We start from the raw sequence: 60,948 nt of genomic DNA, 5'->3' as shown, positions 1-60,948 counted from the left end.
GTAGCTTGCGTTGCCGAGCTTGGGGATGGGAAAAACTTGGGGAAGGGAGAAGAAATTGCCCCGCCACAGTCATCCTTGCGGCCGCACGTGCTTCCTGCGGCCTGCTCCAGTGGCGGCAAGGCAGTTGGGCGGGTGGAGGACGGGCGGTGGCGCGAGGTGTCGAGCGTCGCCTGAGAACAACGCGGGGGCGGTGCTGGCTGAGAAGAAGCTCTTATGGCTCCGAAGCTGGACAACACGCGGAGAGGATAGAATAACTCTCCACTTGCTCCTACTACATGCATCAAGCAGAGGTGCACTGACATTAAGAACGGCACTGTGAGGAACGGAGGATTGCCATGTTAAGATGCATATGATACTAGCAGCGTTGAGATGTCAATGTCACTTTGTGTCTTCCTGCTCAGACAATCATGCATGGCTTAGCTTTTATTACATTTTGAATTCGGAATTCAACATATCTGAAAACTGTTCAGCAATAGTAGTCCTCCATACAACAGTAGTCCTACGTGTAACATATGTCAGGACACACAGGCTCCACGGGATCTTCGTGACAAAACTTTTTTGGCTCAGCTCCGTCTTCTTGCTATCTTCTGTGTTCGGTGTTTCATTGCAGTCGTATTTTTTGACCATCGTCACACCCATAGTATGGTGGAGGATCATCTTCTGTGGGCCAGCATGCTCTGCTACAATCCAAAGAATGGTTGTGAGCTCACCACTCCGGCCGAGCTGCTTGGCATGGGAGTCCTTGCTGCACCGGATGCCCGCATAGATCATCTGATCCACCCACACATCAAAGATGAGCTCCAATAGTTCCTCCATCTAGTCTTTTTTCACCTTTAACAGCTCAGTGGCAAGTTTCTTTCCATCCGAGATAACATCAGAAGCATGGTACTTCTCTTTCCGCAGGATCTCAGCAAGCTTCTCCTTACAGGGGTTGCATTTTTGACTCTTTCCAAACAAGTCCTTGAAAGCTTTGCTGGTGACCTCAACCAGCTTGCGGAGCTCAAGGCCTGGCAGCATGTGTGGGCGTGCAGCAAGGAGAAACATCAAGTATTCCGACAGTGCCTCGACTCCCTTCCGAAAATCCGGTTGCGCCGACAGGAGCTGCTTGTCGCTGCAGGCGAGGAAAATGGTGGTGCCAATGTGCCATATGAGGATGTCCTCTTGGAATTCACGGCCGAAAATCTCCAGATTAATGCCTTTGAATTTGTCCTTCTTCTTCCTTCTTCTGACGGCCTCTTGGCCCCAGAGTTTCGTGATGTCCTCCATGGAGTATGCAGCAACCCCATTTGTTTCTAAGAATCTTGCTCGAACCCGCTCGAATAACAGCACCTTGACACTTGCAGGAATCTCAGATAGGCACCCCGAGTGCTGGTATTCGTTCCAGATGTCCTGGACTCGGGCCTTCATGGCCAACCAGCTGCGCAGGCGCTCCACTGTGCTAGTACCATGGGTGGATTTGACTGTTGGAAAATTTTAGATGTGGTCAAAAGGCTGAAAAAGAGAAGGGAGAGGATAAGAAAAAACTCGTCCACGACTTGGACTCCCGCACCACCTCGCGCCTTGATCGGAGGCGCAACCAACTCGTGGTTGCGGTTCCAGATCCTCCAGCGTTATATTAAGAGGATGGCTTGGCTGGTTTTGACGGCCCAATGTGCTCCAAAACCAACGCACGCCACCCTACACCGCCAGCCTGATCTCGACAGCTAGAGCCATCTGAAGGTCGCCGCCGTTCTACTCTCGTCGTCCCCGGCCAGTCGAGGTGGAGGACAGAAGGAAGGCGAGATCTCCTACGCTCTATCCCAACACCGGCATCCCCTTCACCGGCCACTGCTGCAATTGAGATGGCCGGCTCTTCACACAATGTTGCCGCCACTTGATTACTAAACCGTTTTACTAAGATGTGTTCATGTTTTAGATGTTTAAGATCCTATTTTAGTTAATCTAAGTAATGTAGATTCCTACATTGACTAGCAAGTTGTACTATCCAATGGTGCCCGACCACAGCCTGCGGCTGCTTGGGTCCAGGGACACAAGGAAGCGGCGGAGCCAGCACCACCCTCCACTGCACAGGAATGCATGGTGAAGCCAACCGCCTGTCCTAGTATTCAGGAACGCGTATGTCCAGGTGAACCCTAGGGCCCTTAATAGCTATATCAAGTCCAGGATGAAGGCAGCAACCAGCAAGATGTAGGTGATGATGACGTTAACCGTCTCCTCAGAGTCCTTTGGGTAGAGCACGAACAGGGAAGCAGCTACCATGGTGCAGACTAGTGAGATGAGACGAAGGAAGTACCCTTTCTAGGTGTCAACCAGAGTTGCCTTGGTGTACAGGACGTCGTACATCAGGGAGGCCTCCATCTCTGCCACCTTGGACAGACTCTTCGGCATCATTAAGAAGATCTTCCGGATGGGGCATAGTCAGGTGAATCCCGTCCACGGGTAGAAAACTCGCCTTTAGTCTCGGTTGGTAGGGAGCAAATCTCTCGAAAATCGATCCGGGATAAACCAATCGAGACAAAAGGGGGGTCTTTTTGTGGCGGAACCGCCCAAATTAACTTGGCTAAAGTACACTTAAGCCGCTTAACACGCGATCATGTACTTTAAACAAATCAACTTGGTCATCCATCGGATTTCATCTGATAAACCACTTATCTCAGGATCGAGAAAGTAAGACTCGCACGAAGGCGAGTGGTTACAGAGATTATAACAGTCCATCTCAATTAAGCAAGTGCATTAAATTATTACAACCTCAAGTTCGAAATTCAAGCAAAGTTTGCAGAGTTCTCAAATAACAGAAATAATTGAAAGAAGCTAAACGTCGTTGCAGGATATCATGACAAAGTCGATCATGACATCAATGATCCCGATCCTCACCGTCCGAGGAGGGATCCCACTCAACTGTCCAACCAGGAGGAAGTTGGGGAGGCCAAGTGCCACTTGCAGCGAGCTCAGGGGCATCAACATCACCTAAAAAGATGTGCCACAATAAGGTTGAGCGACTACACTCAACAAGATTTAACCGACCAATGGTACTACTCCACCAACACCTAGACATGCAAGCTTTTTGGCTCTAGGGTTTTATTTTTGCCAAAAGCGACTAGTGTAGGTCCTTACTTTCAACATTTTAGCCACAAGTTCTGTTGTTGTTTTACCATTCTAAGTTAGCAACTATACTAAACCAAGCATAGTTTCCAAGCAATTAATACAAGTAACAAAATTTGATGATCATCTTTCATTCTTACTCAGTGTAGCATAGTGATCAAGCAGTCCCAAACTGTGAGAGGCAGACGAATCGATTCGAATTTCTTAACCATGCATGGCGAACCTAATCCCACGACATCCACGCACCGCGAAGGGTCGCTTCATTTGTCACCCATCCCCATCAATTCCCAGACCCGTGTCGGACCCACTTCCCTTGGTACAAGGCTCCATAGACCCGGCCTTTGCCGTTCTATGACCGCACTTGTCACCACATGCGGTCGCAAGGGAACTTCGTTCCAGAGATAGTGGAACGATCCACTCACGTTCCGGTTCAATCAGGTACTAGGCTTCCCCATCCTATACTAGGTATGAGATTAATACTTTCAACACTTGATCACGAACACTATCACATCTTGACCTTAGTCCTGATTCATGTAGACAGACGGGGCAATCCACCGACCACCAAAAACAATTCATAGAGCCCTACCCCGTCCATCGTCCTTATAGTTGTAACAAAAGGAAAGCAATCAACTCCTATAACTCATGGGTGACGGGAAATCACTTGACTTTTACCGAGTCCTATTAAGCATTGCAACTACTCGACTCAATATACTAGTGTTCATATCAAAGGGTACTATGTTCATGCATCTATGGTTTCAATCAATTCCTAGAAACATAAATGCACAATCAAAGCAACCAATATATTGCAAGTAGTTAAAGATAGGAGTTTATGCTCCGGGGCTTGCTTGGAATCCAACACTAGGTTAGTGTTTGTTAGACGACACTCGCTTGGCGAGCATCTCCCACCTCGGCACTTGCTTAGTCCTTCCATCTTCGGGATAGCTCCACCATACATCATCTTCGGGTTCGGTTCCATCATCACATCCTTCATGTGGTTTATCTAGCGTATCTAGATGAGATGCAAGATGCAAATGCATGAATACGAAGAATGATAACATGAGATGCATCACATAAAAGCATTCAGGACAAGCACAAGGTTACACCACAAAATATAAGCACTTAGAGAGCAAGTTATTTAACTAACTATCACTCAAGCCTACGATAGAGGTAGCAAGCCTAACAAGCATGGCACACTAGTTAACTCAAGTCAAGCTATTGCAAGCAATTAACAATCAAGAGCTAATTAAGCATAGCATCATACAAGAACTAGGGTGATGGTGCTTATCAACATGGCGTACAGAAGTGTATCACATAACCAGCAAGTTGAAGGTGATCAAAGTATATTACATTTATTTTTAAACCACTCATACACAAGCAAGTCACACACCAACATTACTAAGGTTATAGTAAGCTATGCAGCAAGGTTATTTTGTAGCAACATGTATACATGATCATTTATTAGTTAAATGCTTGACCAACATTATATAACATATTTATAAGATTCTCAGGTAGATCAATTTAACTCTAATAGTGATATGAGCTAACTAACAAACACACAAGGCAACGTCAAGTTAAAGCTAATAACTTAAGCACATGCACAGAATCTGGACAGTAGCACAGTAGTCACTTGTTTTAACCATAACTAGAGATATAAGCATCCAACCAGAGTGACCCTAGACTTTATGTAAAGTTGATGAAATTATCTAAGACTTCGTTATTAACACCAAAAGCTGATTCAACAATTAACAAGGTGAAAACACACCAATGAGTAGATCTGTACAAACAAGGATAGAAAACTATCATGAACTTCAGAGATGTATAACTGGAGTTCTAATTGAGGACCAATGGTGGTCACCCTTGGATGATGAGTGATTGACAACGTTGTGTTGGATTGATGTTGCTCTTGGCTTATGATGTGCAGGTGTAGGATGCGATGTGACGGCCGACGGCATGCGGTGAAGGTCAAGCGAAAGGTTCATGCCGATGGACCAAGGGTGGTGAAGGATGAATGCGAGTAGGCTTGGACCGATGGACCCGAGGAGTCCAGGTGGAGTCATGGGCGGTCCACATGGTGCATGGAACGACAAGAGAACATGACAGTGATGGAGACGGTGTCGGTCGAGTCAAGCGGGACGGAGGCAAGTCATGTAGGCGGCCCGGGAGCCGGGAGTGAACGACTTGGAGGCGTCAAAGGCTTGGCGGAGACTGAACACGCGTCAACATCGAGGAGGTTGCGTGACGGCCAAGTGAAGATCGACAGTTTGGGTGGTTTGGGCCTCAAAACCACCATGCTAGCAGGTTTCCTGGTTTGGGCCTCAAAATCGGGGGCGAGCCCGGTGCGGCCGGAGCTTCGAGAAGGAGGGCACGTGGCATCATCGTGAAGCTTGCATCGAGGCGAAGCAAAGTCGTGAAGGTGGTGTGTCCATCCAATGAGTGCGCAAAAACTTGGACCCAAATGCTCCTATGTGGGTAGTTATCTTAGTAGTAGCTATAGGGGTAGTTTAGTCTTTTATCCGCATCTTAGATAGAGATGGTGGGCTGAAGTTTTCAGCACCTCTTCCACCTCTCTACCACCACCTCTCTCTCTAGGGTTTCATTTGGTTTTTCCTCTCTCTCTATTCTCTCACTAGAGGTCCTCGGATGTTTTGAGCATCGAATTCATGTACTGAACCGAGTTTTTTTTGCGGAAATGGAGGCCCTAACCTCCTCATGTCCTCCGAGTGTTGGGGGATGACGGTTTTGTGAAACTATCGCTTGTGTTCTTCGTGTTCTTGTTTTCTCTCCTTTTTCCCTTCTCACGTTTTTATTCAATTCGTAATTTCTGGGGAGTCTTGACTCAAACCAATCATTTGGAAATGAATTAGGACGTGAGTGAAGTCTTTCTACCAAAGGAATTCATCTAACTCCTCACGAGTTCATAGATCGGGGCGATTCAAGTTCTAGAGTTGAAAAAGCGGTGTTCTTCACAAGATTTTTAATTCCCTTTGTTTGGATAATCTTTTTGAGGATATCTTTTGGGAATATGTTATGTTGTTGGGAAACTATGGTTAAAATTTCATGATTTTTGGAGGTCGTTTTATCGAGTTTCGGATTTTTCTTCCACCTTCACGCAGGCTGTTTTGGAATTTCGGAAATCTCTGGACATAATTCTGGAAATCTTCGGACCTCCGAAAATTTTCGAAGGTTTCTCCGGAAATTTCCGCACGTTCGGAATTTTTCGAAGGTTCCTTCGGATTTTTCCGCACAGAGGTGTTGGTTTTTAAAGTTTGTCTTCCGGAGGTTGTTTGGAGTCTTTCTTGCTTCCGCTACTCTCAAATTGGGTTCCTAGCATCATTCCTAGGTCCATTAGCTTGTGCATAGCTAAGTGGACTTGATTTTGCTAGAAGAGAGGCTTGTGGGTTTTTAGCCGATGTTTTTGAAGAAAATTTGAATCAACTCCCATTCACCCCCCTCTGGTTGCCTTTCCGGTCCTTCAATTGGTATCAGAGCCGGTTAAGGTTTCTCAATAGCCTAATCGGTTTCGAAACCCACGATGGCGACCTCTGAGCGTTTTTCCTCAACCGCTGCACCTTACTTTGATGGGACTAACTATAGATATTGGAAAACTCGCATAAAAGCCCATCTTAATAGTAAAGGAGCAGGGGTTTGGGAAATCACTCAAGATGTGAACTACGTGATTCTTGCTGCTCGTGTTTCTCAAGATGATAGGGATAGTTATCACGCCAACAATAAGGTGGTTGATATTCTGTTTGCGAGTCTTTGCCGTGCTGAGTTTGACCGAGTCGAGGATCTCACTCTTGCTCATGAGATTTGGTCCCGACTTCAGAGTTTCCATGAGGGAAACAGTCAGGTGAAGGCTAGGCTCTTTGAGACCTACAGGCGTGAGTATGAGAACTTTGTTCATTTGCCTAGCGAGTCTACCGATGCTTTGTTTCAGCGTTTCTTGGCTATTGTGAACAAGATGAAAGCAAATATCACCGTCTTACCCTACACTGATCATGATAGAGCTTTAAAGCTCCTGCATGCCTTGGATCACGAAGTGTGGGGTACGAAGGTTGATGATATCATTGAGTCACCAAATTATGAGACACTTTCCACTGATGAGCTCTTTGCTAAGTTGAAATCCACGGAGGTTGACAAGAGGCTCCGAGCTAAACAGGGGAGTCCTACTGATCCAAGTAGTATGGCTCTCATGTCAGGCTCTGGACAACCTAAGTCTTTGAGTGGCTCTTCTTTAATGTCGTTTGTCCTGTCTTCTTTGGTTTTAGTGTTATAACAAATCTGCCTTAATTGAGTGTAATTAGACCTAAACAAGTTGTTAGTCACTAAGTAAAAGAGGTGAAAAGTCCTTTTTGACCCTAAAAAGCTCATTTTGGAGTTAAATATAAAACTTGAGTTTTTTTTGTACAAACTTAAAATTTGACCCAAATAAGAGTTGTAAAACTTTTAATTTCAAACAACTTTTGTTAAAGACACCTTGGCTAATTCGGAGTGGAAGAAGGTCAAAAACAAGAATCAAAATAGGAGTATTATAAAACCCCACAAACAACCTAAGTCCTGGAATTCAAGTTTTGCTTCAACTTTGCAACCTGTTATCTCACAATTTCACATCTAACCTCAAGTTAGAACTTTAATAAAAGTTGTAGTCCCTTGAGTGTGTTCCAACTTTATTACACTGACCTAGGTCCAAATCGAAACCAAGCCTACTCAAAAACCTGGTCAAAGTCGGGTAAAACAGTCAACTCAGCGCTCTGGGCATTCCAGCTCTAAGTCTGGAAACCATCCATAGCGCGCCTCTTGGCGAGTGTGTTCCTCCAAATTTTTGAACTAAACTCAAGAAAATCCTTAATAGAAGTTGAAGTACTAAGACTGAAGAGCAACTGCTTCAATAACAGCTTGGTCTAATTCAACTCAGAAGCTGCCCAAAATTTTCGAGTCAAAAACAGCCAAACTCCTGGAATTTCACCAAAAACAGCACTTGGACGAGCCACCGACGAGCCGCCGACGAGCCACGACGAGCCGACGACGAGCCATGGCACCGGAGGCGATCTTGCTGCACGTGGACGAGCTGCTGGACGTTGACGTGATCGACTACGTACGACTACGTTGATCGACTACGTACGACTACGTGATCGTCTTCACTGCATCAACGCATATCTACATCTTCCGCACCAGTAGTGCGTCGAGTGGTAATCCCGTGATCCTTATACGGCAGTTCTTCCTGGTTTTACGCGGTAGAAATTTTGATTTGCGCTAGTGTAGCCTACCTCGTATCCCAACAATAGTTGTCCTTCTCCAAAAATCATGAAAAACTCACCAAACCCTCTGTAACACACCTTCAATCTACTAGTAAACCTTCTTTCTACCAAAAAGCCATGCCTTGCATCGTTTGTGTACACGCATGGTTACAACTGAACTCTTGCATGTGCATGCCGATGGAACCTACGAGCTCCACCCTGCACTGGAGGAAGAACCTGCTGCGGAACTTCATCACTTTGAAGTCGAGCCCGAGCTAGATCAAGACCCCGAGGAACCGTTAACCTTTCCTGAAGGCAAGGCCCGGTGCATGAATTCCCTGTTTTAAATTTATGCAAGTTGTTGATGCTTATGATTGTGCATTTACGTTTGTTGGAGTTGATTGAAACCGTAGATGCATGAACCTAGTGCCTTGATCTGAATACTAGTTGCTAAGGTCGAGTAGCGGCAATGCTTAATAGGTTTCGGTAAAAGTCGAGTGATTTCCTATCACTCACGAGTTATAGGAGTTGAATGTTTTGCTTACGCTGGAACTATAAGGACGATGGACGAGGTCGGGCTTATGTTCGATTGGTGGTATGCCCCGTTTGTCTAATGGAAATGGACTACGGTCAAAACGTGTCGGCGTTCGTGATCAAGTGTTTGAAAGTACTAATCTCATACCTAGTATGGGATAGGGAAGCCTAGTACCTGATTGAACTGGGGTGTGGCATACCCTCCGGCTGTCCTTGGAATGTCGTTCCCATGGTGCATCATGTGGGTGCAAGTGCGGTCGTAGTACGGCAGAGGCCGGGATTATGGAGCATTGCATGCCAAAGGCAGTTGGCCCTGACACGTGCCTAAGGGATCGATGGGGACGGCTGACAAATGAAGCGACCCTTCGTGGTGCGCGGATGTCGTGAGATTAGGTTCGCCATGCATGGTTAATAAATTCGAATCGATTCGTCTGCCTCTCACAGTTTGGGACTGCTTGATCACTATTCTGCAATGAGTAAAGATGGAACATGATGATGATATTAATCTTGATGCTTGTTCTTTAATTGCTTGGAAAACTATGCTTGCTTAGTATAAGTTGCTAATCTAGACTGGTTAACGAACGTAGAACTTGAGCTAAAATATTGAAAGTAAGGACCGACTATAGATGCTTTTGGCAAAACAAACCCAAAGCCAAAAAGCCTTGCATGTCTAGGATTTGGTGACAGTAGCTATCACCTGTCGGGTCAGTCTTGCTGAGTATTAGTTGCTCAACCTTGTTGTGGCTTAACTTTTCAGGTAATGTCGATAGTGTGGTTGCTGGCACCACTTGGCCTACCCAGCTCCCTCCGGGCTGGACAGTTGAGTGAGATCCCTCCTTGGACGGCGAGGGCAGGGATCATTGAAGTCATGATCGGCTTTGTCATGATATCGTGTATTGACGTTTAGCTTTCGCTTGTTTTATTTCATCTGGTTGAACCTCGCAAACTTGTTTGAATTTTGAAAAACTCTGATGTAATAAATTGTTGAACTATGTTAATGTGATGGGAATGTTGCAATCTCTGTGCTACTCACCTTCATGTGAGCAATGCTTCTCGATCCTGTGTAAGTGGTTTATCGGATGAAATCTGACGGATGACCAAGTTGAGTTGCTTAAAGTGCATGTTCGCGTGTCAGGCAACTTAAGTGTATTTTAGCCAGGTTAATTTGGGCGGTTCCGCCATAGCTGGTATCAGAGCTTGAAGCACGGTATGGAGAACAACAGACCTTAAAACCCTTTATCTGAATAAAATTTGCAAGAAATTAGTTGAAAAATTCGTAAGTTCGTTAAGGATGAGTTTAGTACGAGAAGCCCTAGGGGAATTTTGGGTCGTTTAAGGTGGCTAGTAACTATTTTATTTATTGACTTCCAACACCTGTCGCCACGTTTATCATACATGTGCAAAGTTCCGCATCGCGAGTATGCGACGGGTGATAGGAATTCGATTCCAACGAGCCTATCATCACGGTTATTTTTCGCCCACGTCTATTATACGTGCGCATGTTTCGTATGTTAACTCATGCGAAGGATGGTATGGTTCGATTCCAACGAGTCTATCGCCACGGTTGTTCGCTCACGTCTATTATACGTGTGCAAGATTCTGCATCACGAGAATTCGAAGGGTTATATGGTTCTATTCAAAGGAATCTATTTCCACGGTTGTTCCGCTATCCATGCAGCGTTAAACGCATGGGTGCCGTTTCTATAGTGAACGGTAATGATTTTGGATGCTTTCGTGAGTGCTGGCACGGAAGGTTCAAGATGTGATATGTTTTTCTGCAGGTACACTAACCACGTTTACGTATGAAATGATGTTTAGCAACTCGACTAGTTATTATAGTGAGAGTCGTATTGTTGCCTTGCCACCGGCACTAACTACGTAAGTCCAAAGCTTTTTCGCGATTGTTTTGGTTGTGAGGATGACTAGAATGTGCATGAATTGTGAAATAAAAAAAAATCGCAACCTAACGAAATGTTTTGGGCTCGTGTATGTCGTAAAAGAAGTGCCCGCGATAAGGATTTTCTACCTGTCCTTTTTCCGCCATGCAAGTTTGGATAAAAATCTTTCAGGTTGTTCCAAGAAATAACTCCAGAAACTTTATATAAGGAAGTTGTGTTAAATATCCTAAATAACTTGCTGAAAATTTTTCATAAAATGCTACCACCTAGGTTGAAAGCTATGATCAGATTTGTGACCCCCCCCTGTGTGGCTGTTAACACTGTGTGTACACCAGTTGGAATTTTACTGTTTCGACCACCTTAACAACTTTTTCTGCCAGGAGTCCTTTAATAGAAGTTTCTCAGAACTTATTCAAGAACTTGGTGGTGAAATTTTAGCTTCATTAGGTCTCTGGTTTTGAAGTTATGCTCAGTTTACTTCAGCTCGGTTTGAAAAATTCCAGCATGTACCACTTGATAGAAATCTGAGATTATCACCCTGCTAGGTTCTGTTTTAGCTCTACATTTGAATACCAAACTTGTTACACACTACCTAAGAAACATGCTGGTAAAATTTGAGGAATTTGGGATAAATACTTGCTGAGTTATGAGTTTTTCTCTAACTGCCAGAAATCTGTTTTGATTTCCGAGTATTGATCCCGTTCCTCACTTGTCCTTTTGTTACAGATGGCTCACCCCGTGTACGTTGCGGTTGGTGTGGATGGCACCACCCACTCGAGGTGCCTCCACTACGAGGATTTTTCAGCCATATTGTGGGACACCCTGCGCTCATTTGGGTACCCGTCACCGCCTGTTTACGTGGGACGCGCGTACCAGGACCACGGGATTCCTCGGAGCTGCGTGCACGTGAAGGTGCCCCCACCCCCAGACCAGCCCCAGTGGCCACTTTTGGAGGTTGTGGCTGAGGGACACATGTTGCAGGACACATGGGAGTTTGTAGCTTTGCAGGCACTGACACAGTTTTGCAGGGCACACCCCCTGGAGATTGTGTTAGAACCAATTGGGTTGTTTCCTGCCAAGGATAGGAGAGATCTGGATTGGTTGGACCGCACGGAGCACATGGACTTGCTAGGTGTTTTGGACCCACAACGCATGATTTTTGTTTCAGCTCGCTGCATGAATGTGTTCTACCGGATGATTGAGATGCAGAGCAAGGCTATGACCACTGTGATTAGGATGGCAATGGCCTATCAGGTTGCCCTCACTACCGTGCAGAATGGCATGGTGGATTTGTCACTTAAGTTGGTACAGAAGGATTTCCAGATTTCTGATATGCAGAACTAGATTTCTAGTTTAGAGGAAGAGATAGGAGATATGGAGCATGATATGGAGATGCTGGCCGACCAGTTCTATGATGTGAACATGGAGCTGGCGAACGCCAATGAGCACCTACAGGAGCAACACGCTGAGCTTAATGCTATCCACGCCTTAGAGATGCAGCAGGATGAGCCTTTGGCTCAGGAGGAGGAGCCCGCGGAGATCGAGGGCTTTTCGAGTATGGACTTTGAGGAGGCTGCTCCGCAGCCTCGAGTTGGCGACGCTCACTCTCCTGCACTCAACTTTGCCTCCGTAGGCAACCTTGACGACTTTTAGATATATCGGCTTGTTGTGAGTAGTTTCTTTTGTTGTACTCCTTGGCGACCTATATTTTTAGCTAGTGTGGTAATAGGTTAGCTTGAGTTGAGTATTCGGGTGTTGAAAAACTGATTCCATGTATGGATTTACCGTTGCTACCGGTTAGTTGTAATGTCTGAAAAATTATGGCAGCAATTCAGTGACTGTTTCTCCTCAGTTTTACCCCTATCTCCACTCGTTTTTGATCCAAGGTTTGAATACCAAAGTTGTGCAGAAACTTGTGTTCTAACTGCTTGTAAAATTTTAGCTCGTTTGGATCTGTCAAACTCACATTAGAACCAAAACATCACAGCTCAGCTTGCTAAAAGTCAGTCCAAACAGCAGCGTGCTAACTTGGCTAAAGGATCCCCTTTTCCTTCCTTTTCGGTCAACAAGCATAAAAGGGAAGTGGTTATGTACGACGAGTCCTAACTCTTGAATAAGTATGAGAGCCTTGTATACTTTGAAGAAGAGATATGCACCTACTCAATAAAAGATAGGATTGTTGTGTTCGCACTATCGGCAAGATTAGCATTTAAAGATTCAGCACATAATTTCTTCATGATTGGGCAAGCTTGGGGATTATGTGACTAATGGAAAGATGAATCTTGCTGATGGCGCACCACACCCATTCCGGCTCTGTTCCTAGTGGCAGCGAGCAGAGGCAGGTGCCTCCACCGCCTCCGCCTCCACCCACCCTAGAGGCGATCTTGGCTGCTCAAACTGAGCTGCTGAGGCACATCGCCCAGGGGCAGCAGCAGCAGCCCCAGGGAGGAAGAGCTCATCAGCAACCTCATGTTGCTCGCTATGAGGACATTCTGGGAACACAGCCTCCTCTGTTCCACAAGACGGAGGATCCGCTTGACGCCGACGCCTGGATTCATGCCATCGAGTCCAAGTTCTCCCTCCTCACCGCCCATTGCCCGAACGAGAACAAGACTCGGTTCGCCGCGCAACAGCTGCGTGGTTCTACCCTCCTATGCAGCCAGCCGACCACGTCGTCAGCCGGGAGGAGTTCAAGACGGCATTCAGGGGCCATCATATCCCTGAGGGTCTCCTGGAGAGCAAGCTCAACGAGTTCCTGGCTCTCACCCAGGGAGGCCGCAACGTCCTACAATATGCGCAGGCTTTCAATGACCTGTGTCGCTACGCAGGCTATCATGCGGACTCCGATGAGAAGAAGAGGGACCGCTTTCATAGAGATTTGAGTTTGGAGCTCAAGGAAAGGCTGAATCCCATCAAGGTGGATTCTTACAATGAATTGGTGAACGTGGCAATTTCCCAGGAGAATTGCATGAAGGTCCTCAAGGCTGACATGAAGCGGAAGGCTCCAATGCTGACACCCAGCCCACCTGCATAGAGATACAGGATGGTGCCCCTACAGGTGTCTCGCAGGCCCGCACAGCCTGGGAGATGGGTTGCTCGACCCCCACCACAGGCAGCACCTCGTTTCCCAGGATTCCAGCCACAAGGGCCCCGGCTTACTCTTCCAATGCCGCCGCGCACTGCTACTAGAAACCGCTACTTCACCTGCGGGAACCCGGGACACTTTGCCAAGGACTGCCCCCGCAACAAGAATCAACGGCCTGGCTAGAGCAATGCACTGGGAAACAAGGGGAAGAAGCCTAGAGTTCAGATCCGACAAGGCAGGCTGAACTTCACCACCCTTGCCGAACTTCCAGAAGGCGCACCAGTGATGACGGGTACCTTCTCTATCCATAATCAACCCGTCCTTATTCTGTTTGATTCGGGAGCATCCCATAGTTTCATCAGGACTAGAACCAGTGCTAAGTGTGGGTTAGGTTTCTGTCACACGAAAGGGGCATATATAATCTCTACCCCGGGTGGGAAAGTAACCTCACACCAATTGACCCGCCGTGTACCTATCAAGTTAGGAAGGACCCTTCTTACGAAAGACCTACTTATCCTTGGGTTAGAGGGGATAGATATCATCTTGGGCATGGATTGGATGACTCAGCACCGAGTGGCACTAGACATCCCTGCCAGAGCAGTCCATATAAATTCACCCAAATATGGTAGCTCAATCATACACTTACCCCACCGCGAGTGCAAAACTTCTTGTGCCTATTCCGTGACTGAAGCCCGTTTGGAGGACATTCCAGTGGTGTGTGAGTATCCCGATGTGTTTCCAAATGATTTGCCGGGTATGCCGCCTGATAGAGATATCGAGTTTGCTATTGAGTTGCAACCAGGCACTGCCCCAATTTCAAAGAGACCCTACCGGATGCCACCCGCAGAACTGGCAGAAATGAAAACTCAGTTGCATGAGTTGTTGGAAAAAGGTTTTATTCGTCCAAGTACATCACCTTGGGGCTGCCGCGCCTTGTTTGTGAAAAAGAAGGACGAGAGTCTGCGTATGTGTGTGGACTACCGACCTCTCAATGCGGTGACGATATAGAACAAGTACCCATTACCCCGCATTGATGTTCTGTTCGAGCAGTTAGCTGGAGCTAGAGTGTTTTCCAAGATTGATCTTTGTTCCGGCTACCATCAAATCAAGATCCGACCGTGCGGTATTCCTAAGACTGCCTTCTCTACACGGTATGGACTCTATGAGTACTTAGTCATGTCATTTGGGCTTACTAATGCGCCGACTTATTTCATGTATCTCATGAATTCAGTGTTCATGCCCGAACTTGATAAATTCATCGTGGTATTCATCGACGATATCTTGGTGTACTCGAAGAATGAGGAAGAACATGCAGAGCACCTTCATACTGTGCTCCAACGCTTAAGAGATCATCAACTCTATGCCAAATTCTCCAAGTGTGACTTCTGGCTAGGAAGTGTCAAATTCTTGGGGCACACCATATCCAGCGATGGCATAGCAGTAGACCCAAGCAAAGTTCAAGAAGTAATGGACTGGAAGCCGCCCACTTCAGTTCATCAAATTCGAAGTTTTCTCGATTTAGCAGGCTACTACCGTCGATTCATTCCTAACTTCTCAAAGATAGCTAAGCCAATGACGGAACTGTTGAAGAAAGGAATTAAGTTTGTGTGGAGCGACAAATGTGAAGAAGCTTTCCACACATTGAGACAATTACTGACCTCTGCCCCGGTTTTAGCTCAGCCAGACACCACTAAGCCGTTCGACGTTTATTGCGATGCCTCTGGCACTGGACTTGGATGTGTTCTTATGCAGGACAGCCGAGTCATTGCCTATGCCTCGCGAGCGCTACGGCCACATGAGCTGAATTATCCTACCCATGATCTTGAGTTAGCAATAGTCGTTCATGCTCTGAAAATGTGGAGATATTATCTTATGGGGACTCGTTGCAATATCTATACAGATCACAAGAGTCTGAAGTATATCTTCACTCAAGCAGACCACAACATGTGTTAGAGAAGATGGTTAGAGTTGATCAAGGACTATGACTTAGAAGTGCACTATCACCCAGGCAAAGCCAATGTAGTTGCAGATGCTCTCAGCCGCAAAATCCATTGTAACTGCTTGTCTGCGACCAACTATGCCGAGACCTTGTGTCATGAGATGGCTAAGCTTAAATTGGAAATTGTTCCCCATGGCACCTTAAGTCATATTTCCCTTGAGCCTACCTTGGATGACCAGATTGTTTTAGCACAATTGGAGGATAAAGATATAAAACTTATCAAAAAGAAGCTCGCACAAATAGATGAGGGACACAAGCACTTCCGGCAAGATTCGAAGGGAGTTGTACACTATGAAGATCGACTGGTTGTTCCAAATGCTCCTGATCTTAAGAAACGGATTATGGATGAAGCACACCTTTCCAAGTTTTCGATTCACCCTGGCAGTACCAAGATGTACCATGATCTCCGATAAAATTTTTGGTGGAGTGGAATGAAACCAGATATTGCATGATACATTTCAGAATGTGATACATGTTAGCGAGTTAAAGCAAGCCACTTAAAGGTAGCTGGAACCTTGCAGCCGCTGCCTATTCCCTCGTGGAAGTGGGAGGACATAAGCATGGACTTTATAGTCGGATTGCCCAATACCTCTCGCAAGCATGATTCCATATGGGTTATAGTGGACCGACTTACCAAAACAGCGCATTTCCTTCCGATACACACCACCCACACCATACAAAAATATGCGGAGCTGTATCTTGACCGAATGGTTTCCTTGCATGGTGTGCCTAAAATGATCATCTCTAATCAAGGTAGTCAGTTTGTAGCACGCTTCTGGGAGCAATTGCAGTCTTCACTTGGCACTAAGCTGATTCGTAGCTCCACATATCACCCTCAAACCGATGGACAAACTGAAAGAGTCAACCAGATATTGGAAGATATGCTGCTCGCTTGTGCCATTCATTATGACAAGAATTGGGATATGTGTTTGCCACTAGCAGAATTCTCATACAACAATAGCTACCAAGCCAGCTTGAAAATGGCACCTTTTGAGGCCTTGTATGGACGTAGATGTCGAACCCCGCTAAGTTGGTCTCAACCAGGAGAGCAAACGGTGTATGGACCTGACTTGGTCATGGAGGCCGAAGAAAAAGTGAGAGTTATCCGAGAAAATCTTAAGGCCGCCCAGTCCCGACAAAAAAGCTATTCTGATCAGAGGAGAAGACCTATCAAATTTGAGGTTGGGGATTTTGTATACCTTCGAGTATCACCGACCAAGGGCGTACAACGTTTTGGAGTGAAAGGAAAGTTGGCTCCACGCTATATTGGTCCATATGAGATTGTGGAAATTTGTGGACCTGTAGCGTATCGAGTTAAACTCCCGGAGAAGATTGTTATGATACACGATGTTTTCCATGTCTCGCAACTCAAGAAGTGTATTCAAGTTCCAACTGAAATCTTTGCCCCGGAAGAATTGGAGATCGAACCCGATTTATCGTACAAGGAATATCCTGTTAAGGTCCTCGACCGGAAAGAAAGACATACTCGTAGGCAAATGGTGAAAATGTACAAAATTCAGTGGAGTAACCATACGGAAGATGAAGCAACGTGGGAAACAGAAGAGTATCTCAACACTAACTTCCGCGGTTTTCTTTTCGGCCAGGGAGGTACGTTGCACCAGCCACACTAGTTCCTTTCTGCACTTGAATCTCGGGGCGAGATTTCTTTAAGGGGGGTAGGCTGTAACAACTCTGCCTTAATTGAGTGTAATTAAACCTAAACAAGTTGTTAGTCACTAAGTAAAAGAGGTGAAAAGTCCTTTTGACCCTAAAAAGCTCTTTTTGGAGTTAAATATAAAACTTGAGTTTTTATATACAAACTTAAAATTTGGCCCAAATAAGAGTTGTAAAACTTTTAATTTCAAACAACTTTTGTTAAAGACACTTTGGCTAATTCGGAGTGGGAGAAGGTCAAAAATAAGAATCAAAATAAGACTATTATAAAACCCCACAAACAACCTAAGTCCTGGAATTCAAGTTTTTCTTCAACTTTGCAACCTGTTATCTCACAATTTCACATCTAACCTCAAGTCAGGCCTTTAATAAAAGTTGTAGTCCCTTGAGTGCGTTCCAACTTTGTTACACTGACCTAGGTCCAAATCGAAACCTGGTCAAAGTCGGGTAAAACAGTCAACTCAGGCCTCTAGGCATTCCAGCTCTAAGTCTGGAAACCATCCAAAGCGCGCCTCTTGGCGAGTGTGTTCCTCCAAATTTTTGAACTCAACTCAAGAAGAGCCTTAATAGAAGTTGAAGTCCTAAGACTGAAGAGCAACTGCTTCAATAATAGCTTGGTCTAATTCAACTCAGAAGCTGCCCAAAATTTTCGAGTCAAAAACAGCCAAACTCCTGGAATTTCACCAAATCGGCTGAAATGCCTAAGTCCGAAAACTCTAGTTTTTGGAAAATTTTGGCTCGAGTTATCTTCAAATCCTTTCAAAATCTGAGCAAACACTTTTAATAAAGTTTGAACTATGACCATAGTTCTACCAGTTTGCTTAAGGGGTATTCGAACGTTTAGTTTAAAAATCTCGAGTGGAGGGCCCCCAAAGCCGGTCTTGTTGTTGCCCGACATTGCCTCGACGCCAGCGCACCCGGGCACGTTCACCTGCGCGCCACCCACCGCGTGGCCGCCGTCCACCGGTAGCTCGCCGGCGCCCTATCCGCGGTGGGGGAGCGACAGGGCGGGAGCCTCGACACCCAACACGCGCCCACGACAAGATGGGGCGAGCGCCGTGCTGGCCAATCACCGACCGAGCACATCCTTCGCCCCTGCCGCGCATCCACTCCGCCCAACCAGAGTTTTGCCCGCTCACCGGAAAAGCCGCCACGCCACCCCCAATCCGGTGTTTGACGCGACCAGACACACGCTCGACCTCACCAATCCTTCTGCTCGGCAAAACCGCGCTTGCCCGACGCTATCTTCTTTGCCCAATGCCCGAAGGATCCTGTCCCCGGAGCTCCGCTTCTCCGGCCAATGGTGCCTCCGGCCAATGGCCGCCTCGCCCGCGCACCCGCTTTCCCCCGACCTTATCCTCCCACACCCGGAGCCCCGCCTGGACCCTTTGCTCCACCTCTCCCCTATAAAAGGGCCGAGCTCACCGTTAGTGCCACCCCTTTGCCACCTCCCGCTTGCCGCGCCCCTGCTTTTCCTCTGCGTCGCCCCCAGGCTCCCGTGGAGCTGCCACTCCGGCCAGCCCCGTGCAGCGACTCCTTCACTGTCAGCTTCGCCTTGGTCGCCTAGAGCTTGCCAACCCATTCAAAGAGCTCCCTGACCTGCTCAAGGAGCCTCTCAGGCCCCTGTCTCGCCGGATCGCCGCCGCCAGTTTCCATGACGCCAACCCAAGCCACCGTTGTTCCTTGTTCCACCTCAGCTTGTTTCTTCCCAACCCCGAGACCTCGTCAGTAGGATTGGAGGTGAGCTGCCGACCCCTTTCCAGCTGTTCCTGACCCAGAATCGTCCGCGAAAGCGACCGGACCTTGTGCGCCTCGCCCGAGTGCTGTCCGCCTCGCCCGAGGGCACGGTTATGTCTTTTCTTTTGACCGAGGGTATCTGTGTTAAATTCCAAGGACTTCTCTATGTTAAATCTGAGGATCCCGGTACAATTATTCCTTAAGTCTAAGGGTCAGATCGTAAGTTTTCCCCGATCCGACTCTTTTAACTCGAGTGAAATCAGCAGAAACTTGGAAATTAGATCTTAAATCGAAGAAAAATTAGAAAAATGCCAAATCACTTTTTTTGGAACTCTTGTTCTACCTATTTTCTAACAAAAATAAGTTTGCTCGTGTTACTATTGTAAATAATATCCTATGGTTTTATTTCTTGCTTAGGCCTTTTTAAATCATAGTAAATAGAAGAAAAATTCTAAATAGGTAAATCAAACTCTGTGGTGAATGTTTCAATGAGTAGAAGCTCGGAAAAATATTTAAGGCCCTGGAGTAGAACTTAAAGTTCTTGTTTTAACCTTATATTTTAAATCTAGGGTTAAATCTTAGTTTTTTGCATAAGTTTTAATCCAGAGCTGAGAAAAATATGAAACCACTTGGAATAACTCAGTTTTGAGAGGGAGTTTACATGAAAAATATGGGTTGAGGTCAGAATCAGAAAGAAACCCACCTTCCTTGTTAAGCATGTTTAAATAGAAGATAAATAGGAGAAATAGTTGTCCTTCTCCCAAAATCAGAAAAAACTCACCAAACCCTCTGTAACACACCTTCAATCTACTCGTAAACCTTCTTTCTACCAAAAAGCCATGCCTTGTATCGTTTGTGTACACGCATGGTTACAACTGAACTCTTGCATGCGCATGTCGTGTAGAAGCTAATCTCGCTGATGGAACCTACAAGCTCCACCCTGCACCGGAGGAAGAACCTGCTGCGGAACTTCATCACTTGGAAGTCGAGCCTGAGCTAGATCAAGACCCCGAGGAACCACTAACCTTTCCTGAAGGCAAGCCCCGGTGCATGAATTCCCTATTTTAAATTTATGCATGTTGTTGATGCTTATGATTGTGCATTTACATTTGTAGGAGTTGATTGAAACCATAGATGCTTGAACTTAGTACCTTGATCTGAATACTAGTTGCTAAGGTCGAGTAGCGGCAATACTTAATAGGTTTCGGTAAAAGTCGAGTGATTTCCTATCGCTCGCGAGTTATAGGAGTTGAATGTTTTGCTTACGCTGCAACTATAAGGATGATGGACGGGGTCGGGCTTATGTTCGATACTTGGTGGTTTGCCCTGTCTGTCTAATGAAAATGGACTAAGGTCGAAACGTGTCGGCGTTCATGATCAAGTGTTTGAAAGTACTAATCTCATACCTAGTATGGGATAGGGAAGCCTAGTACCTGATTGAACTGGGGTGTGGCATACCCTCCGGCTGTCCTTGGAATGTTGTTCCCGTGGTGCATCATGTGGGTGCAAGTGCGGTCGTAGTACGGCAGAGGCCGGGATTATGGAGCATTGCATGCCAAAGGCAGTTGGCCCTGACACGTGCCTAAGGGATCGATGGGGACGGCTGACAAATGAAGCGACCCTTTGTGGTGCGCGGATGTCGTGAGATTAGGTTCGCCATGCATGGTTAATAAATTCGAATCGATTCGTCTGCCTCTCACAGTTTGGGACTGCTTGATCGCTATTCTGCACTGAGTAAAGATGGAACATGATGATGATATTAATCTTGATGCTTGTTCTTTAATTGCTTGGAAAACTATGCTTGCTTAGTATAAGTTGCTAATCTAGACTGGTTAACGAACGTAGAACTTGAGCTAAAATATTGAAAGTAAGGACCGACTATAGATGCTTTTGGCAAAACAAACCTAAATCCAAAAAGCCTTGCATGTCTAGGATTTGGTGACAGTAGCTATCACCTGTCGGGTCAGTCTTGCTAAGTATTAGTTGCTCAACCTTGTTGTGGCTTAACTTTTTAGGTAATGTCGATAGTGTGGTTGCTGGCACCACTTGGCCTACCCAGCTCCCTCCGGGCTAGACAGTCGAGTGGGATCCCTCCTTGGACGGTGAGGGCAGGGATCATTGATGTCATGATCGGCTTTGTCATGATATCGTGTATCAACGTTTAGCTTCCTCTTGTTTTATTTCATCTGGTTGAACCTCGCAAACTTGTTTGAATTTCGAAAAACTCTGATGTAATAAATTGTTGAACTATGTTAATGTGATGGGAATGTTGCAATCTCTGTGCTACTCACCTTCATGTGAGCAATGCTTCTCGATCCTGTGTAAGTGGTTTATCGGATGAAATTTGACGGATGACCAAGTTGATTTGCTTAAAGTGCATGATCGTGTGTCAGGTGACTTAAGTGCATTTTAGCCAGGTTAATTTGGGTGGTTCCACCACAAGTGTCCATGGAGCAGCTGGAGGTTCTTGATGATGATGAGCTCGCCTTGATCACATGGCGATTCATGCGCTTCAATGAGAACCGCAAGAACCGGCAAAGGAACAACAACACCTGCTTCGACTGTGGGAAGTCAGGACACTTCGCAACCGACTGCCCCGACAAGAACAAGTCCAAGAGCGGGTACAACTACAACAAGAACAAGAACAGGGATGACACGAGGAAGAAGAAGAAGTACACTGACTGCCAGAAGAAGGAGCATCATAAGAAGGCCAAAGCGCGTGCCTTCATCGCCTCCCTCAGCGACGTCAACTCCGACATCGACGACCACACCGACTCAAGCTCAAGCGAGGAGGACAACGACCGCAAGGCGAAGAAGAAGGATGGCAAAAACTTCAACGGCTTTTGCTTCTACTCGGGCAAGTACCGCGATGGGTACTGTGTCATGGCCCTCAACTCCAAGAAGGATGACAAGGAAAGCGACTCCGACACAAAAACTGAGGTAAAGCCTACTCCTGAACAGCTTGCTCTAGAAGTAGAAGAACTGAATGATTGCCTGATCAATCAAGATAAACTGCTTAAGAAGGCTGCTAGAGAGCGAGTTGAGCTTAAGCCTAAGTTAGAGAGTGCTTTGATTGATATTGATATGCTTAAGTCTGCTCCCACCGTTTCTGATGTTGTTGAGTGTGACGAATGTGCTGTTCACATGGCTAGTATAGCTTCTTTGCAATCTAAGCATGCTTTGCTTGTAGATGAACTTGATTTGACTAGGGCTGCTCTAGATGAGATTAAGACTAGACTTATTTTGCTTGGTGCTTGCAAATCTTGCCCTGCTCTACAAACTAAATTTGATGATGCTTGTGCTAGGATTAAGGTTCTTGAGAAATCTGAAGTTTCTGTTTGCACTGAATGTCCTGAAATTAGAGATGCTTTGCAACATGCTAAGGATGAAAATTCTTATGTGCACACTGTTCTTAGTTGGGTATCAAGTAGGGAACCTTAGCTAGGCATGATGATTTAGGAGTTCAAAAGGGCTGATGGTTTTGGGCTTGGGTCTGTTATCAAGGGCTGTTATTTTAATGGGTTGCACAAGTTCTTTGATGGTTTGTTTGAGAAGGTGGGTCAAAACAGTGGTGAGAGAAAGAAACCAAGCTACTACCAGTGTGAGCCACCAGCTTGACTATACCCCTCGAGGGTCACCCACACTAAATAGAGAGCAACCCAATCTAGCTTGTGAGTAAAATGTGTCTGAGTGTGTGAGAGATGGAGTTTTTATTGAGACACCACCCAAAATACCCAAGAAAGCTATTTGGGTGGAAAAGCCAAACCACCTCAAGAACAAGCTTGACGCACTTCCAGAAATTGCTCCCAAACACCCTCTCCAAAACCCAAAGTCAAACCACAACCGAGATTTAACCCTCAACCCAAAGAAAATCCATAGCCAAAACAACCTGCTAGATTCCATTGTGAGTATTGCAAGAGAGGGGTTCACCTTGAGGAGTTTTTCTTTCACAAGAAGAAGGCTTTGAGGTGTGAGCGTGAGTGGGGCAACAGGGACATGTACCACCCTTCTCATGGTGTACATGCGCCTAGAGCAGCTCCTCCACCTTGTCGTGTGAATAGTGTGAGTTTTTCTCCTTCGTGTGGTTTTGCCAGGAATGCTCCTCACCATGATCAATATGGCCCAGGACAGCATGGCCGTGGCTTTGAGTCTCAGAGCTACAACAGACCACGTTTTCCCCCTAGCGTTGGCCGTAGTCCTCTTGTGAGATGAGAGATGGTTGATTTTGCTAACCCCACTCTTGAGCAAATGATTTGACATTGGTATTCTACTTGTTTTTCTAACCCCAGTGTTGAGTCATTTGCTCATCCTTGGTCCCCATTTGTTTGAGCAGGTCGGAGGCGTGGAGAACACGTGGCTAATTGATTCTGGTTGCTCTCGACACATAACCGGTGATCACAGATGGTTGTCCAGCCTCACCCCAGTGATGATCAAGGAGTACATCAGTTTCGGGGATAATAACAAAGGTAAGGTTTTGTCTGAAGGTGCAATCAAGGTGAGTGAGAATTTCATGCTCAAGAGAGTTGCTCTTGTTGATTCTTTTGGTTTCAATTTGCTCTCTGTGTCGCAACTGCTTGATGATGGTTTTGAGGTCTGTTTTAAGCAAGGGACCTCAAGGATTTTAGACTGTCGAGGAGATCTTGTGTGTATGATCGTTTCCCAGGGGTCAGGTGTTTCATGTGGATTTTTCTTAGTCTTTTGGTCTGTCTCGATATTTGGTTGCTGGTTCTTCTTCTGAACCTTGGAAGTGGTATAGGAGATTGGGACATTTGAGCTTTGATTTGCTGTCCCGCCTGAGTGCTTTGGATCTTATTCGTGGTTTGTTTAAATTGAAATTTGAGAAGGATCTCGTTTGTGCTCCCTGTTGACATGGGAAAATGGTTGCTGCTTCCCATCCACCTGTGAATCAGGTGATGACTGAGCATCCGTGTGAGCTATTGCATATGGACACTGTTGGTCCAGCTCGTGTTTGCTCAGTTGGTGGGAAGTGGTATGTGCTTGTGGTCGTTGATGATTTCTCAAGGTATTCATGGGTTTTCTTCATGGAGTCTAAGGAGGAGGCTTTTTCTTTTGTTTGATATTTAATCTTGAGGTTGAAAAATGAGCGACCTAAAGATGCCATGAGAGCTATCCGCAGTGACAATGGCTCATAATTCAAGAACGCTCATTTTAAAGCCTTTTGCAATGATCTTGGTCTTGAACATCAGTTTTCATCGCCTTATGTCCCCCCTCAGAATGGTGTTGTTGAATGGAAGAATCGGACCCTTTGTGAGATGGCTAGGACGATGCTTGATGAGCATAGGAATCCTAGGAAATATTGGGCCGAAGCCGTTAACACTGCTTGCTATGTTTCCAATCGAATCTTCTTGCGAGCTTTTATGAAGAAAACCTCTTATGAGTTGATGCATCGACGTTCCCCCAAGGTAAGTCATCTGAGAGTGTTTGGATGCAAGTGCTTTATTCTCAAGCAAGGCAATTTGGACAAATTTGAGTCTCGGTCCACTGATGGTATTTTTCTTGGTTATGCATCTCATAGTCGTGCTTATCGTGTACTTAACCTTGAAACTAACCGGATTGTGAAAACTTGTGAGATTACTTTCAATGAAACTATGCCTTGCACAACCCCTATCTTTGAAGCTGCAGGTGAACATGAAATGGGACAAAACATTTTTGAAGAAGAGGACAAGCATGCTGATAGTGGTGATGAAGAAGATGATGAAATGAACCGTGCTCCAACCACTGCTCCTATACCTTCTACTTCGACTACAAGAGTTGATGGTTCTACCCCTACTTCCACTATTTCAAGCCATCACCAAGTACCACTACAAGATGATGAAGAAGAAGATCAGAGTGAACAAGCTGCTATTGAGGGGGAGGCTACTTCAGAGCGAGGAGCTCCATGACACATTCAGCGTAACCATCTCCACAACAGATGATCGGTAACTTGCATGAGCACACCACTAGGCACAGCTCTAGGCAGATTTCACACTTTGCACATTCTACTTTTGTTGCCTCTTTTGAACCCCGAGATATTGGACATGCTTTATCTGATTCAAACTGGGTCAATGCTATGCATGAGGAGTTAGAAAACTTTGAGAGAAACAGGGTTTGGGTTTTAGTTGAACCACCTCCAAATTGCCACCCAATAGGAACAAAATGGGTTTTAAAAACAAACATGGTGAAAATGGGTTTGTTGTGAGAAACAAAGCGAGGTTGGTTGCCCAAGGTTTCAGTCAGAAAGAGGGGATAGACTATGAGGAAACCTTTGCCCCTGTTGCCTGTTTGGAAGCGATTAGAATCCTTCTAGCCTTTTCTATGGCTAAAGGTTTTAAGCTCTTCCAAATGGATGTGAAAAGTGCCTTCCTAAATGGTTTGATAGAGGAGGAAGTGTATGTGAGACAACCCCCTAGTTTTGAGAGTCGTAAATATCCTGACCGTGTGTTCAAACTCCAGAAAGCTCTCTATGACCTAAAACAAGCACCCCGAGCTTGGTATGCTAGGTTGAAATCCTTTTTGCTTGGGAATGGGTTTGAAATGGGGTCAGTTGATAAAACTCTCTTTCTCCTCAAGCAAGGAAAAGACTTAATGATTGTTTATATTTACGTGGATGATATTATCTTTGGTGGTTCCTCTCATGCTTTGGTTGCCAATTTTGCAGATGACATGAGCAGGGAGTTCGAGATGTCGATGATGGGTGAGTTGACATTCTTCCTCGGGCTACAAATCAAGCAAAGCAAGGAAGGAACCTTCGTGCACCAAGGGAAGTACACGAAGGATGTGCTGAGGAAGTTTGACATGGCTGATGCTAAGCCACTGTCTACACCCATGGGGACAATGACGGCACTAGATGTGGATGAAGATGGTGATCAGGTGGACCAAAAGGAGTACTGGAGCATGATCAGCTCCCTTCTCTACTTGACAGCGACGAGGCCGGACATACATTTCGCAGTGAGTCTGTGCGCCCGTTTTCAGGCTTCACCGAGGACATCTCACCGTCAGGCAGTGAAAAGAATCATGAGGTATCTTCGTTTCACACCTGAATTCGGTTTGTGGTATTCTGCCTCCTCGACACTCACTCTCCGTGGATACTCCGATGCGGACTTTGCTGGGTGTCGCTTGGATCGAAAGTCCACCTCTGGCACTTGCCAGTTTCTCGGTTCGTCTTTGGTCTCTTGGTCTTCCCGCAAACAGTCTAGTGTTGCTCAGTCTACCACCAAAGCTGAGTATGTTGCTGCTGCTAGTTGTAGTTCTCAGCTGCTTTGGATGATTTCCACTTTGAGAGACTTTGGTTTGGATTTTACTCGTGTTCCTCTTCTTTGTGACAGCACGAGTGCCATTAGTGTAGCCAAGAACCTTGTTCTCCACTCCAAAACTAAACACATTGATGTGAGATATCATTTTCTGAGAGATCATTTTGAGAGAGGAGATATTGACCTTGGCTATGTTGTTACCCAAAACCAGCTCGCTGATATCTTCACCAAACCCCTGGATCAAACCACATTTGCTCGTTTGCGGGGGGAGTTGGGTGTTTGCTTTCCTTTCTGAGTTGGGTTTTGGTGCTTCTCCTGTATTATATTTGTATAGCCTTTTTCTTTTTAGCATCTTTGTAGTATGCTAGTTTGGCTTTCATTGCATCTATATCATATTGCATTTGTATCATACTGCACTAGATGAGCTTCTCTTATATGCCCTGACTACTGTCTTATGCTACTTGTGAGCTAGTGCCTTGGTTGTTTACTTAGATGCAATGTCCAGTTATGTTCTTGATGATCTTGTATACATGATGAAAACTACTTTATGAAATTCTACTTTATTAACTTGTGTATCACCCATGATTAGATGCTTAGTTTTGATTTTCCCTTGTTTGAATGCTAGTTCCACATTTAGCTTGTGGCTGGAATTCATGTTCTTTTCAATCGGGTCAAAGATCTAGGTATCATTGCAGATGTTTAGCCCATGATGCACCCCTTGGGGAAGCATGACTTCTTTGTGCCGCAAAGGCACTTCATGTATTTTGCCTTGTGAATAATGAAAAAGGAAAATGCTGAAACGAAAAATTCATAAATTCACCAAGTCTTTATGCTTAATTGTTCATATTCTGGCTCGCTTAGTTATTACAAGATGTCTACCAAAAAGAAGTAGGCACTTGGTTTCAATAAGCCTCACATGACTTGTGATGTGTTGTGGGTGTCTGCACTGATCTTTTGTCAAGAATGTTTGTTCCTTGTATGAGCTTTTGATGGCCTAGTTCTTCTTGCTTGGGTATTTCTGGACTAGGTATTTGCTCATGTGGTGATCTTTTAAAACAATGCTAAAAATGGACATTTGCTTTATCTCCTTGCTGTAACATTAATTCATCTTGCTGGTGATGCTATTGCTCCTTGTATCACCAAGCTTATCTCTCTTGTAGCCTTTGAGAGTATTTAGTGGTATATCTGAGAAGCTTGGTAGTTTCTGCATTTCCATGGTATGTTTTTTAGACTTTCATGCTTGACTTTATGTTTGCATTGCCAACAAGGGGGAGAATTGAAATTCATACAAACTCTTGGGAGAATTTGGGAGATTTTTCATGCATTTCTATCAACAAGGGGGAGAAATTTCATGCATTTGCTCAGGGGGAGTGCATTTGTTCAGGGGGAGTCTATGTGAGCTTTGTCACGCTCTTGTGCTCTTTTTCCAGTTGCGTTGAGCTATTTTACCGCTTCTTGAGGAGCCGGATTTGGTTTTTCATGTGATTGATGTTGAACACATTTTCTGCGTCTTCTTGAGGGATTACATGATTTTGTCTCAGTTATGTAGAGCCATTGCCCTTATCTTTGGGGACTGAGATTTTTTGTTTTTAGTTTCTTATTTTCTTTTTCAAATACTATGAATTTGTGGTGTGTTGTCAATGCACTCATCAAGGGGAGATTGAGGACCAATGGTGGTCACCCTTGGATGATGAGTGATTGATAACATTGTGTTGGATTGATGTTGCTCTTGGCTTGTGATGTGCAGGTGTAGGATGCTATGTGACGGCTGACGGCATGCGGTGAAGGTCAAGGGAAAGGTTCATGCCGATGGACCAAGGGTAGTAAAGGATGAACGCGAGTAGGCTTGGACCGATGGACCTGAGGAGTCCGGGTGGAGTCATGGGCGGTCCACATGGTGCATGGAACAGCAAGAGAACATGACGGTGATGGAGACGACGTCGGTCGAGTCAAGCGGGATGGAGGCAAGTCAAGTAGGTGGCCCGGGAGCCAGGAGTGAACGACTTAGAGGCATCAAAGGCTTGGCGGAGACCGGACACGCATCGACATCGAGGAGGTCGCGTGGCGGCCAAGCGAAGATCGACGGTTTGGGTGGTTTGGGCCTCAAAACCACCGCACTGGTAGGTTTCCCAGTTTGGTCCTCAAAACCGGGGGCGAGCCCGGTGCGGCCGAAGCTTCGAGAAGGAGGGCACGTGGCATCATCGCGAAGCTTGCGTCAACGCAAAGCAAAGTCATGAAGGTGGCGTGTCCGTCCGATGAGCGTACAAAAACTTAGACCAAAATGTCCCTGCGTGGGTAGTTCTCTTAGTAGTAGCTATAGGGGTAGTTTAGTCTTTTGTCCGCGTGTATAGATAGAGATGGTGGGCTGATGTTTTCAGCACCTCTTCCACCTCTCTACCACCACCTCTCTCTCTAGGGTTTCATTTGGTTTTTCCTCTCTCTCTCTCTATTCTCTCCCTAGAGGTCCTCGGATGTTTTGAGCACTGAATTCATGTATTGAACCAAGGTTTTGTTGTGGGAATGAAGGACTTAACCTCCTCGTGTCCTCTGAGTGTTGGGGAATGACGGTTTTGTGAAACTCTCGCTTGTGTTCTTCGCGTTTTTGATTTCTCCCGTTTTTCCCTTCTCACGTTTTTGTTCAGTTCATCATTTCTGGGAGTATTGACTCAAACCGATCATTTGGAAATGAATTAGAACGTGAGTGAAGTCTTTCTACCAAAGGAATTCATCTAACTCCTCATGAGTTCATAGATCGTGGCGATTCAAGTTCTTGGGTTGAAAAGGCCGTATTCTTCACAAGATTTTTAATTCCCTTCATTTGGCTAATCTTTTTGTGGATATCTTTTGGGAATATGTTTTTTATGTTGTTAGGAAGCTATGGTTAAAATTTTGTGATTTTTGGAGGTCATTTGATTGAGTTTCGGATTTTTCTTCCACCTGCACACAGGCTGTTTTGGAATTCTGGAAATCTCCGGACATAATTCCTGAAATCGGAATTTTCCGAAGGTTCCTCCGGATTTTTCCGCACAGAGGTGTTGGTTTTCAATGTTTGTCTTCCGAAGCTTGTTTGGAGTCTTTCTTGCTTCCGCTGCTCTCAAATTGGGTTCCTAGCATCATTCCTAGGTCCATTAGCTTGTGCATAGCTAAGTGGACTTGATTTTGCTAGAAGAGAGGCTTGTGGGTTTTTAGCTGAAGTTCTTGAAGAAAATTTGAATCGGCTCCCATTCACCCCCCTCTGGTCGCCTTTCCGATCCTCACTAATCATCCAAAAAGTATGATCATTAACTTTATAGAAAGATTATTAAGTTATCTACAACTTTCTTCTTATCATCTTTAGGTGATTCAATAGTTATTTAGCCTTAAACACACAAAGTAATAATTCTGTCCAAAATATGTGTTGAATCTGACATGCAACTTTAGATAGCAATAAGTTGAGTTCTAGCTTTCACTATAAGGTGGTTCTAGACTTTTTAGAAAGATTATACAACCTTTCACAACTTTATTATAAACACCACAAGCTAATTCCAAAGTTAACCTGATCAAACATCACAAAGAAGACATCTCTATCCAGATTAGGATAGATTTTGTCATGCCACTTCACAAGCTCATAACTAGAGATTTAGACCACTAAAGAGGGTGATCTTTAACAATTCTAAAAGCTACTGAAAATCACTACACTTCTTCCATTATCTCCAAGACATGATTCAAAGCTTAGCTAAGTCAAACAACATAATCATTCAGATCTGTATGGAGAGCATGCAAAACTTGACAATGACTTGTAAAATTTATAGCTCCTAAACCATCAGGCCTATGGTCATGAAAATTTAACACAAGCTAGGTTATGAAGTTTTCCTACAACTTTTGGTATTACACACATTCATAAAAAAATATCATTTGCATCACGAAAATATTGCCACACCAGAACTGCTCTAGCAGCCATTTCAGCACATATGCAACAAGGTTCTTCATTTAGTTCTTTAACAAGGTAAAATATGCATAAGTTAAACACATATCTCACAACTACTATGAACATAGTTAATTATCATTAGTTATAGGTAACACAGAACATCCTAAACACCTTAAGCAAGAATTAAAGCAAGGATGAAGAACTTATATAAGCAACATAATCATTAGTTGTTATGTTAACATGAGAGCATACATATGAGTTATATTCAAAGCTTAACCACTGCTTATCATAACTTAGCATCATATGTACCCCTCAAAAACAACTATTAAAAATATCACATGACTTAAGTATATGCATCTACTAGAAAATTTTCATTATCCAATTATATAGTAAGCATATATATCAATTATAGGTGATGTGGCAAACATCTCATTTGGAGCCAAGATTTTTATGGACGATAGATGTTATCAAAACATAGCTACTGTACAATTTTCACATGCTCAGGTGGTATAGATTAATTGCTATGAAAAAGACAAATTGCTAATGCACGAAAACATGTAAAAGCAAGATAATTCTAAAGATCATCATAAACACATAGGCATATAATATGTTATTATGGTATAACAGCCTCATAAAAAGGTAGTGGAACCATAATTTCTATTTTTAGACACTCCTAATATTTATAAATCACATAACAAGCATTAAACAAGTTAAATCAATAACTACGTCATACATGCACCAATAAATATGAAATTTTTACTATAGCACAAGAGAATCATTTATAGCCTACCATAAAAATTTGACAAAAATTGGAGCACCACCACTTTACATATGAAAAAGACAAGCAAACACGCTAAAATTGCCTATTTATCAAGATCAAATCAAAACATGAGAAAAACAGTACACAACTAGCATGTTCAATATTTTTTTTAGCTAGAGAGTGTCATCACAAGACTAACACAACTAGAATCACAAATTTTGGACTTCTAGAACTCAAGACATGCATCTAACCAACTTAAAAGGATTTCTAAAAGCACTTTGCAAGAATAAAAAAAACATCAGAAACTTTCTACTAACACATATCATATTATGACTCTACTGCATATTTCTACTCACAAGGATTCCAAAACATCTTCATTTTCTATTTTACGAGTTTTCTACAATTTACTACAAATTTCCAAAGTTGCAGCCTTTTTAGATCTAGGAAATAAAGAAAAACCGAGGCAAAATTGTGATCTAACCCTTGTGCCTACGGTTTAATTGCGCACAGGTCCTTGAAACTTCCCCATAACCCCTATATTTTCTCTTTCTTCTCCAGCAACCAATAGAAACAGCACGCATGCACCAAGCACTTGGGCGGCCAGTGACTTGCCACCAGCGGGGGAAAAGCTCGGCGCAGGAGGGGGAAAGCGGCAGGGCGAGGCCCTAAGGCAGCGTAGCTCACCAGTAGGTCTAGCGCTGGGGAGGGGGCGTGCCACAGGGAGTTTCCTGGAGCTTCCAGACCGGCGGAGGAGCTCCCATGGACGGGGTTGCCCGGCGAGGGGGGGAGCTCGGGAAGGGGCAAAACGGATGCGCGTCGTCGAGGAGGTGCCGTGGCTGCAAGGAATCGAAGGGGGATGGAGGGAGGTGGCCGGATTTCGCCGGAGAACATGAAGAGCTTGGGAGAGCAACAATGGGGAGAACTTTGGTTTGGGGGAGGAGGAGGCTTGGGGAGGGGTTGTTTGTGGCCGGGCGAGGAGATAGGGATGCCACAGCGTCGAGGATAAGGTCGATGCAGCATCGGGCCACGGATTGGCGGTGAGAGGAGGTCCAGTGGGTGGCCATGGAGCGGCGTGCAGCAGGCTGGCTCGCGTGCTTTGGCGCGCGGGATTCACGGGATAGTTGCAGGGCCGGACTTTGGGGCCATATTGCGCGCAATTTTTGAACTAAACCACGTTGGCTCCCTTTAAAAAATTTTTGTCCTAACAACCGAGTTCAAACTTTACTAAAGGTTTTTGCCCAGATTTCAAATGGATTCAGAGATAAATGGCGTCAAAGTTCATCACAAACTGAAGTTTTCAGAATTAGAAACATTTCAGCCGAGCTGCTCGTTGACCAAACTGGCTGTGTTTGACCTCATTTTTGAAAACCTTTTGTGCAGATTTTGGCCTAACCCTCATAAGCAAAGTTGTTAAGGGCTTGTAGCACTAAAACTTTTATGTAAGTCTTGACTTGAGTTCATATTAGAAATTGTGAGAAACAGGGCTTCAAAGTTGGGGATTTTCATGCCTTTCAGCACTTAGAATTTTGAGTGATTTGAAAACGCCACTGATTTTAATCTGAGTTTTTGGATCTCTTCTTCTCAGTTTCAAACAAAATGCTTATAATAAAAGTGGTTAGAATTGATGAGTTTTACAACTCTTAGTTGGACAAAATTTCAGGTTCTTATATAAAATTTTAAATTATGGACTAATCACTTTTTAAGCTCTTGGTGGCAAAAGTTGACCCTTGACTCGTTTACTTAGCTGATAATTGCCTCTCTTAGGCTTAAACAAGGTTATTTTAACTAGGGTCATTACACTTTTGTCCCGGGTTTCTCAACTGGAACTAATGTCATGTGATTTTTCACGCGAAATATGCTTGTGCGTGGTGCGTGGGATTCGAACCCACGACCTCCAGCCTCACGCGTAGCTTCCTTGCCATCCCACCTACACAGCACATCTGATTATATAGGGGATGCAATTCTTTTGTATTAACTCGTGGGGGACTCTTTTATCCCGGTTGGAAACACCAACCGGGATAAAAGACCCCCTTTTATCCCGGTTGGTATTGCAAACCGGGATAAAAGGCCTCTCAGGGTCTTTTTTTTCTACTAGCCTTTGCAACTCGGATGAAAGGTCCCGGTTGGTGAGCCCCCCGCTAGTGATCGAGCTTTAGTCCCGGTTGGTGAACCTTTTTGTCCCGGGCCAACTTTAAACCGGGACAAAAGGGGGCGGATGGAAGGTGAGTTCTCTACTAGTGGTCTCGACGGAAGAATCAGCCATGGAACGACTACTGCAAGCCTGGAACTGGATGTGAGCATATAGAAGAGTGTCTTTGTTGTCAGCCTCCGCTTTACCCCTCAGGATCCATAGGTCCAGGCATTCGATGCTCAACCTGTGCTTCTTGTTATCCTCACTCAAGCCCCCGATGTTGTCAAAATTCCCTTGCAAAAGTGCAGCCACCTTCTCCTAGTACTTGGGAACACCAAGGCCAATCTGTGAGAAATCAGAGGTGCAGAAGATTGGATGGGAACACCGTGCCACTTGCTGGCAGGTGGCTACGTGTTAATATAGGCGAGAAAGATCCCCTCGTGTGGATTACAAGCTGCGGTACATGACTTGCTCTGTAGGTAAGCTACACCAACAAACTCCGTCTAGATTACATCAACTACAACAGCCAGGCTAACCAATGCGTCATGTACACGCACACAATCAGATTACATTCTGTTACAACCTGTTTCATTTAACACCCCTCCTCAATCACAACCGTGCAAGGTATTTGCTCCTAAATTGTCACACCACAGTTTAGTTCTAGCATGAAATACAGGATTAGATGAAAGGTACTTTGGTCCTAAATTGTCACACCACAGTTTGGTAGGTGGTGGAGCCGGAATTCCAATCTCCTTTAACAGTGTTTGAATCCACATTATTTCTGCTGTTGCATTTGCTATTGCTTTGTACTCTGCTTCTGTACTTGATCTAGAAACAATAGCTTGTTTACGTGCATTCTAGGATATCAGATTTGAGCCAAGGAAGACAACAAACCCACCAGTAGATCTCTTGTCATCTAGTGATCCTGCTCAATCTGCATCTAAGAACCCACTTATTAACGTAGAATTAGACTGACTTATCTTGAGACCATATTTGTGTGCTGCCTTAAATATCTCAATATTCTCTTTACAGCTGACCAATGAACTTCAGTAGGTGCATGTAGAAACTAACAGACTTTATTGACAGAGAAGGTAATATCTGGTCTAGTGAGAGTTAAGTATTGTAAGGCACCAACTATACTTCTGTAGTTTGTAGCATCTTAAGTTCCCAAGGGAGACCCTTCATATGCAGATAACTTCTCACTAGTTGAAAGTGGTGTACTCACAGGTTTACAGTTTGACATATTGACCTTCTTCAGTAAGTCAGAGGCATGGTAATAGTGCAAATGATGTCTTATGCCCATATCAGCCAAATCTAGCCTTGCATTCATGGTGTCCTTTGTCTTGCCCTCCAGTTTCAGCAATGTGCCAAGGAGGTTGTCACATATATTTTTCTCTATGTGCATCACATCAAGATTGTGGGGCAGCAGCAGGTCTTTCCAATAGGGCAGCTTCCACCACCCAGCTTTGCAGTTATAAATTACTCGTTGTCCATCTTCTCCACGCTTTCTCTTATTACCTTCATCCTTTAAACCTAGCCTGACATTTCTGACCCTCTCTAGTTGCTCAACGATCTCATCTGCAGTGAACTTTCCTGGTGCCTCTTGGTTTTCACGCTTCCCATCGAAAGTTGTGCTTCTCCGCCAAGCATGTGTCATTGGAAGGTAACGACGGTGGCCAATGTAACCTAACTTATTCCTTAGTGGATGTGACAATGGGTTTTTGTCACAATGAATACATGCATAATAACCTTTTGTAGTTCGACCTGACAGGGTGCATAATGTTGGATAGTCATTTAGGCTCTAGAGCACAGCTGCGCGTGGATTGAACTTTGAATGTCTAAGAGCATTATATGTACTGACAACACTCCAGAGGTCAAGAAGTTCTTCTATAAGAGGCTGCAAGAATAAATCAAAATCCTTTCCTGGAGATCTTGGACCTAGGATAAGTAAAGACATGAAGCAGTTTGAAGGATTGACACATTGCCATGGTGGAAGATTTAAAGGCATCACAAGCACTGGCCACATGCTTTATGTCGTGCTAAAGTTGCCGAACGGATTGAAACCATCTGTAGCGATAGCAAGTCTCAAGTTCCTTGCATCCCTTGCAAATTCTTTCTACATGTTCTGGAAGTGCCTCCATGATTTCCCATCTGCTGGATGGCTCATGCCGCCATCAACCGGTGCCCTCCTCGTCTTGTGTCATTGCACGTGCTTAGCTGTTCGGCTTGAAGCAAACATCCTCTTCAACCTTGGGATTAGTGGGAAATGCCTCAAAACCTTACTAGGAACACGCTTGCAGCCATCCTTATCTTCCCATCTAGATTCATTGCATTTTGGGCGGACATCCATTTTGGCATACTTCTTCCTAAACAACACATAGTTATTATAGCACACATGGATTGTGTCGTATCCAAGGCCCAGTTCACGGATATATTTCTTTGCCTCATCATATGTTGAAGGTAATTGGGACTGAGGGAATGATAAGGACATCTGCTTCAATATTGCATTGAATGTTATATTACTGATTCAATAGCGCGACTTGATACGAAGCAACCTTACAACAAAGGAGAATTATGAGTGCCTAGATCCTGGGCAGAGAGTTTGCTTCAAATCTTGGAGCACTCTAGTAAATTTTGGCTCCTATCCATTCTCCTCTGCGGCTGTGTACAATTCTGCTATCATCTCCAAATCTGGCATTTCTTCATCATTATTGTCTTGCTCCTCTACATCAATCCCATCATCATGGTCAGATTCATTCTCTTCAAACCCAAACCCATAATCATATTCATGTCCATGCACCTACTCTGAAAACTCAACAATCGTAGCATTTGCAGATTCCCCATGATGAGTCCACCTTGTATATGCAGCTGACATTCCAAACAGAAGAAGGTGGTCATGAACATCAGCGTGAGCCAATTCACTCTGGTTAAGACATCAGGTGCATGGGCAAGGTATATGGATGTGTTCAATGAATCGTTGCTTAACAAACTCCATGAATTGCTCCACTCCATGGGTGTAGGAAGGTGTGAATTTTCTACCATTAGTTATCGAACTTCTATCCATTGATCCAAACTTTTGTTCAACACTAACAGATGAAGAACTAAATTCATGTGACTAGATTTAGATCTATCTATGGAATTAGATTTCTATGGTTGGGGAAGGGGTACTTACTTCATGAAGGATGGATGCGGGAGTGGCCGGATTGGAACCGCCAGAGGAGGCCTCCGCGCCGCACGCCTGCGCAGCGGACTAGCGAACTAGCGACGGCAAGCAAAGGGGGAGCATGGAGATGTCTCCGCCTAAGGCGCTAGGGACACTAGGACACCTACTCAGCGTCATCAACTGGGATCCACCTGCCGCCACCACCTAGTACAAATGGGGATTTGGAACACTACAAACTACACATTCATCTGCGGTAAGACGGCAACCTGTTGGAGGCCGTGGCCGCAAATAGTCGATCTGAATCATCGTTGTGCAGATGAACGGCTAGGAGGAATCAGGCTTAGTAGAAAAAGGCCCACGGTAAGTTTTTTGGCCCATCTAATGCAAATATTCATCGTATTTATCGTTACAAGTATTTTCAAAAGTATTTCAAATTGAACTACGGGTGCCTCCAATAAGATTCAAAAATTTACATAAAAATTCTATTCAGGCTCATATTTACCATCATAACCCAATTCCTAGAGATAGATGCAAAATTCAATTATTTGATATGGATAAATCAACCATCTAAGTCTAAGATACTACAAAATAATTATAATAATATATAATTTTGTTAGAAAATTCTACAAACTAACACAGCAACATATTTTAAGTTCATAAACTTGTCATAAAAAATTTAAATGGTTTTAATAAAGTGGGGCTTGTTCACAAATGAATACATCTCCCACAAAGTTTCCTATAACTTAAGTCAATGTTTCAAGTTTCCATAGCTCAATATACTTTTGAACTCATATATACCTCAAATTTGGACACAACCTCATATTTACCTTAGTATTAGAAAACATGAAGTTATATTTGCAGTTGTTACGCAAAATCATCTGTTTATTTTTCTACTTAGGTGTAAGAAACTAAGTGATATGTAAAAGATCTTAGAAATAGTACCTAACTTGCAAACAAACACCACTAAATAGAAGATTGTGATTTTAGATAAAATTAGGAAAAAGAATCATCAGATTCGGAGTTGCTATGAGGGAGAAATACCAGTTACAAGTTTTAATTCTGGATTAAAAAGAGAAATATAGACTATTTATGAGTTCTTGAGCCTCCCAGCCAATCACGCTCTACCACGTGGAGCAGTAGGTGACGCCCTCCTCCTCAGTCCTCGCCGCGCTCGGCGGCTCATTATTTTCTTAAGGAATTCTAAGAACACCGACATGTGGGGTCCATGGGTCAGTTGGACATCAAGGTCCAAAATTTTCACTGGGCGCCAAGTTTACCGTCAAAGCCGAAAACATTTCCTGCGAAATGTCCCTTGTACCTTCAAGCAAAAGACACACTGCTATCCTGTCCATCAGGGGTATTTGTAACAATCTCCCCCCACACCCCATATCTTTGTCCCTTCACTCAGATCCACCTCCATCTCTCGCCTTGTCCCTCCACCTCTCGCCTTTCAACTCTGCACCAATAGGCTTCAACACGCCAGCACTCGACCCCTCCCCTCCACTGAAGGCCACTATGCTGGAGCTTCAACATCGTCGATGATGCTGAGCATACCGGAGCTGCTTCCCGTTTGGCGACTACCACCACACGGGATCTGCTTCCCCATCAGCCACTATTGTCAGACCGGATCTGCTTCCCCATCGACAATAACCGCCGCACCGAATCTGCTACCCCTTCGACTCTGCTTCTCGATCGACGACAACCGCCACACCGCATCTGCTAGCCCATCGATGACGACCGCCGCACCGGATCTGCTACCCCTTCGATGACGCTTGTCGCACCGGATCTACTACCCCTTCAACGACGCACGTCACATCGGATCTGCTACAACATCGACGACGAGTGCCACATCATAGCAGCCTCACCATCCTCGATGAGCAGCTACCCTGACGATTGGCAATGGTCAGATGCTGATGCCCCGCAGCAAGAGGTATGCAAAATCCATCTACCTTATGTGGTTCTAGGGTGACACATTCATCCATGGTTTAGGGTTGGAGGTTGTAGTGGGTCTGTATTCTAATTCCAGTCATGAATATGTAATCAACCTAGGTCACTAATACTTCAAATCTGTTTACACATGTTAGAACCTTCACAAAATGAATACGAAAGAGAACGGGAAGCAACTATCAGGAAGAATTTAAGAAGAATACAAGAACTTGGCATTAGTGTTTTATCATCAGCTCTTAACTTGGCCCACACGGTAGCATTTCGATTGTTGCATCAATTAAAAAAAGACAGCAGGATCCAATATAAATGAAGGAATAATTTATTAAGTTATAGGTACTTAGATAGTCGTTAGCTAGGCTTGGGCTTATAGGTACTTAGATCCAATATAAAAAAGACCGCAGCATTTCTAAGGCATAAGCTCCACCTGCTTGGGCTTGCAGCTGCATCTGAAGCCGTTGCAAAAAAACAGCAGCGAATAAGCCCGATGATACAGACTTAGAGGAGCCGACAACCCTAGCAATTGAGGTGCATCTTCTATCTTGGCAGGGGGTGGGGATGCTTAGAAGGAGCACTAGATATTTCCAATGTAGGGACTACATATCTCCAATGCTTAGTAGTGCTTTGAATCTGTTCACATGCTTACAACTTTTGCTTTTTGAAATTTGTAGGGCCTTGTGCGGACTGGGTGTAGGAAGGTCTGTGTGAAGAAGAGGAAAACAAGTGGTGCCATGGCTCTTGTAGATAGACATTCCAATAGGGTGAGGTCAATCCTACCAACATATGTCACTCCTAGAGCTTCAACAAGGTTACTGAAAAGGCTGCAAACATCAGGACCACGTGAAAAGCCTATGCAAGAAGAATTGCCACTAGTTGCATAAAACAATAGCGGTGATGAGACCAGTCGGAATGACTCAGGACCACCATTTTGGTACATCAGGTCCAGAACAAGAACAAGAACTACAAGAACAGTTTTACGATCAAGTTCACGAAGAAGCAGTTGTAAGTTCTTGTACATGCTTATTTGCTTTACTAGTAATTAGCTAATTTGCTCGATGTTTTGAATTTTAATTTATCTTGGTTGCCATCCTCAACAAGTCCGTGCCAGCATTGAATCTCTACATGGTCATTTCACTTACATCCATATAATATACATGTTTCCCTACAATTATGTCCATGTTCATTAGGTTTCTCTTTATGCAGCCAAACCATTTAGCAAATCCTTCTTCCAGATTTTTTCCCCTTTCTCCAATACTTCTCGATACATGCTGCATCACACAGTTTTAACATTCATGGCTGCCCCTATCTTTCAGTGGTGTGTTATTTTAACACTATTTAGTAGCAGTTATCCAATCTACCTATGTTCCTAGATTGTTGAATATAATCCCTTTTTACTATAATTCAGTAAACTAATACTTCATTTTTTGATGTTCTAGACGTCAAAGGAAACTATGCGGACAGAACCTGTTGCTTAACGCCTCTGGTATCACTTCTTAGCCCCTGAATAGTTCATCCTTATGAAGATCTTGAACTTGAACGCCCCTGGTATCTCTTCTCAGCCCTGATCTTGTGAGTGTGGAACTGTTGTCAGCACTTGGCATTCCATCATGACCTCCGGTGCTTGTGTTATGAACTTATGTGGTTCTGAATTGTTAGTGAACTAATTGTGGTGGTGTCATGAACTTATTTGGTTGTTACTTCATTGCAGTGAACTTTGTGTGAATTGTGCTGTATCATTTGTTGTCTGTTATGAAATGGTTCTCTATGAACTTGGACCTGTATGATATGGACACGTGTAACATATAGAAAACGGAACATGGTGGTCCAATAAGAAACTGACATGTGTACTAATCGGTAACTGACAGTGGGCCAAATAGAAAAGAATATTTCATAAACAGAATTGCAAACATGGACTGATCAGAAATGACACATGGATCAATAGTAAAATGGCACATGTAACACTAACAAATCGACATATGGAACTGTAAAAAAAGACACATGGACCAATAGGAAGATGACACGTGGACAAACCGAGAAAGGACACGTGGACCAATAGAAATAAGACACGTGGGCAAATAGGGAAAGGACACGTGGACAAATGGGAACATGACATGTGGACAAATGGGAAAATGACACATGGGAAAATCAGGAAAGGACACGTGGACAAATGGGATAGTGACACATGGACAAACAAGAAAATGAAATGTGGACACGTAAGAAAGTGACACGTGGACCAATTTAAAGGACAACACATGTCAACGCGAGATGGCGACATGTGGGTGAATAGAATAATGACATGTGGACTTGCGTTATCTCTACACGTGGCCTTTTGCTAACTAGCCATGTGGCTATCCTCTTTGCGACACATGCGGCCCTACACATCACCTGCAAGCATGGATGATGCAACGTCACCTGCTAGCGTGGATGGGGACACGTGGATCTGAAAGTTCAGTGACATTTTTATGACCCGTCATAGAACGAAACATGGTTCTGTGATGAAAGTTTTTTTGTCACTGATAGAACAAGTTCTGTGATGTTTTTGGGCAGTTTGTCATGGAAGTACAAACTTGACACTCCATTTTTGACAGACTGAATTCATCACAAAGTCGTCGCAAAATTTCCTTCGTGACGAATTGGGCCTTCACAGTGATGAAAACCGTTCGTCACTGAAGCTACGATTTCCACTAGTGAAACGCACCCAGGTTCACTAAAGCGTGGGCCTCTTCAAGATATTCGTCTCCTATCTATGTTGTATGCAAGATGAAAGGCACCCAGCTTCACTGACAAATTTGTGTATTTCTATCTAAACTTTCAGCAATATTTTTGTTTGATGGTATTTGTATCATGTTTGTTATATTTTATGTATAATTCTATGGATGATTAGAATATCTTTGGTTTGGTAATACTCCGTAGATGTATCGGCAATGGATATACAGCGCAGACAAATGCTCCATGGAGTCCAACAAGCTGCCGTCTGGTTTCATTTGTTGTCCATGCCGAATTTGCAAAAATGAGAAGAATTACTCATCTAGAAAGACTATTCACGCCCACATATACAGTTCGGGATTCAAGCCTAACTATTTCATTTGGACCAAGCACGGGGAAAAATGAGTTATGATGGAAGATGATCATGATGAAGAAGATGGTAACAATATTCCTGACTGGACTCAAGGAGGTGTCTTTGCAGATGCTGCAATGGGCGAGGCTGAAGAAAAGATGGTTGCAGAAGAAGGTCCTATCGATGATCTAGGTCAGGTGTTGCGAGATGCAAAGGAAGACTACGAGGATGTGAAGGAGTGAAAGAATTTTGAGCGTATATTTGATGATCATAAGAAATTGTTGTACTCAGATTGCAAACAGGAGCACAAAAAGTTGGGTACTACACTGGAAATGTTGCAATGGAAGGTAAAAAATGGAGTTTCTAATAAGGGTTTTGATGAGTTAATGAAAATCATAAAGAACATGCTTCCCGAGGGGAACAAATTGCCTTCCTCAACATACAAAGCAAAATAGGTTGTTTGCCCTCTAGGTTTGGAGGTACAAAAGTTATATGCATGTCCTAATGACTGTATCCTCTATCATGGTGAGGAATATGAGAAATTGGAGGCTTGTCCTGTGTGCGAAGCGCTGCGTTATAAGATCAGGTGAGATGATCCCGGTGATGTTGAGGGGAAGGCCAGCAAGAAGAAAGTTCCTACGAAGGTAATATGGTATTTCCCTGTAGTACCACGCTTGAAGCGTTTGTTTAGAAACAAGGCACTTGCGAAGTTGATGCATTGGCACAAAGAAGAACGTAAGCAAGATGAAATGATCAGACACCCCGCTGATGGGTTCTAGTGGAGAATAGTTGATAGAGAATTTCCCGAGTTTGAAAAGGATCCAAAGAATATACAGTTTGGTTTAAGTACAGATGGATTCAATCCATTTGGTGAGTTCAGTAGTGGTCATATCACTTGACCTGTGACCTTATGTATATTCAACCTTCCCCCTTGGATGTGCATGAAGCGGAAGTTCATTATGATGCCGGTAATTATCCAAGGCCCGAAACAATCTAGCAACGACACTGATGTTTACCTAAGACCATTAGTTGATGAACTTTTACTGTTATGGAAGGAAGAAAATGTATGTGTGTGGGATGAGGAAAAAAGGAGACTTTTAATCTACGAGCATTGTTGTTCATAACCATCAATGATTGACCGGCGCTTGGTAATATGTCTGGATAAACAAACAAGGGATATCGAGCATGTACGCACTGTTTAGATGATATTTGCAGCATGTATTTGAAGCACTATAGGAAGGTCGTGTATACGGGTCATCGTCAATTTCTTCCTGCTAAGCACCCATTAAGAAAGAAAGGGAAGAATTTTGAAGGGGAGGAAGAAAAATGTACTAAGCCCATTCACCGTAATGGTAAACACGTATTTTCTATGATAAAGGATGTGAGGGTAGTCTTTTGCAAGGGCTCTGGTAGCTAACCTGTTCCGAATGACAAGGACGAACATGCACCCATGTGGAAGAAGAAGTTTGGGAGCTACCTATTGGGAATTCCTGAGGTCCGTAATGCAATCGATGTGATGCACCTGACGAAAAATCTTTGCATGAATGTGCTTGGCTTCCTGGGTAAATATGGAAAGGCAAAGGATACAATTGAAGCACGTCGGGACCCGAAACATATGAAACAACGAGATGGCCTATATCTAGAAAAGAGAGGTGATGGACATTACATGCATCCTGTCAGTTACACTCTCAGCAAGGAAGAGAAGGAAAGCATGTTTGAGTGCTTGAATAGTATCAAGGTCCCATCGGGTTACTCCTCGAATATACAGGGAATAATAAATATTAAAGAGAACAAATTCATATATCTAAAGGCCCATGACTGCGACGTCCTAATGACACAATTGCTGCCTGTTGCACTGAGGGGTATTCTACTAGAGAATGTGAGAATGGTAATCATGAAGCTATGTGCATTCCTCAACATGATTCCTCAGAAGGTAATCCATCCAAACAATCTACTAAAGCTGTAGAATGACATGGTGCAATGCCTTGTCAGCTTTGAGATAGTCTTTCCACCTTCCTTCTTTAATATCATGACCCACCTTCTAGTCCACCTTGTTGAAGAGATCTTTTTCTCGATCCTGTATTTCTACACAATATGTTCCTGTTCGAGAGGTTTATGGTAGTTCTGAAGAAGTATGTTCGTAATTGTGCCCGCATAGAAGGAAGCATCACAAAGGGATATGGAACAGAGGAGGTCATTGAGTTTTGTGAGAGTACATTTTGTAAAGCACACTTCACGGTCTTGAAGCAATCATCCCTAGTGGTTCCATACTTGGAGGAGCACAAGACTATTGTACGGTCCTCAAACTAGGGGAAGATTGAGGCCTGGATTACATGTCATCACATTAACACTTTCACCTCTTGGTTGTGGCGATGATTGATCGGAGATGACACGATTGAAGAGTAACTAGCATGGTTGGCTAGGGGTCCAGCTATCTCAGTATCAACATTCCAAGTATACAAGATAAATGGGTACACATTTTACACGAGAGCCCAGGACCAAAAGAGCACAAACCAAAATAGTGGTGTCCGTATAGGTGCAATAGACAACAATGGAAAAAAGACAGATACTATGGTGTTATTGAGGAGATATGGAAACTTGACTATGGACCTTTGAAGATCCCCCTGTTTCAGTGCCAATGGGTGAAACTTACCGGAGGAGGCGTAACGACAGACAACTATGGGATGACAATAGTGGACCTCAACAAGATTGGATACAAATACGAAACATTCATCCTAGCCAATCATGTGACTCAAGTTTTCTATGTAAAGGACATGTCAAGCAAACCAAAACAAAAGGGTGCTAATAAGTCAGATGGCCAGCCAAAGCGCCATGTAGTTCTTTTAGGGAAAAGAAAAATCGTTGGAGTTGAGGACAAGATTGACATTTTAGAAGATTATGATCAGTTCGATTACCTTCCTCAATTTTCAGTCGAGGTTGACCCAACCATCCTGTTAGCCAAAGAGGACGCTCTATACTTAAGCCGCGATCACAACCAAGGGATGTTCATCAAGAGGAAGGTTATTAACATTCCGTTAGATGATGATGTGTAATGTATTAGAACCATTATACTATGTTTTGTGGTGAAGTGACAAAGTAATGTAATAACGTATTGTAATGATATGTCATGTATTCTATGGGTTTATTAAATATTTCAAATTTTTGTAGCATCATTAAATATTAAACAATAAATTTGCGTACAATTGTTTACTAGACTAAGTCATGGTAAACATGTTAATAACACAACATGCACTATTTTTCTAAATTTTTGCATGGTCAAAATATCTATGTTAAAGTTAACATAAGTATCATGACCATTATAACCTATTACTAAGTGAGAATTAATAATTTTTCTATGTTAATATTTTTATAGCGTATATCTAATCAACAACAAGCTAACAAATTGTTTTTTAATTTTTTGAATGTTATTTGATTTACTATGCAATGAATTAATATAATAGCAATTGTAAAAGAAAGAAAATAAAAGATGTTTAGGCAGGAAGCGAAAACAGTGGGATACAAAGCCCTTTAGTACCGGGTGATACAAACACCCAGTACTAAAGGGGGGCACTTTTATTTTGCCGCGCTCTGCCCCCCTTTAGTACGGGGTGGTGGCCAGCATCAGTATTAAAGGTGTGGCCTTTAGTACCGGTGCTAGCCACCACCCGGTACTAAAGAGCATTAGTACCAAGTGGGGGTGATGCCCGGTACTGGGGGGGTAAAAACCCTATCCCCTTTCACCCAACACTTAGCCACATTCGCCCTCGATGACGCCACCACCAGCCCCTAGCTCCTCCGATCCGGATCCTCCACGTTGCCACCCTGATGGCCTCTTGCTCGTGCACCCGCGCGCCCTGTCAGGGTCATCCCCGACACCGGCGCCGCCCCCCAGCCCAGCACCCCGGAACCGGCGCCACCTCCCAGTACGTCATCCCCACCTCGATACCACAAGCGTCGACCGCCTGCCCCACAGCCCTCCTCAACACTGGTGCCCCTCCCTGTCACCAGTGCTGCCCCCGACTGCCACCTGGGTCCCCTCCTCTCTCGATGACACCATGGGCCCTCCTCGATCTCTTCGATGTATGTGCCACCGCCCCCAGCTTCCCCGACACTACCAACCCTGCTTCCTCGACACCGGCGCCGGCTGCCCCTAGCCCTTCTCGACACGCCGCCAGCCTCCTCCCGGACAACGCTGGCACCTCCACTCTGCCGCCACCCCCTCCTCACAACAACAACGCCGCTGGCACGCCCTCTCTCAAGCTCCCTAACGTGCCGCCCGCCCTCCTCTCCCCAACATGCCATCGGCCACCTCCCTGACGCGCCGCTAGCCGGCACATCCCACACTTCACCACCGGTGCCTCCGGCCTCCACGCACGAAGGCTGGCCACGGGCTCGAATGTTCAGCTGCTCACGCAAGCCCGCGGCTGGCTGATGTCACATTTTTTATTTTTCTTTTTTTATTTCTATACTATATGAATTTAGGTGGAAAATGTAGAAAAATTATTAGAAATTAGCTAGACAATATAGAATCATTTTTGAATTAGCTAGAAATTATAGCAAAATTATTGGAAAACCTATTAATTGTAAATTGTACAACATTGATTATTCCATGTTATTAGAAAATTGTAGAAATAAGTGAAAAATGTTGGTGAACAACCACATTTTTTGTAAATATTTTTGTTGTCATTTACTATTACAAAATTCACCAAATTGTTATGATGCCTTCTAATTTTTTTAGTCATTTATTGTAAATTTGATCTATATATAAATTATGGTAGAAATTAGTGGAATTGTGGTAGAAAATATAGAAATAGTGCTAGAAATTGTTAAATGCCTATTAATTGTAGTTTAATCTTCTTTACGATCAATTATTGTTACAAAATGTATAAGTTTTATTGTTACACTGTAAATATTATTGTAATCATTTATTGTAACAAATCGTATAAGTGTTTCTTCCTTTTTTGTAGTCATTTATTGTTTTATTACAAAATGTATAAATATTAGTCATTAATTTTTTAGGCAATTATTATTACAAAATGTATAAGTTTAATTGTTACACTATAAATATTGTTGTAGTCATTTATTATAACAAATTGTATAAGCGTTTCATTCTTTTTTTAGTCATTTATTTTTTTGTTACAAAATGTATAAATATTAGTCATAAATTTTGTAGTCAATTATTGTTACAAAATGTATAAGTTTTATTGTTGCACTATAAATATTGATGTAGTCATTTATTATAACAAATTGTGTAAGTTTTCAATTCTTTTTTTGTCATTTATTTTTTGAAAATGTACCACTGTGAGTCATTTATTCTAACAAAAATGTATAAGTTATAGTCATTCTTAGAATAAACCCTACTATTTCTTAGAATAATTGCTTTTATATTATATTAGTTACAATGGCACGATCAGATGAAGAGCGGGATCAATTGCACGAGGAATTCCTAATGAACTTGATAAGGGAAGGTCCCACGAACGATCACCCAAGCGAACAAGTCTATCACAGCAAGACTAACGTCTAACTCAACATGTTTGGTGATGGCAATGAGGAGAAACCAATTGCCGAGGGAAGCAATGATGGGAAACAAGTTAAGGTATAGAAATTATTATATGTAAACATGATTAGAATTCTCTACTTATCAAGATTATTGGGAATTGTTAGTTCTTTCATTTTCAGTCATCTGGATCGAGCAGCAGGCCTAAACGGAAACGAGGCAAGAAGAACAAGTTAGAAGGTCGTATCATCATCATGAAAATTGATGAAGATTGTGAACCAATTGCTCCAGACAATGCTAATACCAAATTGGTGAATCAAATTGGGTTTCTTGTTAGATATAAGATCCCAATAAGCATTCAGAATTGGAAAAGCTCTAAAATCGATGAGAGTGTCGCTTCCACAAGTTTGGTCCCTATAAACGTGGTTCCTGAGCGAGAGAAGGAAATGATATGGGAACAGATAAAAGAAAACATCATGTTCGAAGGTGTAAATGAAGCAAAAGTGAAAGATTGGAGCTTTTGGAAGGGTGCAATTGATTTTTAGATGTACAAAAAGAACCTGAACAAAGACTACATAAAGAAGGGCCTTACACCAGATTTCACGAAGCACCCAAAGTTATGAGATCAATGGGATTCGTGTGTGCAGTTGAAGCAGTCGCAAAAGAGCTCTAAGGCAAGTAAAACCAACACCAACAATGCTCATCAGAAGAAATACTTTCATTGTCTTGGACGAGAAGGTTACATGAAGGGATCATGATATGGTAGAGGATGGAAGATGATATAATTGCTAAGGGAACAGTATCGATGACTCTCGAATGGCCAGAGTAAGCAAAGCATTGGTATTATGCTTATGGCGGCATGCTTAATCCTGATGATGGATCATTTGTGTTCGGCCGAGAATTAAGAGAAGCGCCTACGAGCCTTGTTGAGTTAATAAAGGCTACGGCTGAAGGATCTTTCATGCTTGATCGAGAGAAGGATGACTATGGCACTAAGTAATCCAGAACATCAAGGATGTTGCTAAGGCAAAGGAGTAATTCCATGGAAGTTTGCCTTTCGTGAGCACATTGGTTCCTACAGAAGTCGCCAAAGAAGTAAGGCTGAACACGCACGATAGCTATGAGAGTTGTAAGAACATGTAGCTTTGACAGAGGCAAGAATGGAGGAAGCAATCGACCGGCGTGTGGCTCTAGCTCTTAGACAACAAGCCAGTGAACAATAGCTGCATCATCAGGGGCTAATATCAACGTAGCTCGTCTCAGCGTCAAATCTGTGTCGCTTCTACGGAAGCCCCAGCTGGAGGATCTTCTGACATGTTTGAGGACAACCAACGCCACCCCATGAACGACATCACTTGGAGAGCCCCAGCTTGTTACTCCCGTGAAAAAACAAGCTTATCATGGTGGTTTATGGTGTGGCTGAACAACCGACCCAAGGCCAAACGATTGATGGCGTGGAGATTCCAGCTCGCGGTTACGCCAAAGGTTGGGTGGATCGAGTGGTTGATGGTTGGGATGATCTGGAAGTGGAGACCCCTGGAGGTGACGGGAAAAGAATCTAGAAAAAGCCATCCATGGTTGGATTCTATGGCCTAAGTGCTACATAAGGATTTCGCAACCAGATCCTTTGACCTTGGGATCATCTCCTCAGGGCTCAAGGGCAAGATCACCTACACCATCTGTTAGTGCACCCTCTTCACTAGTTGACAGGTATCCTGGCATGAGTCCATGCATTCCACCAGCTGATAGGGATCCTAGCATGAATCCACCTCTACCAGTTATGAGCAAGGCTACACGGAGAAAGACGCCTTCAATTCCACTTAGTGCAGCTACAAAGAAGAAGCAGAAGAAGCCGAAGGAGAAATAACTAGAGCCTAAGAAAGCTTATGATATGACTCATGTCGAAATCGACTCAGTAGTAGATACTGAGGTTAAAGCTACTTTGCACCAAAGCCTCCTGTGAAGAAAGATCCACCACTTGATAAAATTAAATTTAGGGCTTTCATTATAAGCATGGAGAGAAAGCTAGAGAAACCACCGCTATCCGACTACGACTACTCAATAACAAAATCTTTTCAGAAGAAGAAGACCCAATCCAACCAATCGATTGCCCCGCTCCAGGTGCTTTTGGAGTTTGATCAGAACCTGCTTCAATTCGCCAAAGATACAAATCTCACCGCCGCTCAACTTCAAGTGGAGGATGACATCCCAAAGCACCCTAGGGCTGGTAAATGGACATTTGAATTAGCGAAAAAGTTTGTGTGGCCGCAGTTGATGGACCGTCTTCCAACAAAGATGTACAAATTGCAACAATGGTACATGGAGGCTTCAGCCAATGGTTTACTCATGCTTGAAGTTCGGATTGGAGACCAACATTATTTCTGTAGGGAAGACATTATAAATCCGCCACTGGAGGAACTCTATTTCCTTTACAATCAAGATGCACTTGACAAGTCACTCATCAGTTCCTGGGTTCTGTAAGTCTCTAATTTGCTCTAGCTTCAAAATCCCCACTCTAGTCATTATGCGATGTCTTAACTCTTATTCGATTTTTTATCATGCAGGATGGAGATTCAAACTTGCTGGACGAAAGGATACTATGTCATCGGCTTCATGGACCCGGATGTTATAAACGAGTCAACTGTAAGAGATAGACCAAATCAGACCTTGAAGAACATTTATAAGTTCCTAGACAACCAACATTACAAGAAGTGCATACTTGTACTGTACAACTTCAAGTGAGCGTGTTTCCCATCTCTTTTCTTTATCGAACTACTAGTTAAACATATGATTAACTAGCTTTGGCTATGCATATATATACAGCTCCACTGGATACTCCTTGTTATCGTGATTGATCGAAGTGCGTTCTATATCATGGACTCTTTGAGGAAATCAAGAGATCAATACAAAAACCTCATACACATTCGTAACAAAGCATGGGCTTGCTTCCATCGACATCACGGAGGTGAATTTAAGGAGGAACTTAATTTGAAGCTTGAATTCCCAGTATGTGTTGAATTTCTACATCTTGTGATACTTCCTTAAACACAACAAATATTTCATAACTTGTTTTACCATTCATATAGTGTTTGAGATAGAATCCGGGGAATAATTTATGCGGATACTACGTATGTGAGTTCATCCATGGCATTGTAGGTCCCAAGCATATAACGGACCACAAATTCAGAGTAAGTATACAAATTTCTTAATAATAAACTAGTTCTAATTGTGCAGACCCATTGATCTACTATATAATAACCTTTGCCAATAACACAAATGATAGACATGAAGGAAGCAGTTCTCGAGATGGAAAAAATCAGGGCAATTCAAGAACAACTCAGTGGATTTCTTTTGGATGAGGTAGTAAATCTAGCAGGGGAGTTCCATAATGATGGATCAAATCTGCATCACTGTTAGGACTCGAGTTCAGAATAGTTGATCCAAATGTTGAAGTTCAAGTGTCGATGCAATGTAATATTATTCATAAATGTGTATGTAGAAGATGTCTATATATATAATATTATCTCAATTGTAATATTATAGGTCAAATACAACTATTATACGAAAAGGAAACAAATACGAAAAATACTAATATAGAATAAAGAAATAGAAAAGAAATTGAGAAAAAAAATATAAAAGAAAAAAAGACCTTTAGTAACGGTTGTTTATACCAACCGGTACTAAATTGGCCTCGGTCGCGACGTGGCCGAGACCAATTTAGTACCGGTTGGTATAAACAACTGGTACTAAAGGCCCCCCTTTAGTGCTAGTTATTTGACTCAGTACTAAAGGCTACCGAAGTAGCAATACCGGTTGTACAACCGGTACTAAAGGGCGTTAGGACCCAGTAGCGCTTTCCCCAACGGTGTTCCGAAGCTGTCTCTCGCAAAGAGTCGGTTTATTTTGCTCTCACTCCTCATTTGCTCATTTGCTCCTCATTTCCTCATTAGTTTGTAAGTGCCACTACTTCAAATAAGCAGTCGTCGTAGGTGCAATTCAAGACTTGATGATTTGTAGGAATTCAAACGAGTGGAAGAACACATGTCCCTGCTATCTGCCGGTAGACTGGGCAGTCGGTAGAATTCGCTACGCTCAGTGAGGTAGGTGATTCTGATATGCCAGCCAACAATCTGGCCCGATGTGGCACGTACAAGTGATGACTAGGAACTATATATATAGGATCGGAACCTGCTTAAATATGAAAATGGCAGGGGTTGTTATTAGCCCGGGCATAATTCCTTCAGCTGTCCAGTTGTATGATCCAGAGTGCATGTGGCCACTAAGCTTGCATTGCACCTATATACTATATATATGGGGATTTCTATATCACACTTGAGTGTTTTTACCACTACTGGAGAACTGATCTTCCATCCACCCCCTTTTATCCCGATTAATATTTGGCCCATGACTAAAGTGGCTTTAGTCCCGGGTCAAAAATGAGGCACCGAAAGGACACCGATGGGAGGGGCTTTAGTCCCGGTTGAAAAGATCTGATAGCGACGTCCCTCCCTTTTGTCCCAGTTGGAAATTCCAACTAGGACAAAAGACCCCCCTTTTGTCCCAGTTGGTAATTCCAATCGGGACAAAAGATTTATTCCAGTTGGAATTACCAACCGGGACAAAAAAGAACCTTTAGTCTCGGTTAGTAGCTCCAACCGGGATAAAATACCCTCCCACACGCCCCCTTCTCCACATTAACTTCTCCTCTCTCTCCTTTAATTTTCCTTCTTTCTCTCATCCTTATCCTTCCAGCGGTGCCTCCCCCTCGCGCACAGTCACCCCCTTCTCTTCTCCCTTTCCTCCATCTCCTTCTCCTCCTCTCTCCCTCTCCTCATTCTCCTCCTTCCCCTCCCCTCCTCCCTTCCTCTCCCAGCCCTTCCCCCTCTGCTCCCCTCCCCTTCCCCCTCTGCTCGCTCCTCACTAGCAGTGAGGAGTAGCAGCGGGGCGAGGGCAAGCGGCGGCGCGTGCGTGGGCGGGCTGGTGGTGCGGAGGAGCGGCGGCGGCTTGCCGAGCGGGAGCGGCGGAGTAGGCGCGCGGGCAGCCGGGCAGAGTGGGAGGGCAGGCGGAGCGGAGCCGAGGCGGAGGCTGATGGTGGTGGCGGGGCGGAGGCAGAGTAGGGCCGGAGGCGGGCAGCGGGAGGCGGAAGGTGGGCGGAGGCGGGCAGCGGAGGGTGGAGGCAGAGGGGCGGAGGTGGGCAGAGGCTGGCGGTGGCAGAGGGGCGGAGTCGGGTGGCGGAGGACGGGCGGAGGCCGGCAGCATTGGGTGGTGCGGGAGCTGAGCCCAGTGCTTTTTTTATTTTTTTGAAATTTTTAAGTTTTGATTGGTAATACCAACCGGGACTAAAGGGGATCTTTAGTCCCAGGTGGATGACCTGGGACTAAAGACCCCTCTTTTTGTCTCGAAAATTTATCCCGGATGGTTTTTAAAGAGATTTGACCCCTACCAACTGGGACTACAACCAAGGTTTCCAGTAGTGTACTCCTCCCCACACACGAATTTATTAGCTACTAAAGGATCCATGCCATAGCAGCTTCCTTTTTGACCTCTAACAACAGCTACTTCTTCAACTCTGGTGACCGGCGAGTTAGGGTTCAGGGTTGGGTTTGGGGTGCGATTACCTGTGGCCGTCAGGTGCAGAGGGAGCTCTGGGCTGGCTCGTTGGCCGGCGGTGGTTGTGGTCGAGACGGCGGCGGAGCGGAGGCAGCGGGGCGCCACCGGAGCCGGGTGGTGGTTGACCCCCGGTTGGGTAGTGGAGGTGGTGTGGGCATCGATCTTCAACTGGTTAGCGATGGCGGCTGTGGTGGGCGGCAGTGAAGGCGGTGGTGCACCGCCGGAGCTGGGTGGGGAGCCGTCAGTGGCGGGGTGATCATGGATGGACTTGAGGAATAAGATATCCGAGGTAGAAGAAGCAACATCGGGTGGAGAAACAATTTGGTGCTGGGTTGTGGTGGAGGGCGGCGGCGGAGGCGGCGGGGATGCTGCCAGAGCTGGGAGGGGAGGTGGCGGCGGCGCGCGGGGGTTCGCGCGACCGCCACCTGCGGGGCTGCGTCGGGTACTCGGGTTTCTGGTGACGGGATGAGGATGAGGATGGATGGGAAAGATAAGGTGGAGAGAGAAAATTGAATCGCAACCGTTGATCTAAGATCGTGCGGATGAAAAATTCGAGTGCTAGGGGAGATTCCAACACTCGCCATGCAGTAGATAGCCCCATATAAATAAACACGGTAGTATTTCATCTCACCAACCAATTGGCGGTACTTGCTTTGCTACTATATCTATAATAATGTCCACTGAGGGATAATAACATAGATTACGGTTACAGACACACAAGTAAAAATGAGCTTCGGCAAGTTTTAGGGTGCCCTTTCCTAGGGTTGCACCCACGTCGTATCCCACTGCCAAGAAGCACTCCAACGCATGTTTATGCGACAGCATCCTTACACATGCGACAGCAAATAATGCATGTACGAATTGAAAATGCAGTTGATTGAAGGTAAACTCGGGGCAGGGGACCCTACAGATTAATGCATGTACAGTAAAGTTTGATCGCATGGCAGTCGTCGCGGAACTAGTAGAACAAGGCCGAGGGTTTGATCCCTGGTGGACAGAGGATGTGTCGGCCTCCTCTAACCACCAAAACATTTGTTTGGTACTCTGAACACTGGTAGGTATCGTAATCTAGTACTCTGAAATAGGCCACTGATGGAAGATGGGCTTTAAAAATGCATCAGCTAATGCTGTTCCTGTTTTACAATGAAAAAGTTACTATCCATGCAAGCGTTCGGTAGTCGTGGATCGCTGGCGTGCTATCCATGCATCTCCAGCCGCTGCAGGTTTAGACTACATAGCACTAGCAGAGTTATTTGGATTAACTAACACTACTACAAAACTCGGTATTAGTACCGGTTCGTAGACTGCATATCTCCCGAAAATGCAACTGGAATTAATCCATCGAGATAAAAGGGGGTCTTTTATCACGGGTCCCTCAACCGGGATATAAAACCCTCCTTTAGTCCCAGTTTGTAAAACCAACCGGGATTAACGGGGCTGCCACGCCAGGCGGTGGACAGACCCCTTAGTCCCGGTTTGTAAAACCAACCGGGACTAACGGGGCTGCCACGCCAAGCGGTGGACAAACCCCTTTAGTCCCGGTTGGTGTTACAAACCGAGACTAAAGTGCATGCGTACAGCACCATGCAGGCACCTGCATGGCGCCTATAATTTCGTGCATATCTCACGTACCCCTTTAGTTAACCTTTAGTAGTTGAGAACTTTTTCTTTATATTGAAATCAATCAAACTAGTATTTAAACGAATCAAATAATTATTTAAATAAATCAAACAAGTATTTATACAAATACTATACAATTCTTAGCGTACTATATATATACAAATCTAATTAGCGTACATATTACATATATATACAAACTAAATCAAACTATATATATCTACGATGATCTTCCCGTCGAGGTGCTGGGAGCGTCTAATTTTCGTCCATCGTAACGAAAGTCTCCTTTTAGATTTACCACCTTGTCCACCAAGAATCCAATGAGACCTACACATATTGCCGCTACTCTTTCCTTCTTCAAGAGTCCCAATTGAATATTCCACATCTGTAATTTGGATAGATATATGTGAATTTTACACGAACAATTGTAGAAAATAAATAACTATTAATAGTTTTATTTTACATACTTTAAATTCGTGCTCCGTGGCCTTGCTGTTCTTGGGTCCCAATAAATTGTGCATGTGCTCACAGACATAGTAGCCACATAGATTATCATTCCCAGGTTCCTGTCTTAAGCACTGTTGTGGGGAAAAACAATTAAGTTATTAAATATTCGTGCTATAGAATGTACAAAATGTGCAGAATTCATACGTATCGGGAAGTCTGTTATCCATGTAATTTTTTCTTTGAATTGACCTGATCTGTCTGCACTGATGAATTCTCTCCATGCTCTGCAGATTAAAATAATGAATGATATAGTGTTAGGTGAAAATTTAGGAAACAAAATTTTGTATAGAGATAGAGGTTCAGAATTATTACATGTCTAGTGTGTGTTGAACGTCTTGGTACTCCTTCGGATCTCTCCTCAACGAATTGAAGACAGTGACATGGCTTCGATCAATGTTAATAATAATGAGGATCCAGTGGGAGCTGCGTACGTAAATGTTCATATATATTAGGGGTAACTAATATTAATCAGGTAAGGAAAAAGAAAACGAATATAGCATACACACACTTACTTGAAGTTGTATGGAAGTAGTATGTGATCCTTTAATTTTTGTCTGTCTAAAGAATTGTATACTGCCAGCAACGTTTTGTCTCGAAAATCTCATATCTGGGTTTGGTTCACTATGGATGGATCCATGAAGCCAATATGGAGGTACGCTTCATGTCAGCATGTCCAAATTAGCATCCTACAAAAAATGGAAGACGGAGTTAATTAGTACGGCAACGCATGCGCAAAAAAATGATATCAGCCAATATTACATGTACATATAAACGGACACTTAAAGAGTCCAGGCGCTCATCAGAGAGACGTTTAGGGCACCATGATGGTACACTTCGTATATATCCTTGAATCATAGTCACAAGACTGCCTCGCCTTCGCCGTGAAAATCTATCAGTTTTATCTTATGGCCCAACATCTCCCTCTCGTCGGCAGACAACTTCATGTACCATTGATGAAATTCGTACATCTTCGTTGATAGCTTCTTTAGTGAATCAGGGCTAACCCTAGGCTTGCCTAGCTCAAAGGTCCATTTCGGTTCACTTGGCGGTGCAGCTGGCAGCTCGACTTTTTTCCTTTTTTTTCTTCTCATCAACCTTTACTAATGCCCGTTCATAGTTCGATAGTAGTGGTTGACTCTTCTTGGCTTGTTCTTGCGTCTTGATGAATTTATATAATTCTCTTCGATCTACTGGCGGTGGCTCCATCTCCCTTGCTTTTTTTAATTTCCTCTGGTCCCTCAACCACTCACTAGCTTGCACTTGGATTTCGGTCCAGCGTTCCTCATGAGTCACCTCAGGTTCCTTTGTTTTCTTCTTACGCTGTCTTCGCTTGGGAGGTGTTAGTCGCGACTTCTTAAATGGTGCTCTTAGTCCCGGTGAAGGTGATCGTGGAGGGGTGTTGTTGTCGTCGTCGTCGCTACAACCACCAGGATGTGGTGGAGATGGAGACCTTGATCGTGGAGCAGGTTGTGGTGGAGATGATGGTCTGGATGTTTGAGGAGATGGTCGCTGTTGTGGATTTGCGGAGAGTGGTCTTGAGCTCTGAGGAGGTGCCTCCATGCCGGGGATGATGATGTAGCGTTTGCGCCATAGAATGACCCCGTGAACCACTTCTCCTAGTGTTGTTGACCCGTCACATGCTGGGAAGTTGAGCTCTAGGGCTTCAAATTGACTATCAGGGATTCTCTCTACACCAACATTGGTATAGCCAGGTGGAAGTTCCATGTCATAGCATGTATGATTTGGCAGGGTTGGCAATGCACTCCCGTACGCCACCTGGATATATAAAAGAAATGAAGTTCTTAAACTTCAAATTGCCAAAGCACTCCCGAGGCTCCAGTGCATAAATATTATGTATATATACGTACCTTAATGCTGAGGTTGCCGATCAGTGTATGCAGCTCACATGTGGTGCGTTGCGTGATGGCATCCACAAGGAATAGTTGCTCTTCCACGGGTAATCCTGGTGTATGTGGCTCAGGAAGCCCTGTGGACGCACAGCTGCTCCCAAGGTGTTGAGAAGGGCTGCCAACTGCGTCGGCCATTCGTCTACTGCCTCCCTCCTGCATTCTTACTTCTACAGATTGCAGTTTGGATTCTATCGTGCGCCGCCACCTCTCATCCTCTTGCTCCTTTCTTCAGTTCTGGCTTGTGTACTTGTCCAAGTCGCCTCGGAACGCGAACTTGCACGGAACAAGCCCGAACCCTTGGGTACGTGCTGGGTGTTCGGGATTCCCGAGGGCCATTGTGAGCTCATCATTCTCTCGGCACACTGTCAATGTCCCATCCTTAACATCTTTAATAATCTTGTCAAGATTTGTGGCCGCTTCACGTAACAGGTCATCAAAGACCAGCGTCCCATCATCTGGGTTTATCTCACCTCCATGAGTGTAATACCAATTTTTCGATCATTCGGGCCAATCAATTGTTTCTGGTACGATATCCCGCTCAATCAGGTCTTTTTCCATCTGATTCCATTTGGGAATTGCTTTGGTGTAACTACCTCACCCTAGTTTATGATGGTACTCCTTCCCCCCAGCATTGCCTGTGTTCTGGGCGACCTTGTTCTTACTGTCTTCGTGCTCTTGTATTGTACAAATGCCTTCCAGTGGTCCTTACACTATGGATACATAGTAAAATCTAGAGTTCAGCCATTCTTAATGTAGGTGGTATCCACCATCTTCTTGAATGTCTGGAATTGTGTGGCCATTTTCTTCAATGTCCACGCTTTCACATCATTTTCAATATATCCGTCGGGAAATGTGAAATGTTTCTTAACTTCTTCCCACAGCATATTCTTTTCAGGTTCCTGGAGCGCGTATGGATTAGTCGTTTTGCCCTTCCATTCCCTTATGCTGATGGGCACGTTCTCCCTTATGATTGCCCCGATCTGACTCACGCACTGTGTTGCCACTTTTTGGGGAGCAACCGGCCTGCCCTCTTCTGTGACTTCCGTGATGATAGCCTTTTTTGTTCCAGTCTTCACTTTGGAAGGACCTCGGGGCTTCGGACGACGATTCGTCAATCCAGAGGGCTAACAATTTAAGATTCATTAATTAATTAGTACATAGTAATAATAAATAACATCATATATTATATATACAGAAGGTTAAAATATGATCTATACCTCGTCGGAACCTTCTGCCACGGTAACGTTTTGCTGGGGCTCGGGCTCTTCATTGCCTTCGGCAGACAGGTTGAGAAACATGTCTGCCTGGCTACCCTCTGCATCGGTGTACGCTATGGGAAGGTTGGAACTACTATCACCAGCAATAATCTGCTCTATTAGATACCTTCTGACCTTGTCGTCTGCCATTGATCTCAACTACTTTGTACATGAAATCATATATAGAACAACCATGAAAAAAAATTTATTTCAACAAATTTTTTTGAATATACAAATGCACTACATTTTTGAAATATACAAAATCTAATATACAAAATGTAATATGCAAAATGTAATATAATAAATGTAACATACAAAATGTAATATACAAAATGTAATATAAAAATGTAAAATACAAAATGTAATATAGAAACTGTACTAAATTTTAACTAATTTCTAAGCATTTCAACAAAAATTTGTAAACATGTGTACCAAAGTTCAATTAATTTCTAAGCATTAATTAGCAGTATACAACTATATTTCACAAACAATTAGAAGTAATCTACCAAATTTCTAAAATTAATTCGGGCAGGGGGGATGACCGGAGTTGGAGGTGGGCGCGTCGGCGATCAGGACGCACGGCGACGGAGGGGGAGGCGGTCGGCCGGCTGGCGACGGGGACGGTGGTCGCGGCGACAGGGACGGCTACGACGACGGGGAGGAGGTGGTGCCGGTGCGCGATAAGGGGCACGCGCAGAGGTCGCAGCGATGGGGATGGATGCACCGGCGTCGGCGACGGGGATGGAGGAGGAGGCCGGCGATGATTGCGGGCGACGATGATGGTGGCGGCGACGGAGACGGAGGAGGCCGGCGAATAGGATGGGCCGTCGACGGCAACGGGGAGCGGCAACGGCGGAGGCAGGCGACGGGCGGGACGAGGATGACGAGTGAAAAATTCGCTAAGTGTTGGGCAGGGGGAGTGTAGAAGACGCTATAACTTTTATACAGGACCCCCTTTTTATCCCGGTTTGTAACTGCAACCAGGATTAAAGGACATTTAACCCCAGTTCTTAATACAAACCGAGATAAAAGGGGGGCCTTTTATCTCGGTTTATGATCACCCATGATAAAAGGCCCCCTCTTTTATCTCTTTTATCTCGGTTTATGATCACCCATGATAAAAGGCCCCCTCTTTTATCTCGGTTTATGATCAACCAGGATAAATGGGTACTTCCAGGTGGGAATCGAAAAGTCCCTTTTATCCCAGTTCTACTTTATAACCGGGATAAATGGGGGCCTTCTCCTATTTTTCATCTCCCGACTAGTTTTTGAAAATTTATTCGATTTATATTTTCACTGGATTTCAGGATGCAAAAAATAAGATATTTACATATTTCAGACATGCAAAAATATATTAAATTAGCAAGTTTGTTTACAATAAGTTTTAACTAGTCATAAATTCTATACTATTTCTTTTTGCTTCTATTTGGAAATTTATTCTATTTATATTTTCTCTGGATTTCTTGAAGCGAAAATAAAGAAATTTACATATTTCAAACATGCAAAAATATATTTACAATAAGTTTTAACTAGTCATAAATTCTATACTATTTCTTTTTGCTTCTATTTGGAAATTTATTCTCGCCGGGTGGAACTTGTAGGCATCGGATCTCGCCGGGTTTCACTGGATTCATGAAGCAAAAAATAAAACTTTACATATTTCAAACATGCAAAAATATATTTAATTAGCAATTATATTTACAATAAGTTTGAATGAATCATTAATTCTACACTAGTTATATTATCTTCTTAAATAATTATTTTACTGCATCACTATCATCTATCATTAATCCCAGAGGGCAAACAATCTGTTTAGCTTCATATATTGTGGATTGCAATTCATTATTCTCGGGAAGAATCTTCTTGATAATTTCCAACATCAGTATCGCAAACTCAAATATTGCTGAAAGTTTACATAGAAATACATAAATTATTTAGCTCATATTTAATTTACAAATAACTAAACTATTAAAAATTCAATATTTCTCACATAATTTACTTATTATAAAAATAGCTAATTCCATACCTCTATCTGAAAAGTACAAAAGTATGAAATTACACCTACAATTTATATGGCTAATTTATAAATATCCATCACATTGTAGCTCAAAAACATATATAAATATAAATCCTCTACATGCTTAACAACAAGCGAACTCATTTTTCTCCCTCTCTAAAGTACAAAACAAAGCTTAACAACAATAAATGAACGGAGCATGAAGTAGCTAACCTTCACAACACTTTGGATGAGTGAAATCCCAACGGAAATGAGAAAAAAAAATTCAGCAGTGCTTGTTCATCAGTGGCTTTCAGATGGAAACAAATTCTTTGTCCCCACAATCCTTACATAAAGAATCCTGGTGTCTCCCCTTGTGGCCTCCGCCTTTCCAACTTCGCACGCACGCGTGCTTGTTCATCTATCCCCAAAACATCCCTTCAGCCACCAAACCGCCTTCTTCTCCAACTTCTCCTCCCCTCGCACAGCTCGCCGGAGGAGCGACGATGGCTGGGGGCAAGCGTCGCGACCACATCTCTAGGAGGCAGGCGCATGACGAGTTTGGGGCCGTCGTCCACCCGCTGCCCCTCTCCACCTCGAGCCCTTCATTAACCCGCCACCCCTCGTCCACCTCGAGCCCGTCATCAACCCACCGCCCCTCATCCACCACGGGGCCAAGCCGCCACACCTACACCAAGACGCCGGCCGCCATGGACTTCGATGAGGACGTGAAGCCCATCATTCCTGATGTGCCACCAGGCTTTGAAGCAATCACCGACCCTAGCAGGGATAAAGGGAAGGGCACGGCGCTCTCAGATGTGGTCGTCAATGTGGTGAGTACCTGAATCTGCTGCATAAAATAGGTTTTTTTTTATGCGAGGTTCAGAATTTGAGATAAGTAATGATGATGTTATGTGCACAAGATAGTGTACTTTGATGTTATTTATTTCATATAAGTACTGATACTATTTGTTACTACCCTGTTCTTGGAGGTATAATAATGATAGTTCACTAAAATTGGTTTATATTTGAAATTTATGATAGTTTACAGCATGTGGTCTATTAGCATGTGGAAT

At 44.0% G+C, this 60,948-nt stretch overlaps 1 long non-coding RNA gene across 1 annotated transcript; it reads right to left on the bottom strand.

The window, feature by feature from the left end:
- Positions 1-2,697: 2,697 nt before the first annotated feature.
- On the bottom strand, positions 2,698-32,316 carry LOC117863075 (uncharacterized). Its single transcript, XR_004642129.2, has 2 exons — positions 31,868-32,316; positions 2,698-2,967 (listed from the first exon to the last, which is right to left on the bottom strand). It is a non-coding gene; the product is annotated as an uncharacterized lncRNA (long non-coding RNA).
- Between the last annotated feature and the right edge of the window lie 28,632 nt (positions 32,317-60,948).

Source organism: Setaria viridis, chromosome 7, assembly GCF_005286985.2.
Source record: "Setaria viridis chromosome 7, Setaria_viridis_v4.0, whole genome shotgun sequence".
Taxonomy (NCBI): domain Eukaryota; kingdom Viridiplantae; phylum Streptophyta; class Magnoliopsida; order Poales; family Poaceae; genus Setaria; species Setaria viridis.
The sequence above is the reverse complement of the archived record's forward strand: the minus strand, read 5'-3'. Positions and strand labels throughout refer to the sequence as shown.